Source organism: Pelobates fuscus, chromosome 4 (assembly GCF_036172605.1).
Source record: "Pelobates fuscus isolate aPelFus1 chromosome 4, aPelFus1.pri, whole genome shotgun sequence".
Lineage (NCBI taxonomy): Eukaryota > Metazoa > Chordata > Amphibia > Anura > Pelobatidae > Pelobates > Pelobates fuscus.
This window is the reverse complement of record NC_086320.1, coordinates 12,745,370-12,817,458: the sequence shown is the minus strand read 5'-3', so window position 1 is coordinate 12,817,458 and position 72,089 is coordinate 12,745,370.

Here is a 72,089-nt window from a genome sequence, read left to right as displayed (position 1 = left end):
ACAGTAAAGACTCTGAGGTCCCGTACAGACATTACACATCTGAGGCTGTGTCAGTGACTCTGTGGAGCAGGACTTATTAGGGCCCCAACTCTCCTATGTGCACCAACGGCCGCTAGGGCGAAGATAAGGGGGTGGGACGCAGGTGTGCTGGTGGGTGAGTGGGGAAAATCCACATTTGCATTGTTATCTGTTACACCATTGTATTTTCCTATGTGTGTCAGTTCAATTGCTATTTACCATATAAAGTTAGTTCCAGTTAGGCTGTGTCAGTCTTATTGCACCAAGTATGTTCCCAGTGGGACCCCACATCCCTACCCCGGATGTTCCACTGGGTGGAGGCGCTGCCGCAGACATGTACCCCAGCTCCCAGATAGCGGAGGCTCAGGATCCGCCTGTCAGGCATAGTGAATTAACTAGGTTTAAGGACCCCAAAGACACTAGGGGGCATCCCCAAAACCCCGTTACAGATACATAAAATATATTTATATATTTTCAAGTCTGTACATTTTCTGCACATTTACAGGCTGTGTAGCTTCTGCAGTGACCTCTCACTAAAGCAGGAAGTAACTTGCTCCCACTTAAAGGAGCCCTCCAAGCGTATTGTAATATATTGAGAAAAAGTCGACATTCACTACACACATCCCCATGGTGTTCAGAATTTCATGTAATCTCTTTCAAACCAGGAAGTCACTTACTATACTTTCTAATCTGTCATGGTGGAGCTTACCCCACACTAGACGTTTATAGACACAACAAGGGACTTAGTGAGTTGTAGTTCAGTTGCTGTTATGAAATCATGTAAGGTGGTATTTTTGGAGCAAAACGTGGAAAGAAGGCTAGTTAGTCTGGAGGAGGCAGAACATGTAAGAAATAAAAGGTTATAAGAGATATATATAGAAGCCCCGCATTAACCTGTATAAGTTCTGGTGACTAGTGTCCCTTTAAGAGCCAGCTTTAGACAGCCCTGCCTCAGAGTTAAATATAAACTTTCAGATGACAGACAAAGTTTTTGCATTAAGTGTTTGCACTAACCCTGAATTTCCCCTGAGCCCTGATACAGTAAACAACAACAAGCAGTTTAATTAGCCGAAAACAAAACCAAGGAAGTATGAGCCCCCTCCCTCTCCACCCTCGCCATTTCTATTCTCTCCCAAAAAAGACTCCTTGGTTAAGATTCAACCATTGTCAGCAAATCCGCCGAGGTCAAGTCAGTGGATTTTATTAATTCGATTAATAAAAATGTACGTCATTGAGGTAATTACCAGGTAATTGTATATGACAAGGTTGTGAGAGTTTGTCCCTCGGAGGAGACTGCCCGTGTCCCTCTACACCCAACGCATGATCTCCAGCTGCATTAATTAAAAGTCAGGAAGACCACATTCCACAGTTCTTCGTGCGTATTCACTCGTGTCACCTGTTCCCATGTTTATAGCAGAGTCCACGAGGGATACAAACCTCCAGCGACTCTTCTCTCCGGAGATACAATCTGTACTAATATATATATATATTTAATAAAAACGTAAAAACAAACAGACTTTTTAGTGTGACTGAAAATAGGTGAAGACGACAATGAAAGCGTTGTTGAAACCATGGGGAAAGTTAGAGAGTCGTTAAAACATTTATCACCTCTCATTTTAATGGAACTTATCATAGGAAGTTCATTCTCACTGCTATAACCCAGGTAGGAGATTTAGAAAACTTGCAACGTGTGCGGCCAATAAGGAGGCCAGGCGCGTGATGGAAAACTTTTCATTTTAAACACTGGACAAGACAAATGTAAATACAAATATTATAAAAGAAAATGCTGAGCAGTTTTCACGATTACATGCCACATTGAATTTACTTTACTGATTAATTAATGTGATTGATAATGATATTTTTTGCTAAATTGATTAATAGTATATTTTCAGATAGCAGGCAGGGCTCAGAAAGAAGAACCATGGCCCAATACCAAGATGGGCCTGTTGAGAAGTGTCATCCCACTGCGCATGCTCTCCTAAATAGCAGACAGTCCTGGAAAATGGCCAACCATTCACTCTGGGTGAAATGCCCTGTAATAGCCTCGCACCTAGGCTGAACCTCAATGGTCCAGGTTTTCATGAAATACCTGGTTATTACAGGGAAGCCTTCCTTCCTGTAACCACATTAATTTGGCCAATCAGAATGCTGGAAGATGATTTTAAAACCCATGATATTTACTAAACACTTCCTCCTGCATTTTTATATATTGCAGCCCCGGAACATGCATTTTTTCAGTAAGTATTCCTTGTTAAAACTTTACTATTGGCACATTAAAGGGACACTATAGTATTAGGAATTCAAACATGTATTTCTTACACTTTTTGTTTTCTCTAAAGGCACATTAACCCTGCAATGAAAATATTGTTGTTCCTGCAAAACACCAATGTTTTACAATGCAGGGTTAAAACTACAGGGACAGGGCACTCGGTGCAGTTGAGATAAAGTGGTCTTGGTACCTATAGTGTCCTTGTAAGTATATGGGGACATGTACCAGATCACATTAAAGGCGTTCAGTGGGCAGGATTCTTCTTTATATCATTTGGATTCAATCTTTTTAAAACTTAATTGCAAACAGGGAGACAAGAATGTTTTTAACCAAAGACCAGGTTTTTATCCATGTAAAATGTGCTTACCGTGCAAGAATACTACTTTTAAGAAAGATACACAGAGCACGTTTAAATCCAATGTTACAGGAACTAGTTTTAAAATACGCGATGTTGTCACATGCCACTCCACTAATGTGGTGTATCTCCTCTGGTGTCCCTGTGGGCTCCAGTATGTCGGCATGACCACTAGAAGCCTAAAAACTCGCATTATGGAGCACATGGGGAACATACGGAGGGGATACACTAAACATAGTGTGTCAGCACATTTTATTGAATTCCATAATGGTGACACTTCTCTCTTAAGTTTTATGGTTATTGGGAAGAAGCGGATGAATTGGAGAGGAGAGGATAATGTCCGAGAACTTAGTAAGTTAGAGGGTAAATGGATTTTCACTTTGGACACTATGTGCCCTAAAGGTCTCAACATAGATTTTGAGTTAGTCCATTTTTTATAATATAATATTTTATATATTTTTTAAATATTATATTTACGTTTTTATATTAATATATTTTCTTCTAGGACGTTTCCTCTCCCTTCCACATCCCCCTGAGTTACATTTCTTCTATTTTATATATGAAGTTTTATATGTACCTATATTAACAAATATTTTGTATTTTATATTTCTATTACGATTTATTTATTCACAGCTTACTCAATTTATTTATTTATTCTACTATATTATTGTATTATTTGTTTGGGCAAATGCCCTCTTTCAATATGAACACTTTCTGTAGTCAATTCCACCATGCCCGAGTGTGGAACGCATGGTGGAACACAAATACATCACATGACCGCATCCAACCGGAAGTAACATGTTTTTTTTTTTTTGTTTGTTTTTTTATTATTTTTTTTTTCCCAAAACCGTAAGTGATATGGCTGGCGGCATTTCTGAAGCACAGCTGGATGCAGTTGGACTTATCAAGGGGGCTACTTAAGCCCTGAAGGTTCTCCAGGAATTTAGCACTGAGGAAGGCCCGGCAGCGTTCCGGGCGGCAGCGTTCTAATGAGAGGCGGCGAGGGAGCTCTAACCTGTCTGCTCTGCTCCCTCGCGCGCCCTGTGCTGATTCTGCGGGAGCCGGAATATGACGTCATATTCCGGCTCCCGGCATCAGCAGACAGCCCGCGAGGGAGCAGAGCAGACAGGTTAGAGCTCCCTTTCCGCCTCTCATTAGAACGCTGCCGCCCGCCGCACTGAAGCCCCACTGGACCCCAGGGACACATCCACACCAGCTCTCTCCAGGTAGGGAGGCTGGGTGGATATTATTATTAATTTGTGTGTGTCTGAAAGTGTATGTGTGAGTGTGTGTGTCTGAAAGTGTATGTGTGAGTGTGTGTGTGTCTGTGTTTGTCTGTGAGTGTAAATATGTGTGTATGTGTCTGTGAGTGTGTGCCTGAAAGTGTATGTGTGAGTGTGTGTTTGTCTGTGAGTGTGTGTCTGAAAGTGTATGTGTGAGTGTGTGTTTGTCTGTGAGTGTGTGTGTCTGTGTATGTGTTTGTCTGTGAGTGTGTGTGTGTCTGTGAGTGTGTGTGTATGTGTCTGTGAGTGTGTGTCTGAAAGTGTATGTGTGAATGTGTGTTTGTCTGTGAGTGTGTGTCTGTATGTGTTTGTCTGTGAGTGTAAGTGTGTGTCTATGAGTGTGTGTGTGTGTCTGTGAGTGTGTGTGTCTGTGAGTGTGTGTCTGAAAGTGTATGTGTGAGTGTGGGTTTGTCTGTGAGTGTGTGTCTGTGTATGTGTTTGTCTGTGAGTGTAAGTGTGTGTGTATGTGTCTGTGAGTGTGTGTCTGAAAGTGTATGTGTGAGTGTGTGTTTGTCTGTGAGTGTGTGTGTCTGTGTATGTGTTTGTCTGTGAGTGTGTGTGTGTGTGTCTGTGAGTGTGTGTGTATGTGTCTGTCAGTGTGTGTGTGTATGTGTCTGTCAGTGTGTGTGTATGTGTTTGTCAGTGTGTGTGTGTGTGTTTGTCAGTGTGTGTGTATGTGTTTGTCTTTGTGTGTCTGTATGTGTTTGTCTGTGAGTGTGTGTCTATGTGTTTGTCTGTGTATGTGTTTGTCTGTGAGTGTGTCTGTGTATGTGTTTGTCTGTGAGTGTGTATGTGTGTGTCTGTGTGTATGTGTCTGTGTGTGTCTGTCAGTGTATGAGTGTGTGTTTGTGAGTGTCTGTCAAATCAGTGAGATTATGTTTGTGATTGAGTGTGTGTCTGTCAATGAATGAGTGTGTGTCAGATCAGTGAGTCTGTGTCTGTCAGTGACGTCTGTGTGTTTGTCATTGAGTGTGTGTGGCTGTTAGTGTGTATACACCACTGATTGTAGCGTGGCTTAGCGGAGCGCAGTACAGGAGCTTCTGTTTCCTGTACCTGGTCAGACTGAGAGGAGGTGCTCACTGAGAGAGCACTTCCTGTCAGTCCAGCCAGGTACAGAAAACTGAAGCTCCTGTAGAGGGTCTGCTCCGCAACGCTACAAGACAGGTAGGAGGCACACCAGGAAGGGGAGTGTGACCGCTAAGAGGGTGGGGGGTGCACCAAGGGACAGAGAGGGGAGGGGAGAGAAAAACCAAGGGACAGGGAAAGGAGGTGGGAGGGGAGAGGAACACTAAGGGACAGGGAAGAGGGAGGGGCTGGTTAGGAGGCACATAGGTGAAGATGTTAATTTTAGAGGTGGGGGGCGGAAAAATGCATCTTCGCCTATGTACCCAAAAATCCTTGCACCGGCCCTGTACACATGCGTTATTTTTGGGACTATAAGTTCCCTTTAAGAACTGTAGCAAACCTAATAATGTCACCACTTATCTGGCATTTAGAGTGTTCACTGTCTAAATATCAATAGAAATTATCACCTGGACTGTATTTTGATTATTATTTTCCGTACTGTGAGTGAGCCTTTTTGTATAATCATGCATGGTAACGCGCGCTATGTACTTGAGATCCCCAGCAGGGTTTTCTTAACGCATGGGCATGCTGTGCAGCTGCGCGGGGGCCCCACGAGTACACAGGCCCCATAGGCTTGTCAACTTTCCAGTATATTATTCCGGCCTTCCGGGAGATTTATTCAGAACCTTCAAAACCCCTCTATTAAAACGTCTAGGTGGACTAATCATCTCAGTATCCGCTGTTATCTGTACATGCGTGAATCTTACTGTTGTGAATACATATCTTGACCTTGACGAAAACTATATACCCATACTACTTGTAGTTAAGATAGTAGATTCTGGTGCTTGCGTTAATGTCCCTACATAATGCTTCTCCAACCTACCTATCCTCCCTTCAAGGTCCCTGCATTCTGCCAAAGACCTACGTCTATCCTCTGTCCGTACTTCCACCTCTAATGTTCCCCTCCAAGATTTCTCCAGGGCTGCACCTCTTCTGTGGAACTCCCTTCCCTTCTCCGTAAGACTTTCACCCAGTCTCCACTCATTGAAAAAATAATTGAAAACTCACTTCTCCAGGAAAGAATATCATTTAAACTGTTAGCAGGTTTTCATTCCCCCCCCCCCCACCCCATGACTCCTCTCCTGCAACTATCAAAAATAACCTACTAAGTTCTCAGTGATTACATTTCTAGTAACCTTTTTTATTACCCTTACTTATACCCTTTGTGTCACTATACCCCACTCCCTCTAGAATGTAAGCTCATTGAGCAGGGCCCTCAACCCCTCTGTTCCTGTGCGTAAATTTGTCTGGTTACAATTACATGTCTGTTAGTCCGCCCATTGTACAGCGCTACGGAATTTGTTGGCGCTATATAAATAATAAAATAATAATAATAAGCAAGACAAAATCTGCACACATTATTTTTTTGAAGTATAGTTCTTCTAATATTTTTCACAGTCCATGTCAGTTGGCTCCCCCCTGCTACCTACTAAACGTGTGTGTGGATTAATCTCTGCTATACACCATGTTTTTTAATGTTTAAATACTGATTTTGTTGGAGGTATCAATAAATATAAATAAGATAAGAAAAGTGTGTCAGACACCTCATACACGTATGAGAGTGAGTGACAAACAGAGGTCAGTTTGGTGGTTCCAGTTCCACCATATAGGGCTTGTACCCAGAATAGAGTATTAAACAAAAATAAATAAATAATTTAGAGACTCACCGAAGTGAAGCTCATAAGCTGGTTTTAATACAATAGATACTGAGTAACTTGATATATATATATATATCAAGTTACTCAGTATCTATTGTATTAAGATCAATAAATATAAGCTTTATTTTATCGATAATGTAAATAATTTTTCCTGTGAGTGGTTATGAAGGCAGGGCCCCGGACCCGGTGCACGGCTTTGCCCGGGAGCCTATAATGCCGTTAAGATGGCCCTGATCCCCACGCCTATTTATTCTGTTAAATGCTTGAACAATAATACACAACCGGTGTTATAAATACATCAAAACGGCTTTCATGAAAACTTGCTCATTTGTGGCTTATTCAAAGCGTGCAAAATTCCACCAGAGAATTAATAACTCTCCCGCTGTGGAGTTAAAATAGAGAAACTGAGACTGAAACACTGCCACGCGCATACACAAACGGGATCACAGCAATAGCAGTGACATGAAATTCTAGGCAAAAAGGGACGGTTTGCAAATATTCCCGAGCTCAGTCACAGCTTGACTATTTTAAACGAAATTTTACAATTTAGTTTTCAACTGACTTCAGATCGCTTTTCATTGAATAAGCCCCCCATATCTCCTTACTCAGAATCTGCGGAATTCAAACTCACGACTGCAAACGTGATCAGTTACGTGAAAATGTAGTAAACGATAGGGCACATAATGAATACGGATACTGTATTAACACTTTATACACGGCATTCCCTAAATGTAGAATTCAGGAGAATTAATGAGAAAATTCCACATCTTTACTTACCGCCCATTATTCCAAATACACAAATAGACGTGAGTGTGTGGCCAGGGGCGATACCTGCAGGGGCAGGGCTGATCTGTGTGCGAGTGGGTGTGCGGCCAGGGGAGGGGCAGTTTTAGATGTGTGGCCAGGGGCAGGGCTGAACTGTGTGGGAGTGGGTGTGCGGCCAGGGTAGGGGCAGTTTTAGGTGTGTGGCCAGGGGCAGGGCTTATCTGTGTGCGAGTGGGTGTGCGGCCAGGGTAGGGGCAGTTTTAGGTGTGTGGCCAGGGGCGGGGTTGTTCTGGGTGCGAGTGGGTGTGCGGCCAGGGTAGGGGCAGTTTTAGGTGTGTGGCCAGGGGCGGGGCTGATCTGTGTGCGAGTGGGTGTGCGGCCAGGGTAGGGGCAGTTTTAGGTGTGTGGCCAGGGGCGGGGCTGTTCTGGGTGTGAGTGGGGGTTTGTCCAGGGTTGGGGATGTTTGGAGTGTTAGTGGAGGTGCAGCCAGGATGGGGCTGTTCTGGGTCTGAGAGGCGTGTGTGGCCAGGGTGGGGCTGTTCTGGGTGTGAGAGGCGGTAGAGCCAGGGTGGGGTTGTTCTGGATGCAGGAGGCGGTGCGGTCAGGGGCGGGGCTGTTCTGGGTGTGAGTGGGGGTGTGGCCAGGATGGGGCTGTTCTGGGTGTGAGTGGGGGTGTGGCCAGGATGGGGCTGTTCTGGGTGTGAGTGGGTGTGTGGCCAGGCTGGGGCTGTTCTGGGTGTGAAATGCGGTGCGGCCAGGGTGGGGTTGTTCTGGGTTTGAGTGGGGTGTGGCCAGGGTGGGACTGTTCTTGGTGTGAGTGGGGGTGCGGCTAGGATGGGGCTGTTCTTGGTGTGAGTGGGGGTGCGGCCAGGATGGGACTGTTCTGGGTGTGAGTGGGGGTGCGGCCAGGATGGGGCTGTTCTTGGTGTGAGTGGGGGTGCAGCCACTGGCTGGGCTGTTCTGGGTGTGAGAGGCGGTGTTGCCAGGGTGGGGTTATTCTCGGTACGAGAGGAGGTGCGGCCAGGGGAGGAGCTGTTCTTGGTGTGAGTTGGGGTGCAGCCAGGGTCGGTCTGTTCTGAGAAATTTTTTACCGACTTACTAATACCAATTTATCAACCTAAAATGTCCTTTATAACAAGAACAATGTGTCTTATTTATACAGTCTGGAGTGTATAACAGAGCTGCACAGCAATAATACTCTGTGTATCTTTTAACTACAATAAATGTGTTTAGAAATCAGTCTGTGTAAATAAGATACATTGTTCTTGTTATAAATGACATTTTAGCTCTATAAATTGTTATTAGTAAGTCACCTAAAATTTCGTACAACAGCCCCACCTCTGACCACCCCCCCACTTACACCTAGAACAGGCCCGCCCCTGGCCACACCCAATCTCAAACCCCTAAAATGAAAGGGTCCCCCTTTTATCATGTGAAATGTTGGGCGGTCTGCGAATAGGATAGAAATTAATTACAGCGCAACAATGTGAAGAGATGTTTCCTTCTTTAAACAGATTCTGTGGCAGTATTTATAAATTAATTTTTTTTATGAGTTTTTCACTCCAAGCTGCTTTTTAACATCCTCCAGAATTCTAAGCTTTTTCTATAAAACAACAGCCAGTTAATGCTCTCATCTCGCGCGCTGATAACGTAGATACAGGATCCCAGCTGGGCAGGCTCTCCAGATAATACATGTACTGACAGGCAACGCTTCTCTTCTGGGTGGAATTTTAACATAATATCATTTCAGCAAATCACTTCACTTATAAGACACTGTGGGAGACGTACCACGGGGACGGTATATTTGAAATATTTTTTTCCCTCTGTTTTGAACTTTTGCGTGTGTTGTTATATATTACTTTCTACTGACGATTTGTTAACCTTCATATTCGTTGGAGAACCTTCTTTACAGAATAGAAATCGCGCACTTATCACGAGGAGATGCAACGTGCGCACAGGGAAAATGGTGTCCGGACAGCGCCGTAACTGGAGTTGCACATTCAGCGCCGGCGCTTTAGGAAAAGACGTTTTTCAGACCAAAAACAAAGGCTAAAATAGGTGGGCAGATTTTAGTGAGCAGAATTATGTGTGAAATACCAGCAAGCGTAAAAAAAGATACAATCTCAGGAAATAACAAAAAGATTAACAGTTAAACATAAAATAATGTTTCAAATAAAATGATCACCTGAATAGTACAGGGTCACGATGACATCTGATTGTTAGGATGTGTCCCTGGGACTCTAACACAATGCTATGATTACAATTATTATAGGAATACTATGAGCTGAATGAAAGAAAATGCAGTCCTTTTCACTTACGATATTTATATTTTTTTTATTAGTCTGAGTATAGTCTGCTATGATCGCTCACTGAATGAATGTGCGTTTTGCACAGACCCCGCAAAAGTGCAGTTATGACATAATTCTATAAAGTTTATAAAAGGACATAGGATTTAGAAAAAAATAAATGGTGAATTATATCACAGATACACAGGACTGTTTTCTTTTTATTATTTTAGAAAATAAATGTATGTATCGATATTCAAATAATGTTTTCTATTTAGAGTGTTTTAATTGTGGGAAGAGGCCGCCATTTCTGGCCTCACAGCAGAGATGCCGAGGGAGAACGAGAAGAGAAATCGGTTTCTCTGCGCTGTGTCAAAGGAGCAGGTAAGTTGGTCTTGGTTTGCAATATAAACCCAAAGTGAGGCACTCTGTGCACATTGTTGGGGGGGGAAGGGGTTAAATGAAATGTGTATTTAAAAGCACAGACTCCTGTTCTTACATTTAACCTCTGCAGCCCCCTCTAACGTGTGTTTTTCATAGGTGCCCCCTTAAAATGTGCTGAATTGGCTCTCCCCAACATGTGCACAATGTGTCACTGTCCTGGGTAGCTGCGAAAAGGTTAAAAAAAAGCAGCGCTCTCAGAGTAACTAACAAATAATGACTTGTGCAGCGAATGTGCTGATAGTCGAGAAATTCCAAGGGCGACTCTTCATGTGTACATCCACCAGGCTCCTCGATTCCATCTGTGCCCGTGCGCAGGGTGTCCGTACGAATAAAGCATATAACATATCAGCCAAGTGGATTTCCAGAGCTGAAAGGACAAGATTTTAACAGACATTGACAAGCAAACAGCAATGAACCCGTGTGAGAGCTCGAAAAGATTGCCGGGCCGCTGAAACGCTAACTCAGCAGGTGTCTCCCTGCATGGAGGCCAACGCACGCCTTGAATAAGCCACAAATAAAAAGACTAAATAACAATGGGAGGGGGAGCGGGGGGCAGCGATACTGAGGACTTGGCAATTAACCATTTAAGTACCAGATGGGGTAGGCAACACGTTGGATAAAAGTTCTAAAGAACTGACCAATAATCAAAATCACTGTATCACGGAGCTGTGAGCTTCGAGGGCATACGTACCCTACCCATCTTTGCCAGTGCCCTTGATATGACTAAATTATTAAAATGACAAACAGGTTAAATAGATAACGATGGGACATGTACGTGTCTCAGCCGGCCTGCACTTTCCCCATTTACAGAGCGCAGGATTCAATAGTGACATGGATTTCTGCCCAAGAGCAGTGTGCCTGTTCCAGGCTTTTCTGTAACTCTGTAAATCACTACCACCCCTGCTGGAAGACTATTCCATGTATCTACAACTGGGTCTGTAGAAAATAAAATCCTGACTTCCTCCCTAAATTTCTGTGTATGACCCGTTTCTACAGGAAAAGTTTAATTCTGCAAAGTTCTCTTATGTCTAACTTACCCCGTCTCTTCTCTCTTTACCAGTGATTCTTAAAGGGTTATTCCAAACACCATGACCACTTCAGCGAGTAACAAAGAATGCCAGCCATTGGCTGAGAGCAAGAACATTAATGATAGTCCATGCACTCACGTTCAATCCAGTGGTCAGATTCATTGGAGCAAAATCGAAACAACGTTTTGGCCCACACCAGGGCCTTCATCAAGCTTGCTCCAATAAATCTGCCCACTGGATTGAACTGGAGTGCCTGGACCAGAATTACTTTTTTGCAAATCACATTGTGAGGATTGCACCCTGGGATCCAGGAGAGTGCGGTATCCATATTGGTAATTATATCGGCTGAGAGAGGTCAGCTGATGTTCTGCAGACGCTGTCTGAAGCATGTCACTGGACCGCCAGGGTGCATTGGAGCCCAGTGGGGGCAAGGGTAAGGGGGGAACTGTTGCTGAAAGGGTTGTCCCATTACCAGGGAACCTAGCCACAATATGCAGTGGTTAAGATGCTTGGTTGGAGAAGCCTTTTAACATATATATATTAGGAGGACCCTCATTCAGTGCCCCCCACAATGGGGAAAAGGGGCACCTCATACCCATCAGGCCCAAGACAACTGCGCACAATGATTTGGTTTCCGCCTCCCCTCCCCACCTTCTGATTCTCCCACTGAAAGCTATGGTTGATTACCTGTGAAAATATGCATAAAAAAGAGAAAGCTGTTTTACTTAAATTATTATTATTATTATTTTATCATTTATATAGGGCCAGTAAATTCCATAGTGCTGTACAATGTAAATGCCTTATCAAGCTGTTAGATAATATATCACACTGGAGGATCTCTTTAATCTGAATTTAGTTTAAATAATGAGTTATCTATGTCCTTGCTGCCATTTCTATGTCTGTATTGTTTTCTATTACAATAGCGATATGCATCAATTCACGATATATCTCCTACTAACCCTTGAATGCTTAGTATGCAATAAGGAGCGCATGAGCTGACACTCTATTAGTTAGAATAAAGAACCTTTGCCGAGTTTTTCGATTATTTTAAAGGATCGTTTGGCCGGCGCTACCTGTGTGAGCACGGTTTGCATACAAGATTTTTTTATTAGTGTATTTATAGTGTGTAAAAGGCTTCGTCTGCCCAACCCGAATCCTCGGGGACAGCTTGAAGTTCTAGGACAATTTCAGAACTCTGCTGAATTAATGAAAAAGAAATCACAGTACCAACTGACTCTCCATATTGGAGCATCGTCTGTGCAACCAGCACACGTGTGCCGATACATCCTGTTTACCCACTTTAATGAAAGCAAGGGTCTAAACTTGTATTGATCTGAAATGCTCTCCGAGTTAAAAAGGAACAATGGGATATAGTATACAGATAAATTATTACATCATTAATAAATACATCAAACGACCCAAAAGCTGAACAGCTCAGATAAACTGATTGTAGCGTCAGGCAGACTCATCGCTAACCAGGAATAAATTCAACCAATCAGGAGCCTCTCATTCTGGTCTATGAGATCTGATATTATACCATCATGGGATATATAGTGTAACCCCTAGCACAGTTTCACTCATCAAGCAGGACTCGAGGAACTGCCAATAAACGTTACATCACCGTGCTAGATTTAGGACTTTTCCCTCCCAATGGCTGAGCGCGAAGTCAGCTATTCCTTTTATTCAGTGTTTTATACGAATTTGTCCAATTTGGAGCAGAGGACATCAGAGAAGTTCACATGTAATGAGTGCAGCAGCCTACACACAACCTTCTATGTTTATATATTAGCTGCATTTCATTTTTCAAGAACATACTGTGATTATTATTGCTATTAATTTTATATATATATAGCGCCAACATATTCCGCAGCGCATTACAATTACACAATGGGGATAATGACAACACTTGATTGACATGCAGAATATTAACAGAGACGAGAGATGAACAAGACTCTGCTTAACGAGCTTAGAATGTTAAAAGCTTGGCGGTGAAGAGGTTAATAGTTACACTATCAGGCAAGCCATCTGCAGGTGCAGTGTATAAAATGGTGATCTCATTAAATCTCTTAGTTAGACATTGTCCCTCATAAAGTGACAAGAAGTAGATCAGCACCGGTGACTGCTGGCCGACGGACCCAACGCAGGGGCTTCTCGTACGTTCTCTCGGCCCATTTCTTGCGCTGATATTGTTTGCCTTGTGTTTGGAGGTAAATAAAGCCTCTGGGTGCCAGAGCAGCCAGGCGGTAAGTAAGGAACCCAAAGCACATCTATCAAGAGACTGATATTGGTTAGAGTGGATGTAAAGTGACCAGGCGTTGTGCTGTAGGTGGGGAATGCAGCGGAGAGGCACCTAATGTATTCAGATCCCATTCACAGCTTCAATATATACAGTTCAGGAGACAGGCTGTGACAGGCCTGTGCATTATTTTAAAGGGAAGGAACACGCTCATTATTCACTTTAACGAGTACTGTGACATTCATATGGTTGGACTCCGACGCCTGCAGGATGGATGGACTGAATATAGACAGAAATTTCACGTTAAGGAGGGGTGAAGATTGGTGGCCGATTATACTTTTGGTCAGCTGCCTGACTGAGTAACATCATGCGCTGGGTGCAGAACACGGGAGCCATTACTGCGTAATGACAGGACGGCTCGCCATATGTAAATGTGGGCTAAGGAGTACAGGCTGGCCACTTTACCTGCCTTGACAGGGTTAGGGCTCTAAAGGAATAATGTTATCACAGGTTAGACGCTGGTATTCCAAATCCTGACATATCATCTGAGACGGGAGTCCAGGGCCACCAATAAAACACTGTGAGGTCTTAGTTTAGGGGCCGCCATTGACAGCCCTGCATTCACTACATTGACATCTTCAGTAATAAATATAGAGCTGGATCCTTGAGACCTTGAGAACACGTTGAGTCCCGTTGGCTGTTGGCGTCCTATGTCTCCCTCAGAGACCAGCGATAAGGCGATCCATTATAAACCATATAAAGCCTCTTATTCTATATCTGGTTCTAGCTTGTTCCATAGCTTCCTGACTTATTTACCTCAAAATGGAATAATAATGACGCCAGCATCGGAAGAACTTAACAATTAATTGTTAATCTCATATTAACCCCGCATATTATTTATATAAATGACAAAATGCATAAACTGAGACTAACAGTCCGTCCTGATTTCTACTCTCACAAACAAAACAATCACAAGAAATAAATATGGAAATGATAGATGTTATCTTTATACAAAAATGAGTGTATATGTACATGACTCACTATCAGTGTATATGTATGTGACTCACTATCAGTGTATATGTATCTGACACAATATCAGTGTATATGTACATGACTCACTATCAGTGTATATGTACATGACTCACTATCAGTGTATATGTACGTGACTCACTATCAGTGTATATGTATCTGACTCAATGTCAGTGTATATTTATCTGGTTCAATATCAGTGTATATGTATCTGACTCAATTTCAGTGTATATGCATCTGACACGATATAGGTGTATATGTATCTGACTCAATGTCAGTGTATATTTATCTGGTTCGATATCAGTGTATATGTATCTGACTCAATTTCAGTGTATATGCATCTGACACGATATAGGTGTATATGTATCTGACTCAATGTCAGTGTATATTTATCTGGTTCGATATTAGTGTATATGTATCTGACTCAATTTCAGTGTATATGCATCTGACACGATATAGGTGTATATGTATCTGACTCAATGTCAGTGTATATTTATCTGGTTCGATATCAGTGTATGTGTATCTGACTCAATGTCAGTGTATATTTATCTGGTTCGATATCAGTGTATATGTATCTGACAATATAGGTGTATATGTATCTGACTCAATGTCAGTGTATATGCATCTGACACGATATAGGTGTATATGTATCTGACTCAATGTCAGTGTATATTTATCTGGTTCGATATCAGTGTATATGTATCTGACACGATATCAGTGTATATGTATCTGACTCAATGTCAGTGTATATGTATCTGACACGATATAGGTGTATATGTATCTAACTCAATGTCAGTGTATATGTATCTGACACGATATAGGTGTATATGTATCTGACACGATATAGGTGTATATGTATCTGACACGATATCAGTGTATATGTATCTAACTCAATGTCAGTGTATATGTATCTGACACGATATAGGTGTATATGTATCTGACACGATATAGGTGTATATTTATCTGGTTCGATATCAGTGTATGTGTATCTGACACGATATCAGGGTTCACTTCTTTCGAATTGCCTTTTTGGTAATTGTTTACCGATATCTATGTACCAGCAGGGATAAAGTGGTGTCTGATGATTTTTTTCTTTATTTTTTTATAAAATAGCTTGAATTAAATTCTTTGTGTGAGTTAATATTTGTGGTGAGGCTTCACCAGGTAGCTGTTTAAGGAGTATGAGATTCCCGTCACCCAGGGACAATCTCCCCATCTTGGCTGCTGCCTACACTGAGGTTGTCCTGTGATGGATAACCGTTGATAGAGGGAGACAAGCGAAGGGTCGGCTTGCCTGGTAATAAATGAGGAGGAGCGTGCAGCAGTACCTTGGATAAAGAAGGGAGCCAGTGATGTATGGGACGACAAGCTGTTAGCAATTTGTTCTCACATGCAGTCGTTTGTCAAGGAGAAGGAGGAACGTGCAGTGGAACAGTAAGTTCAGAGATTAAAACATCTGCCAGAACCTCGTGGAAGGACCAAGTGGCATCAAATGTAACGAACGACCCATATGTATAAAACATGCCCTCTTCACTGTCATTTTAGGTTCGACAGAACAAGTGTGAGGCCTGTATTAAAGGGTGGACGTTACACCGCGTGGGGCATTATTCTCATCCATGGTCCATTCAACGAAAGCAAGTTAGAATAGATTTATTGTCTCTTAAACAAATGCTGTCTGTAAAGGCTGTTCGGTATTCTAAGGGATTATGACTGGTGCATAGTCGCCATATGGGCAGGCGGAATCTAACAAAACAAACCCCACATACCTAACCCAATAAAACACAGACACAGGGTATATGGTATAAAATCATCATGTTATGCAGAGAATGAAGGTGTCTGTACCACCAGCCCATCTGAAAGGTGGCCATTTTTATTTTGTTTGTGTCTAGTGAGAGCAATTAGTCAGGACCCTGGCATAGTACAGAACATGGCACAACCTGGTTATTGGACTTTCTCCAGTATTTACTCTGCCGGCTCCCCATTCCTTGAATTCAGCTATCTTCCAATTTCCCACCATCGTCCTGTGACACTTTCCAGTGCTTCTCCTGAGCTTATTTTACTTTTACCGTGCAGCGGACATCTAGTCCTGACAAGGGCTTTTTTCAGCTGGATCCGGGATAACTGGAACTCTGGAGCAAGGTCATGTAAAGTGAATAGCTCTATCCCTCCCCAGTAACTGGACGGCACACAGTTCTAGGAGTATAACTTTTGTTTTTTTGTGCCACTCGCAGCTTTTTATGCACAAACCCCCAGCATGTGGTCTCCATACAACATACCACAAACCCCTCCCAGGCTGTATCTGGGAAATAATTGCGTCCAAGACTGGTAACTCAATTATCTCTCAGTTACAGGGAAACATACACAAAATATACTAAACACCACAAAACACATCCAAACTACACAGGAACCCCACATCCACAGACAGCCTGTGTGACGAACTGAACCTCGTCATGGGTTCTTGGAGGGCCCTGCTATCCAGCCTCTTGCCCACCGACTATGGACCAGGTCAGCGACTGTAAAGACCCATATTTTATTCCCCCTGGTTCGGCACTTTCCATTCACGCGCATAGAACCAAACGCTAGCTCCCTGGCGGCCATTCGCATGGACCAAAACCACGAATAGACTTCAGGGGGACTTAGCCGCGAAAGCCCTGGAACTATTTTCGGCATTAAGACTTTGCGGTTCCCTGTCAGTCCCCAGCGGCACTTAGCTGCGATTCTATGGAACTATTTTCGACATAGGACCATGCGTGCGGTCGGTCAAATTATGACTTCCAGGAAAGTCCGGAAACCCTGAATCGATCTGGGTGATTTTTGAATACGTTGGACACCCAGATCGGGGCTATCAGGGGATGTAACAGGGGATGTAACAAAAGCACCTCAAGGTACTTTTGAGGTGTTTGGGAAATGTGTGTTTTTTGTGCCTGGAGATAATTGAGTTTAATACAGTGCTTGACTCAGTGCTTGACCCAGGCACAGAGGAGGGATTATCTTGTTTTATGTGGGAGTGTCCTGGACCTGAGAACCAATGTAATCGTGTCTATGTTTTTACTGTAGTCCACTCTCAGGTCCAGGGGGAAGTGCCCCTTGTATGGGGACCTGCATATAAGGCCAGCTGTGGCTGCCAATAAAGGAGTTCATGCCTACCCTTAACATAGAGTCTCATCTCATGTGTGGGGGGAACAGCTGTATCTGCTCTGGGGATTGCTATATCACTATACTCTATCTGGGTTATAATCACTTGCTCTTATAAGAGCAGCCTGCTACACTCTCTGGAGTAGGAGATGTCTGCCCACTTGAAACTGGATCCTGGTCTTGGGTCCAGGGTGGGTGGAGGACGGCGAGACCCCAGCCAAGCTGTAATGCTGTAAGTGGGGACTACGGTGCTGATGGTGTCTGGTGGACTGCTTGGAAGTACTCAGAGGTACTAGGAAGCAGTGATTGGCGGAGGCACCTAGTTGGAGTGCCAGGCAATCCGTCACAGCCTGTATCTGAGCTCCCAAGTTGTTCTGACCGGCCGACCATGAGGTGGTAACCCAAAACAGATCCAGGGAAAAAGAGGCAGCGACTGGTCAACTTTTGGGAGTTCCTGTGCAAACACATGAATGCTCCCCCTGACCTTTAGGGAGCGAATGCTCCCTCCAGTCGGTAACCTCTTTCTCCTGAACAGCGCTGACCTGACTCGTCTGTGAGTGGAGTAGGCAGGGGTATAGTTTTCACCGAGGTTCGCAGGACCGCGTATCCAAAAAGAGTTTCAGACGCTCGGCGACCATGTACCGCTGCTTGCATTTGGGAGACAAAATGGTCGTTATTCACTAGAGCACGTGTGTTCGGTTATACGAATGGCAGCCACCTGGGAAAATATTTGAGCTAATTAAGTCTTTTAAGTTAACAAGCCAGGGTGTGGGGTGGTCGGGTTTTGGGGGGAGGGTGAGTATAGAAGAGGAAACAAGTCTTCTTTCGCAAAACAAACAAGAGAGGTATGGACAACTGAACGGAGAGGGGAACAAGTCTGCTACATATTGGTCTCCTTTTGTTCTTCATCATTTTACGATTTGGACTTTTCATGAGTGGTGCATTAGGACTGGGGGTTCAGTGGCTGACGGGGGCATATAAAGGTGAGTTCTACTTACCTGTACCTTGTACGGCACCACCATCTTCTCCTGCAGGTCCATTTCTGAAGCACCAGGAGACAATGTCAATGCTGTACTCTGACGCATGGCACGGGACCGCGGGTTCCTCCATAGACAGATCCATATTCCTGCAATCGTCACTGATGATTTTGGGGGATTGATACTTCTAGCTCCACCCAGTGTAAAGAAGTGTCAAGTGGAGAAAATATACAGACACAAATTAGTCCCTACTTTGTCTCAGTGAAATTTCAACACAGTCAAAGTGAGTATTTCATAAAGATTCTTGCTTTATAAAATACAAATTTTCAGGGGGAGGGGGTTGACAGTGTCACTTTAACACTATCCATAGGAAAGCATGCTTGTTATTAGCACAGGACAGTCTAAATCTCTGCCATCATGGCTAGACATCCCTTGAGGACACAGATCAAAGACAATATTAAAGGGACAGTATCGGTACAGTAACAGTCCCCCGGTGCTGTCCTTCCGGTGTTAAAACTTCTTTAATGTTTTAATGCTAAATAAGATCCTCTCTGTGCTGCTTAAACTAATGAGGAAGTATTATCCTGAGCAGCAATGGGCGGCTGTAATTGGCTGAGAATGTCAGCTGACTGCTTACAGCCAATCACAGTGCCCATTGATGGTATGAATTGGTATGGTTACAAGGAAGTGTGTAATCTCTGCTATAGTCACACCTCCAGTGGGGGCTGGAATATGGGAAGCCAGGGACCCTCGTTCAGTGTTAAATGGTATAACCATGAATGGAGTAACAGTGCCAGGAGACTGCAGGTACTATAACCAATTCAATTAAATGAAATAGCGCACACCGTGTCCCTTTAAAGGCAACTTAACATTACATGTTAGTTAAAAACATTACAAATCATATACAGGTAGATTTTAGCAGAAAAGTGAAGAAAAAAAGGAATCGATGGTGAAAGGATATATAGACAGACAGGATGTTCCAGCGGTGGTACACAATTAGTTAATATTTGTTTATCTGTAACTGCTAATATCCCAGTTTATTCACAGTATTTCCACTGAGTACATGTAGCCATTCGAGACATTGGAGAAGATCTAGGTTAACCATTTTCTAGACATGATAAATATCCACCAAACAAAAGCTACCGCAGGAAATTGAGGTCAGAATTTATTTCATTCCGGCTTAGAAAGTCTCAGCAGAGGACATAAATTGGAATTAATTGGGGATATGTGATCACATAAATCAAGAGAGACATTTTAAACTGTACAAATGGTACAAATGGTGTAATAGAACTCTCGCTCAGGAAAAAAACGGTCTATGAAATCCATGTTCCTGTTTGCTTTATAGGATCTAAAGATAATACACTTTTCTAGGACAGAGAGGATGATTGTGGGCTGATATAGGATTGATTGTGGCTTTTACTGCTCAAAGTGCTGGGTTTTTGCTTTTTACAAACAGTCTCTTTTAGACCGAGAATATTTTCAGAACTGGAAATTGGGGGAATATGATTAATATTATTACTTTTATTTAGAAAGCTCCAACAATTTTACATTAACACAAGGGTGTGTGTGAAGGCAGTACAATATATAACTTGACAAGCCAAAAGGAAAGGAGATCTCAGCGTCTGACACTAAAATCTAGCACACAAAGTTCAAAGCGAGGTGGACTGTGAGCTTACAATCTAAAGGAGAGGACAAGGAATGGGACATGGGACATGACAGCCATTGAGTCCTCATGGTGGAAGTCTGCAGTAAACCTCGAAGTCTGAAATAAACCTCGTAAACTGCAAGTAGGTTCCAGATCTGCAGTCAGTAGACAGTCCTGCTAAACCATGTATATCTACGATCTTGAATAGCCTCTTCAAGCTAAATTCAGTAATAACTAACCAAGAGTGTCCATTTGTATACATCTCTACCTACTATATCTCCAGCTCTGATTAAACCATCCCTCTGTATAGCCATCCCTCTACCAATAAACCCATACCCAGAGTAAAATTATTTGGATTTCCAAAACCTTCCTGCACCCTCTACTCTTTCCTCTGGACAGTTTAGCCTTATTGTAGTTGGTGTTTTTGCTACAATAAGGCTAAACTGTTCGATGAGATTCCAGGACCTCTTGATGTTTGGATCACAGAATGTGGAATTTCAGGGAAATGTAGCATTCCAATGGAATTTTCATCCAATCCTGACATCTCTATTATCATTTGTAGGTATTTTATGGGCTGGAACAGTTTGCATATCTAGGAAAAACATTTCGGGGACCCAATTGGATGCAGCACAGTTGGTGGGCTAGTGGACTGCGGCAAGAGATCTCTCTGGTTTCTCCCTTTTGTAAGATGGACTAAATAATAAAGATTATTCGGGGAACAAACCTTCTGATCTCTAACTAGATCTCGATGAATTAACAGCAGACAGCATGAGTTAGTAAACGCCAGGCCTAGGCGAGGGATCTCAATGAACATGTCAATGGCGAATGCTTACTTTGTAAAAGTAAAAATCCAGATAAATTAATCTAGAAGGCCTGTCTTCACTTCACAGAATAGACGTTTTCCTCTCCCACACTCTCCCCAACCTTTCCCTCAACAAATATCAGTCCAAGAGCTTTGTTCTTAGACACATACCCGTATGATGTTACTGAATATTACAAGACATTAGCTGTTGAGCTCTTATCACTCTGTTAACTGTGTAATGAACCTGTTAAATATTTCAGAAAACATGAAGATAAGCCTTTGGGAGAGTTACTGTAAAAGGCCTGAAAGAGATCCTATCCCGTGTTACCATCCAGAGACAGAGAGAGTACTCCATTCCATCAGAACGTGGACCCCCAGCCCCCGGGACATGTCCTAATGGACAGCCTATCAGTGCTACTGGATAATCGGCCATATTGTACTTCTATGTAATCAGGGCTCTCGTGTTTGCTACTAACAGGTTCCTGTAACATCAGCCATAGTGCGGCTACAGACAGATTCTCAGCACATTAGTCCTCCTGCATTATTTAATCATGTTTTCTCTGCGCGGTAACTCAATGCATTCCTCCATCGCCTCCACGTTAATCCGGCCTCCAGTCAGACACAGATGACAGGTAAAATATCCAGCTGGTTGCCTCCATTTACTTAAATAACACATTTGGCATTCCTCGACTGATTAAAGCGAACAGGATACAATCAACAAAGTCCTGTTTAAATAACTCATAGCTATCATTGAGCACCTACTTAGAGATACATAATAGTATTTGGCACGGAGTCCGTGTGTCCATTTACGTAATGTATCTCCCATGCCAGAACCTCGGAGCGAGCAGAGACCAGCGTGAAGCCACAGGGAGGATATGGAACTTAACAGCGCGTTTTTACTCGGCCACGCATACAGTATTAACAGTAACAAGTCGAAGAGCAGTTATAATTTGTTGTATCTTCTCACTCGCCTCCGTTATTAGGATGAAATCCATTACACATTGAGTATCGGCTAAAATATAAATGATGGTGTGACTGCAAATTATTCATTCTCTCAAACTAAAACACTCGCTATTGTTTATTTATTTACTTTTTTAAGCCAATGGCAGACATAAATGGATTTTTATCTTGGCAGCTGTAAGAACGGTTTATACGGGGACATTACTGAGTGCAGAGCCTTTTACTATACGGCCTCCTGTTCTAAAAGCTTTTACTGGGTCCCTGGATCCTCGTCATGGGGTGAAGGATTAAAGGGTTACTCAAAGAATCATGATGTCATCAGTCATTTGGAATGGTCACGTGCCTCCCTTGTACTCTTGGACTGGTAGCCTGTGGACTCAGTAGTCCAGGAGTGACAGAATCTGGGGCAGATAGAGCTACACGGTCGCAGCGAAGTGTGAGTCACAGCCTGCAGACCGTGCTCCACCACCAAAACACCAGTGACTAAAACATGGTCCTATCAGACCACATCCAGTCTGTCATCGTTTGGACAGATAACGCAGGAATGATATTTCTCTAATATCTTGGGGGCAGCAAAAAAAAAAACAAAAAAAAAAAACAAGGTGCAAGAGAGTACTGAGAACAGACAACAGCTCAAGTAGCTTGCCCTTTGGTGGATCCCCGCTCAGATCTCAAGCTGGTATTAGCTCATCGTGTGGCGTTACAAAAACAAAAATAAATAGGCAATTTGCATATCAGACTATCCCCACCCAAAAAGGTGGTTCAAACCTGCAATGCAGTCCGGCTCTGTCTGCAAGATCTTGGGGGTCATGAGAGCTCAGTTTTATGCTGAATATCAAAAACAGCTCTACAAGAACTGGGGAAATGTATGAATGACCCCCTCTAGTTTCCATTGTTTGAATCTGATTGTTATTGTCCTTTCTTTAAAAAAAATTATGTTATGTGCAATAATGGTGCGTGTGAGGGTGTAGAACCATTGTGAATGTTTGTGACTGTCTCTCAGTGTGCCGTATTATTGTGTTTCTGTGTGCACTGTCAGTGTATCAGAGTTTACTCAGTCAGTGAATGCCAGTGTTTCTTTGTGTGTAAAATATCAGTATACGAGATTGTTTCTGTATGTGTATGTAATGTCAGTTTGTTGTATGCTTGTTGTGTGTTTGTGATTGTGTGTGTGTGTGTGCATACTGTCAATATGTCCAAATATTTCTGTTTGTAAGTGCAATGCCAGTACATGTATTTGTCAGTGTTTTGGTATTTTGTGTAAGTTGTTGCACTGTGTGTGCTTGTGATAGTTTCTGTGTGTTTGTGTACAACACTCACATCTTAAGCTCCCTACATGCACAACCCCCTCCATGTACAGCTCCTTTAGTATAGAGCTACCTCCATCTATAGCGCTCTCCATATACAACCCTCTCCATTTAAGGCTCCTTTCATATACAACCCCATGTGTGGTGAGGGACAACGAAGGAAACGCATTGACTGGTAATTTTGAAAATTTTTGAAATGGGATGTGAATTACAGGTACAATAGGATGGAGAGCTGTGGAGACCCCGCAGTAGTTTTTCACTACTGAAGTATACAGGGCGCTTTAAGCAGGAGATATATTTTAGCCAGTGAGACACAAAATGAAGTAGCAATCAGAGGAAACAAGGTCTGCTAACTATTTAAATATTTAAAGTTTGTGTCTGTCGCTAGAAAAAAATACTTAGTTGCATATTAAGAAGACAAACTTCAATCTATACATTGTTCTGAGTAAATTGCTTGCAAATGTCTACTGTAGGTGAAATAATCGAAGTTGAGCTTTGCAGATGGAATATGGAATACGGATATAAGATATCATTTATATACAAAATGTAGCAAAATAATAATCCCGTGTGTATGTCAGCGACCATGCCAAAGTACACATATACATAACATATAATATAAAATATTACCAGTGAAAGTATACGATTCTGATTATTACTATACATTATTTACTAAAAAAAACGGTTAACATTAAAATTGAGCATTTAGTTTCAAATTAATAAGTCTGAATTTAGGGCTATTGGTGGGTTGTCCAAGTTCCAGAACACTGAAGCACCATAAGGACCTATTACAAAGGAAATGACACGAACAATGGACGAACAGTTTCACCTGACTCGTGATTCAGAGCTCTAGGAGTGAACTGATGGCATTGATCAGTGATTGGTAGCAAAAAGGATGGTTGGTGGTTAGGGGACAGCTACTTTATGTCGATTTTATTCACTGATTATGTGAGAAGTGACCAGTAACGGGATAAAATAGGTTTTGCAGTGAACTGATTGGCCCATTTTCGCACTATTTTGGTTAGTCTGAATTGTTTTTCCCAAAACTAGTGCATAGATAAAATTCGCCTGAACTGAAACACTGAAATTCATCATTTAAACTGGAAACATTCGAACCATGTCTCTCCTCCAACATTCTAACGCAACCTTTGTAGGTTAAACTTTATGGCTGCATTATAACAGTCAGAATGATGGAAGGTCTAAACACACTGAATGACCTACAGGGATTATTGAAAGACTGGTGGCCCTAAAGCCCTGTATAGTGTTCCCACATTAGGCATTGTTTTTACATTGTAGAGGGCCTTTTTAGGATACTGCATTCCAAAACATGCTGTCAGGTTCCATATAGATCTCATAACCAGGATATGTGACCATTTTTATTTATCTGTTACAGTTATATTGTATGACAACATGGCACTCTTAGTCCGAAGCTGCTGTTTCATCCTTGTTGATGTGCTATTGATGAATCCCATATTTAGAAAAAGGTTCTGCTATTATTACTTAAACAAAAAGACTTCAGCAGTGCACAGATCAGACTGTACCCAGGAACAAAAACGGTCATCTTGAATACGCTATGAAGTAGATGTCAACCAGTAATTGCGCACTCACTAGGTCATCTGATGGTCATTTAATGTGTGATATCCTGGTCCTAGATCGCTCAATATTTTAGAAATAGAACTTAAAAACTTGCCCATCAGTTTCTGCAACCTGATATTCAAAACACAAAAGACTACTTTGGGAGTCTATCAAAAACCAAGTTGTTTGATTTCTCCCCAAAATGCTGGAATTTTACCCAACCCACCAGCCCTGAAGAGTTCCCGAGGAGGGAGCTATTTTTAATCTGAAATGCTTTAAAATGACATTTGTTTTAAATAATAGCCAAGCTTCCAGGAACCTGTAAAAGTAATTAACAATTTTATAAGGACATCTTTTAATTCATGTGGAAATCGAATTGGGCCTCTTTTTACTCTCACCCCTGCTTCTAAATTTATCTCCTGTGCTGTTGAAGTGGCCTAAAAAATATTATTGTGAGGACCGAATGTCTAGCGTGGAATAATGAGTTTAATGTATTAAACTCTCTGTAAGGTCGGACTGGAAAGGAAGCAAATGGTAGAAAAAAAGAGAAAAAATATCCTCTTTCTCTATCGATCTCGGAAGCTCAGCGAGGTCAAGAACATCTTGTCGGGACGTGTCTGCTATCATTGTGATAAGGTAGGCGAAAGATGGAGGAAAGGCTCAAACAAGGCATAAAACACATATTTATGGTCATGTAAGTGGCATTACTAATTCCTCACTGCCCAAGGGAAATGAATAGACTTCTGTTGTTTATGTTCCCCTTATTAGGTTTGTACGGTAAGGTGACCACAGGGATCCCATTGAGATAAGTCATTCTTAGGTATTTAAAGGCGAAATGCTGTGTGAAGGACAAAACCTCTTTTTCTTCCAGGATTAAATAACTGTGTTTATCAATAGGCACTTACCTAATGTTCCCCAGTGTAAGAGGGTGTCCACCATAACTGATGTTACAATTTAAATTGGCTTTAAGGCTTCATAACGTAATCTTCAAAACTCCCTCAGATTAAAGGGGCAACTCCAAAATCCATGACATGTCCCTCCATGTCCAAGTCTCAATGCACAAAGTGTATTATAGCTGCAGCAATAAGGTTATAGTGTAAGGAGGTCCCCTGTCCCCCTGCACACAGTGTATTATAACTGCAGCCAGTGGCGTACGTACCGCGGTCGCAGGGGTCGCAGCTATAAGGTTATGGTGTAAGTAGGTCCCCTGTCTCCCTACACACAGCGTATTATAACTGCAGCTATAAGGTTATGGTGTAAGGAGGTCCCCTGTCCCCCTGCACACAGTGTATTATAACTGCAGCTATAAGGTTATGGTGTAAGGAGGTCCCCTGTGTCACTGCACACAGTGTATTATAACTGCAGCTATAAGGTTATGGTGTAAGGAGGTCCCCTGTGTCCCTGCACACAGTGTATTATAACTGCAGCTATAAGGTTATGGTGTAAGGAGGTCCCCTGTCTCCCCCACACACAGTGTATTATAACTGCAGCTATAAGGTTATGGTGTAAGGAAATTCCCTGTCTCCCAGCACACAGTGTATTATAACTGCAGATACCAGGTTATGTTGTAAGGAGGTCCCCTATCTCCCCGCACAAAGTGTATTATAACTGCAGCCAGGGCCGGTGCAAAGAATTTTGGGTACATAGGCGAAGATGCATTTTTCCGCCCCCCCAAAAACATCTGCACCTGTGTGCCTCTTAACCTCCCTTTTGTGGTTCTTATCCCGTCTTTAAATCTCTGACTCCCTTTATGTATTTTATGTATTTTATCTCATATTTTTGCCTTTGTGTGTCTCCTATGTCTCCTCTTTGTATGACTCTTACATCCTCCAACATTTTGTGTGTCTTACTCCTCCCAGACCCTTTGTGTGACTCCTTTTCTCCCAGCCCTTTTGTGTCTTTTGCTCTTCCCCGCTCCTTTGTGTGTGTCTCTTTCCTTCTCAAGCCCCGCTGTGCAGAGGCGTAGCGTGGGGGGTGCAGGGGGGGCCAGCCGCACCGGGCGCAACACCTGGGGGCGTGCCAGGGGCGTATTAGCCACGAGGCAAACAAGGCATTTGCCTTGGGCGGCATTTTCCAGGGGTCAATAAAAAAAGCCACCCCAAATGCCCAAGGCAAATGTCTTGTTAGCCTTGCGGCTAACAGACATGCCGGTGGGCTGCTAGGCTGGGCGGCATTGGTGGGCAGCTGGCGAGGGAGCACTTACCCTGAGCTGTCTGCTCAGCTCCCTCGCGCGCCGCAGAGTGAGGCTGGGAGCCGGAATATGAATGTATGTATGTTAGTGTGTGTGTCTGTTAGTGTGCGTGTCTGTTAGTGTGTGTATGTATGTCTGTTAGTGTGTGTGTGTCTGTTAGTGTGTGTATGTGTCTGTTAGTGTGTGTGTGTGTGTCTGTTAGTGTGTGTGTGTGTCTGTTAGTGTGTGTGTGTGTCTGTTAGTGTGTGTGTGTGTGTCTGTTAGTGTGTGTATGTGTGTGTCTGTTAGTGTGTGTATGTGTCTGTTAGTGTGTGTGTGTGTCTGTTAGTGTGTGTGTGTCTGTTAGTGTGTGTGTGTGTGTGTGTTAGTGTGTGTGTGTCTGTTAGTGTGTGTGTGTGTCTGTTAGTGTGTGTGTGTGTCTCTTAGTGTGTGTGTGTCTGTTAGTGTGTGTGTGTGTCTAAAAATCCACAGGTTAGGGGGCGCAAATTACTTGCCTTGCCCCGGGTGCTGACAACCCACGCTACGCCACTGCCGCTGTGTGTTTCTTTCACATCCAGCCCCTCTCCCCGTCCCTTAATGGTCCCCTCCCTTCTCTGACCCTTACTGTTCCTCTCCCCTCTCTCGTCCTTTCCCTGTCCCTTAGTGTTCCTCTCCCCTCCCCCCTCTGTTCCCTGTCGCTTAGTGTACCTTTCCCCCCTCCCTCCTTTTCCTGTACCTCAGGGTATTTCTCCCCTCCTCTCCCTGTCCCTTGGTGCGCCACCCACCACCATAGTGGTCCCCTCCCCTCCACAGACACACATACTCACATGCACACACACACACTCACATGCACACACACACACACAAACTCACAGACACACATACTCGAACACACACTGACAGACACACATACTCACATGCGCACACACACACTGACATACACACTTACACACACTGACAGACACACTCACTCACACACAAACTCATAGACACACTTACACACACACTGACAGACACACATACTCACATGCACACACACACACACACACTGACACACACACACACACACTGACAGACACACTCACTCACACACAAACTCACAGACACACACACTGACAGACACACATACTCACATGTACACACACACACACTGACACACACACACACACTGACACACACACACACACACTGACAGACACACACACACACAAACTCACAGACACACATACACAATGACATACACACTCACATGCACACACACATACACACAGTAATTAATAATCTAAATTAAATTTAAATTTCCCACCCAGCCTCCCTACCTGGAGAGCTGGCGTGGGTCTCTCATTGGTGGTCCAGTGAGGCTGCTGGGAGGCGTGCGGCTGAACTGGATTAGGAGGCGGCGAAGGAAGTTGTGTGCTCTCTGACCGACTCCCTCGCAGGCTGTTTTCTGATGCCGCGAGAGCCGGAATATGATGTCATATTCCGGCTCCCACGGCATCAGCAAAAGGCGCGCGAGGGAGCCGGTCAGAGAGATCAGAGCTCCCTCGCCGCCTCCTAATCCAGTTCAGCCGCATGCCGCGCCACTCCGGGGATCCAGGAGGTGACCAGGCAGGAGGGAGCACTTCCCTCCTGCCGGTCACTGTAATTTTGCGCCCCCAGAGCCGGTGCGCCCTAAGGCGCCCGCCTGTGCCGCCTTATGGACACGCCAGCCCTGACTGCAGCAATAAGGTTATAGTGTAAGGAGGTCCCCTGTCTCCGCGCACACAGTGTATTATAACTGCAGCTATAAGGTTATGGTGTAAGGAGGTCCCCTGTCTCCCCGCACACAGTGTATTATAACTGCAGCTATAAGGTTATGGTGTAAGGAGGTCCCCTGTCTCCCTGCACACAGTGTATTATAACTGCAGCTATAAGGTTATGGTGTAAGGAGGTCCCCTGTCTCCCCGCACACAGTGTATTATAACAGCAGCTATAAGGTTATGGTGTAAGGAGGTCCCCTGTCTCCCTGCACACAGTGTATTATAACTGCAGCTATAAGGTTATGGTGTAAGGAGGTCCTCTGTCTCCCCACACACAGTGTGTTATAACTGCAGCTATAAGGTTATGGTATAAGGAGATCCCCTGTCTCCCCACACACAGTGTGTTATAACTGCAGCTATAAGGTTATGGTGTAAGGAGATCCCCTGTCTCCTCGCACACAGTGTATTATAACAGCAGCTATAAGGTTATGGTGTAAGGAGGTCCCCTGTCTCCCTGCACACAGTGTATTATAACTGCAGCTATAAGGTTATGGTGTAAGGAGGTCCCCTGTCTCCCTGCACACAGTGTGTTATAACTGCAGCTATAAGGTTATGGTATAAGGAGATCCCCTGTCTCCCCACACACAGTGTGTTATAACTGCAGCTATAAGGTTATGGTATAAGGAGATCCCCTGTCTCCTCGCACACAGTGTATTATAACTGCAGCAGGTTGTCCGTAGGCTGAAGATATACTGTGTAACGTTAAATGTATATATATTGTCCTATGGCCGTTCGCATGCTGGCAGCCGTATGCTGCCAGCATACAAAACATTCATACGACGAAACACGGCTATCCTGGCCGTTCGCCGTACGAATGTGGACTCCCCAGGTAGACCACACATTCACAGGTCGTGTGGCACCAATTAACCGGTTGCAACATTGTTGCAATCGGTAATTAAGGGCTCTCCTAGGTGGCCGTCGTTCGACTACCGACCATGCGGCGGTCGGCCATCTTGGATCCTTTGTCTCTGCAGCGGTGTTCGGTCGTCGAGAGCCTGGAACTGGAAACGGCTACTCAATGATCCGAACACCGCTGGACTTCTAGAGCGTTCGGGAGTTCCGCGTTCGGTACATTATGTGTCCCGTACTTATTCGGTACTTTTAAACCCACTTTAATGTTTAACTGTATTATGTGCGGCGTTCGGTCAATTCAGCTGGGATCAGAGCGGTATTCTCACAAAGTGTGCGCTCCGACCCCAGCTATCTACCGAACGTTCAGTTATTCCGAAGTACCGAATATTGTGTGAATTATAGATTTTAATGTCAATTGTCGGTTTTGCTGCACGAGGGGATAATCCACTTAATCGTCCATTTTAGTGGGAGTATCCTTCTCGTGCAGCAATGCCTGTTGGGAAAGTCACAGTGCATGTTGGGAGAAATCCCCTGGAATTACTGTATGGAAACCCCTTGCATGGGGAACTGTATAAATATGCTGCCTGTGAATAAACCGAGTTAGTTGACTCCCAAACTGTGTTTCGTCCGGTTATTGGGAGGATTGGGAATATTGCCGTGCTTTCTATTCTGACTGTGGATTTCCTGGATATACCAACGGATATCGTATGCTATTACACTGCATTCCGTTACAATTGGTGGCAAGCGACGGGATCCGAACCTTACAGCCGAAAAAGCAGCGTTTGTGTAAACTGGAACTACCGAACAAGGAAAGCAAGGGCAATTCGTATGGAGATTGATTATACCATACTAAAACGACAGACTTTAAAAGAGCTACTGGAAGCCAGGGGTAAGATAGCCAGCAACAAATCTAAGGCTGTGCTGATCGCCGAACTGATGGAGGGAGACAGAGCCCGCAGCGCTACACCCCCACCAGCCATGGAAGAGACCCCATTCCAAAAAGAGCTACGAACCAGGTTGGCGTTCCTACCGCAACCAGTACCGCTGGAAATATTGACCGTGATGGTATCAGATGTACAGGATTATCTGATGGCGACCAGCACACCAGCGACACCGCCTAGGGCAGAGTCTGTTACTGCCTCCACCTACGGACAGGTAAAGCCCAAAGTCCCACATCACGCATTTAAAGCGTTTTGTGAAGAAAAGGACGAAATTGATGGGTATTTGCAGGACTTTGAGCGGCTGTGCGATTTGCACGATTTGGAACCCGCAACATGGGTGCCGCTGCTGGCAGGCAAATTATCGGGTAGGGCGGCTGAAGCCTACCGTGCTGTACCCCGAGAGGACAGCAAGGATTACCCTAAAGTAAAGAGGGCGATCTTGGAGAGGTATGCTATTACCCCAGAGGCATACCGGCGGAAATTCCGGGGCTTGCGCAAGCCTGAGAAAGATTCTCATGCAGAATGGGCGCACAAGCTGGACCAAGCATCACTAGGCTGGATACAGGCCAGCAACGCTACTAACATGGAGGAGTTGAGGCAGTTAATGCTGCTGGAACAGTTTTTTAGTGGTGTGTCCCCAGAAGCACAAGAATGGGTGAGAGACCGTAAACCACTCACCCTACCCGAAGCCGCTAAATTGGCGGATCAGCATTTTGATGCCAGGAGGCATCACGGTGCCCAAAATAAGACTCTCCCTCGGATTACGGGGCCCCCCAGTAATTTTATCCCTACCGGCCCCACCGCACCCCTGCACAGGCCGGCACTGAATACTCCACCACCCCCCTCCCGGTACCAGGCGCAACCCACACTGGCGGCTCCGTGGCAGTACGGGTGGCCGGGGGAGCAGTATACCGGCTACCTACTGCCAATGTTCATTTGGATTGGGGTGTGGGAGAGGGGACCGTAGAAGTGGGGCTGATGCAGAATTTACCTGCCGATGTTGTACTGGGGAATGACTTGGGCCAAATGACTTCCGCTTTTATCCCCCAGGCTCCGTACCAGGAGGCCCTCCCCGTAACCACCCGGCAACAGGCTCGCACCACGGCTACACCGATACACTCTGAGGCTCAGGTAAGAGACCATGTTCCCCAACTGACCACCATGTCCTGGGATACCCCGACTACCTTCGCGACCGAAGTCCAGACCGATCCCACTCTCCAAGTATATAGGGACCGGGCACAAACAGACCAAGCAGGGTTAGAGGGGGAGCGGTTCATCTGGGAGAAAGAGTTGCTATACCGTGTCACGGCAAAAGATGTGGGGGGGTCTGTCACCTTAACTAATAAACAGCTAGTGGTACCCCAGAAGTATAGACAGGAGCTGCTGAGAATTGCTCATGACATCCCCTTGTCAGGACACCTAGGGATGACCCGTACCCGATACCGTTTGACACATGCCTTCTTCTGGCCCGGGATCTCTCAGGATGTGCGCCAGTATTGCACCTCCTGCGACGTCTGCCAGCGTGTAGGTAAACGAGGGGATCGCCACAAGGCCAGGCTATGTCCCCTACCCATCATAGCAGAACCCTTCAGCCGAGTAGCGGTGGATATCGTAGGGCCCCTGCCAAAACCCAGTCCATCTGGCAAAAGATATATCTTAACTATAGTGGACTACGCCACCAGGTACCCCGAAGCTGTGGCCCTCTCTAATATCCACGCTGAGACCGTAGCGGAAGCATTAATGAAGGTATTTTCCCGAGTAGGATTTCCCCAAGAGATAATCTCAGACCGAGGGACCCAATTTACGGCCGAAGTTACCCAACATATGTGGAAAGTGTGTGGCATTAAGCCCATAGTTAATTCCGCCTACCACCCCCAGTCCAATGGGCTATGTGAGAGGTTCAACGGGATGCTGAAGCAGATGCTTCGGACGTTCGGGGAAACCCACAAAGACTGGGAGAGGTTTCTGCCTCACCTACTCTTTGCCTATAGAGAGGTTCCCCAGGAGTCGACAGGATTCTCCCCGTTTGAACTACTATTTGGGAGGAGGGTGCGGGGACCCTTGAACTTGATTAGGGAACACTGGGAGGGGGAGAGTACCACTAACGAAACCCCTATCATATCATACGTCCTGGAGTTCAGGGACCGTCTGGAGGCGCTAACTCAGGCCGTACACACCAACCTCCAGGCGGCCCAGCAACGCCAGCGACGCTGGTACGATAGAGGAGCCAGGGACCGCAGCTTTCAGGTGGGACAGAAGGTTTTGATCGTAAAGCCCGTCCGCACAGATAAGCTGCAGGCCATCTGGCAAGGCCCATATCAGGTAGTGGAGCAGCGATGCGACACTACCTATGTGATCGGCCCCTGCTCAGGGGTAGGGAAGAGGCGCATGCTCCACGTGAACATGCTCAAGCCCTACCATGAGAGGATTGAGGATGTGACGGCAATCTGTGCCTCCTCCTTAGAGGATCAGGAAAACTTACCCTTACCCGACCTACTAGAACCCGAGGAACAGATAGAGCCCTCCCGGGGAGTTCAGCTGGGGGAGCGGCTAAGCCCCCAGGAGCGTGCCCAGGTACAGGAGCTGATTGTGGCCAAGGGGACTACCTTCTCCAATTTACCTGGATACACTCCGCTAGCCACCCACCGAGTGGAGACCCCGGGACAGCTACCTATGCGCCAGGCTCCATATAGGGTTCCGGAATCCGTCCGTACCCATATGAAAGCCGAACTAGACGAAATGTTGCAGCTAGGGGTTATCGAACCCTCCGATAGCCCCTGGGCATCGCCGGTAGTCCTGGTACCTAAAAAGGATGGCACCACCCGATTCTGTGTTGACTACCGGAGGCTAAATGACAGAACGGTGTCTGATGCCTACCCGATGCCCCGAATAGACGAGCTGTTAGATAAGATGGCACAGGGCCAGTATCTCACTACCATTGATTTGTGTAAGGGGTACTGGCAGATCCCACTAGCCGATGATGCCATTCCCAAGTCGGCGTTTGTCACTCCGTTTGGCCTGTACCAGTTCAAGGTCATGCCTTTCGGGATGAAAAACGCTCCGGCTACCTTTCAGCGGATGGTAGATCGGCTACTGGACGGTTTTCAAGAGTATGCCTGTGCCTATCTGGATGATATAGCCATCTTTAGCCAGACCTGGGAAGACCACCTACACCACATAGGGGCGATCCTAGATCGCATTGGGGAAGCTGGGTTAACGCTAAAACCTAGCAAGTGCCACATAGGTATGGCCGAGGTGCAGTATCTGGGCCACCGTGTAGGGTGTGGGCAGCAGAGGCCCGAGCCAGCCAAGATTGAGGCCGTAGCCAAGTGGCCTACCCCCAGGACTAAGACCCAGGTGCTGGCGTTCCTAGGGACGGCCGGCTATTACAGAAAGTTTGTTCCCGACTATAGCACCCTGGCCAAACCCCTAACCGACCTGACGAAAAAGAACCTTCCCCGACTGGTTGTCTGGGCCCCAGAGTGTGAGCAGGCATTCCAACGACTCAAGACAGCTCTCACTAATGCTCCTGTGTTAACTGCTCCTGATCCAACTAAAAGATTTCTTGTTCACACAGACGCTTCAATGTTTGGATTGGGGGCAGTACTGAGCCAAGTGGGAGCCGATGCGGAGAACACCCCGTAGCCTATTTAAGCCGCAAGTTGCTGCCTCGTGAAGTGAGCTACGCCGCCATCGAGAAAGAATGCCTGGCCGTGGTGTGGGCCCTTAAAAAGTTACAGCCATATTTGTACGGACAACCTTTTTCCTTACTCACAGATCACAACCCGTTAGTGTGGCTAAACCGTGTGTCTGGAGACAATGCCAGGCTGCTGCGCTGGAGCTTGGCGCTGCAGCCCTTTGACTTTACTATCCATTACCGGCCAGGAAAACAAAACGGTAACGCTGACCGGTTATCCAGACAGACTGAACTCGAGAAGTGATCTGTGAGTACTCTCCCGGACATCCCCAAGCCGATCCGTTGGGATCAGACTGTGTATGCCGGCTTGGTTCTGGGGGAGCATTGTGGCAAACCTAGCCACTTCTGAACTACATTCAGTACAGGTTGTCCGTAGGCTGAAGATATACTGTGTAACGTTAAATGTATATATATTGTCCTATGGCTGTTCGCATGCTGGCAGCCGTATGCTGCCAGCATACAAAACATTCATACGACGAAACACGGCTATCCTGGCCGTTCGCCGTACGAATGTGGACTCCCCAGGTAGACCACACATTCACAGGTCGTGTGGCACCAATTAACCGGTTGCAACATTGTTGCAATCGGTAATTAAGGGCTCTCCTAGGTGGCCGTCGTTCGACTACCGACCATGCGGCGGTCGGCCATCTTGGATCCTTTGTCTCTGCAGCGGTGTTCGGTCGTCGAGAGCCTGGAACTGGAAACGGCTACTCAATGATCCGAACACCGCTGGACTTCTAGAGCGTTCGGGAGTTCCGCGTCCGGTACATTATGTGTCCCGTACTTATTCGGTACTTTTAAACCCACTTTAATGTTTAACTGTATTATGTGCGGCGTTCGGTCAATTCAGCTGGGATCAGAGCGGTATTCTCACAAAGTGTGCGCTCCGACCCCAGCTATCTACCGAACGTTCAGTTATTCCGAAGTACCGAATATTGTGTGAATTATAGATTTTAATGTCAATTGTCGGTTTTGCTGCACGAGGGGATAATCCACTTAATCGTCCATTTTAGTGGGAGTATCCTTCTCGTGCAGCAATGCCTGTTGGGAAAGTCACAGTGCATGTTGGGAGAAATCCCCTGGAATTACTGTATGGAAACCCCTTGCATGGGGAACTGTATAAATATGCTGCCTGTGAATAAACCGAGTTAGTTGACTCCCAAACTGTGTTTCGTCCGGTTATTGGGAGGATTGGGAATATTGCCGTGCTTTCTATTCTGACTGTGGATTTCCTGGATATACCAACGGATATCGTATGCTATTACACTGCATTCCGTTACATACCCGTTTGCAACATTGTTGCAAACTGTAATTGGAGGCACACTTATTCCTGGGTGGTCTGGTTGTTCGGTAGTTTCACTCAATATAATGAATGGAGTGATTCTACCGAACAATCAGATGAATGCTGCATACATATCACCCAGGTTAAACTTAACACATGAATACATATACAATATTACAGGCAGCACACTAGAACATGCTTCACAGTCTTAAAGGGACAGTAGTCCCAAAAGTCCCAATGTGTCCATAGATGCTGTTAAAAGGGCCAGTAGCAGCAATATACAGTACAATATGCCCAAATATAAATCTTTAACTGTACCAATTTTCCAGGGGCCATAGTCAGCAGGTAAGAGGCAGGCAGCCAGGCCCCTCCAATGTCCAGTGGCGAGGTAGGTTCCTCCACATTTCTCCCCTTTCCCATTTAGACTATCCAGACTCCAGACCTCTAGTCGGTCTGGGGCTCTGATAGTCGGCTGGCCTTTCTCACAGGGGGTAGTTGTCCAGATGGCCCCCTGCCACTTGTGTCCAGTTGTAGGTCCAAGGCTTGGGGAAAAAGTACCCAGAGTGTCCTCTCCTCTGGTTGAACAAAGCTGTGGTTGGGGAAAAACGACTGTCTCCCCTTCCGATATTTTGTCTGGCTGTTGTGGACTAGGACCGACTGTCCCTATCCCCAGTGGTGTAGGTGCAGAGACTACGGTCCCATCTGCACGGTTGTGGGGTTTACTGTCTCCCCTTGGTGTGCTAAGCTGCCGCTGGGGAGAGGGGATGACAAACTCCTCTCCCTGAACCGTAGACTGCCGCTGGGGAGCAAGGAAGGCTCCTTCAGCTCCCTGTAACTTGGGCACAGAGACCACGGTCCCATCTGTGCTGTTGTGGGGCTTACTGTCTCCCCTTGGTGAGCTGTGCTGCCGCTGGGGAGAGGGAATAACAACCTCCTCTCCCTGAACCGTAGACTGCCGCTGGGGAGCACGGACGTCTCCTTCAGCTCCCTGTAACTTGGGCACAGAGCCCACGGTCCCATCTATACTGGTGAGGGGCTTACGGTCTCCCCTTGGTGAGCTGTGCTGCCGCTGGGGAGAGGGAATAACAACCTCCTCTCCCTGAACCGTAGACTGCCGCTGGGGAGCAAGGACATCTCCTTCAGCTCCCTGTAGCTTGGGCACAGAGACCACGGTCCCATCTGTGCTGGTGTGGGGCTTACTGTCTCCCCTTGGTGTGTTAGGCTGCCGCTGGGGAGCAAGGATGGCACCTTCAGCCCCCTGTACTACACACTGCCGCTGGGGATCTGGGCCAACTGCCCAGCCTCCCTGTAGGGCCGGCAGAGAGACCACGGTCCCATCTCCACCTGCCATCTGTGGGTCTTCCCAGGACCAGTCGATAAGGTCCCCCATTTCTGGGGCTGGTTGGGCAGTAGGGGGTACTAAATGCAGGTCTCCTACTGGCGGGCTTAGTTGTTGGGGAGGGGGAACAAAACTCACCGCTCCCAATGGTGTACAGTCCAGAAGCCCCATCAGGTTAGAGACAGGCGGTGTCACTGGATCATATAAGTCCGCATAATTCTGTTTGATCTCCCACTGCTCTGGTGGTACTTGTGGGGTATATGGTAACTGACTGGCGCTGAACAGGTGTTGGTAATCCTGCTCCAGCTCCCATTCCTGGACAGCCAGTTCAGTCAAGTCTGGCCTTAGGTCCTCGGCCATAGGGAGATCCAGCACGGCTTCTCTGTAGTCAAATATGTCCCAAAGCCGTGACTCTGCCGCACTCCCAAAGTCTGGTTCTGCAAATGTCCCCCATAATAAGCCAGGGCCATTATAATCCTCGCCCTCGGGTTTGCCAAATTTGGCCATTCCAGGCACCCGCTGAACCGCGTACCAACGTAGCGCTTGGTATGCGTCCTCGAGACCCAGTTCTCTCCATGCCAGTGAATCAAGTTGCATCACCCATTCTTCCTGAGCCTGTTCTCCCAGCATAGGTATCCGTAGGGCCACTCTGGCTTGTAATCGCTGCTCCTTGCTGGAGAGACGCTCACCTCGCCAACCCTGGACACCCTCTAGGGTTTCTTCCCACATCCCCTGTCGGGCATCCTCTCTGCATGCCAACCTGGATGCCTCTGCTATCGGCTTATCCAGTGTGACCAAGATGCTCTGTAATCTCCAGTTAAACTCCTCTTCCACTTGGAGCACTGTCCAGGGACTCGCTGGTTCTATGCCGCTCCATAATAATTCCTGTGTCTCCAGGGTGTTGTTCCTCTCACACCAGGACGCCATCCCACCGCTGCCACCAATGTAACGGATCGCCTGGCACCCCGACTTGGTACCTCCGTTAATGGATGCTCCTAGTGCTTCCTGAGGACTCCAAGCACTCTGGCAGACACCACAATCACCGAATCCGAGAAACCTTTAAATTCTCCCAAGCGTATGAATGCCGTAGACCATTGAATAGGAACCATACGAATAGGCTTGTACTCCTAGCAGTCAACTGGAACAGCATACAATAAATCCTTCCCCCAATAATGAGACGACACATCACTTTGAGGGTAAAACAGGAACTCTGGACTGGCTCATCCAGCCTGGCTTTTATTCACTAACAGGTACATACAGGACACTCCCAGGGGGAGGATGATATTGACCAATCACATGGATGTACCTCCCACACATTTCCTCCCCTTAGATTACCACTTAACCCAATTATACAGTACACACTTTTCCCCAATTCCTGGATGTACCCCAAAAACAGGGGGTACACCTTTAAATCGCTGGATAGCCCTCATTCAGGGGGGAAACATATCCAAAATTCAAGTCATTCGGATGAACAGTTCGGCAGATATGGGTTTCCAAAGATTTGACCGACCGCATGGGTAAAGTATCCGAAAACAGTTCCATGCATTTTGGCCCTGCGGTCGGTCACAAACAAGGGAATGAAAACAGACGAATTGCCTGTGTTATAGAGCCTGGAGAGGGTTTGAATGAATTCCCTTGTTTGTGGGGTTCTTTCTACCGAACGGCGGGTCATTCGGTAGTTTCCATACGAATTTCTGGAAGTATGGAGGTCTCAGCGGTGTTTGCCTAGTCAAGTGTCCGATTTTAGTTCCAGACACTCGACGGCAAAACACCGCTGTTCGGTAGTTTAAGATGGCCGCCGCCACGTGTTTGTTTCCCGAATGGCGGCCACCCAGAGGACAAAGAATACATTACACTGATTGCCAATTACCCGTTTGCAACATTGTTGCAAACTGTAATTGGAGGCACACTTATTCCTGGGTGGTCTGGTTGTTCGGTAGTTTCACTCAATATAATGAATGGAGTGATTCTACCGAACAATTAGATGAATGCTGCATACATATCACCCAGGTTAAACTTAACACATGAATACATATACAATATTACAGGCAGCACACTAGAACATGCTTCACAGTCTTAAAGGGACAGTAGTCCCAAAAGTCCCAATGTGTCCATAGATGCTGTTAAAAGGGCCAGTAGCAGCAATATACAGTACAATATGCCCAAATATAAATCTTTAACTGTACCAATTTTCCAGGGGCCATAGTCAGCAGGTAAGAGGCAGGCAGCCAGGCCCCTCCAATGTCCAGTGGCGAGGTAGGTTCCGCCACACTGCAGCTATAAGGTTATGGTGTAAGGAGGTCCCCTGTCTCCCTGCACACAGTATATTATAACTGCAGCTATAAGGTTATGGTGTAAGTAGGTCCCCTGTCTCCTCGCACACAGTGTATTATAACTGCAGCTATAAGGTTATGGTATAAGGAGGTCCCCTGTCTCCCCGCACACAGTGTATTATAACTGCAGCTATAAGGTTATGGTGTAAGGAGGTCCCCTGTCTCCCCGCACACAGTGTATTATAACTGAAGCTATAAGGTTATGGTGTAAGGAGGTCCCCTGTCTCCCCGCACACAGTGTATTATAACTGCAGCTATAAGGTTATGGTATAAGGAGGTCCCCTGTCTCCCCGCACACACTGTATTATAACTGCAGCTATAAGGTTATGGTATAAGGAGGTCCCCTGTCTCCCCGCACACAGTGTATTATAAGTGCAGCTATAAGGTTATGGTGTAAGGAGGTCCCCTGTCACCCCGTACACAGTGTATTATAACTGAAGCTATAAGGTTATGGTGTAAGGAGGTCCCCTGTCTCCCCGCACACAGTGTATTATAACTGCAGCTATAAGGTTATAGTATAAGGAGGTCCCCTGTCTCCCCGCACACAGTGTATTATAACTGCAGCTATAAGGTTATAGTATAAGGAGGTCCCCTGTCTCCCCGCACACAGTGTATTATAACTGCAGCTATCAGGTTATGGTGTAAGGAGGTCCCCTGTCTCCCCGCACACAGTGTATTATAACTGCAGCTATAAGGTTATGGTGTAAGGAGGTCCCCTGTCTCCCCGCACACAGTGTATTATAACTGCAGCTATAAGGTTATAGTATAAGGAGGTCCCCTGTCCCCCTGCACACAGTGTATTATAACTGCAGCTATAAGGTTATGGTGAAAAGAGATCCCCTGTCTCCCCGCACACAGTGTATTATAACTGCAGCTATAAGGTTATGGTGTAAGGAGATCCCCTGTCTCCCCGCACACAGTGTATTATAACTGCAGCAATAAGGTTATGGTGTAAGGAGGTCCCCTGTCTCCCCGCACACAGTGTATTATAACTGCAGCTATAAGGTTATAGTATAAGGAGGTCCCCTGTCCCCCTGCACACAGTGTATTATAACTGCAGCTATAAGGTTATGGTGTAAGGAAATCCCCTGTCTCCCTGCACACAGTGTATTATAACTGCAGCTATAAGGTTATGGTGTAAGGAGGTCCCCTGTCTCCCTGCACACAGTGTATTATAACTGCAGCTATAAGGTTATGGTGTAAGGAGATCCCCTGTCTCCCCGCACACAGTGTATTATAACTGCAGCTATAAGGTTACGGTGTAAGGAGATCCCCTGTCTCCCTGCACACAGTGTATTATAACTGCAGCTATAAGGTTATGGAGTAAGGAGGTCCCCTGTCTCCCTGCACACAGTGTATTATAACTGCAGCTATAAGGTTATGGTGTAAGGAGGCCCCCTGTCTCCCCGCACACAGTGTATTATAACTGCAGCTATAAGGTTATGGTGTAAGGAGATCCCCTGTCTCCCCGCACACAGTGTATTATAACTGCAGCTATAAGGTTATGGTGTAAGGAGGTCCCCTGTTTCCCTGCACACAGTGTATTATAACTGAAGCTATAAGGTTATGGTGTAAGGAGGTCCCCTGTCTCCCTGCACACAGTGTATTATAACTGCAGCTATAAGGTTATGGTGTAAGGAGATCCCCTGTCTCCCTGCACACAGTGTATTATAACTGCAGCTATAAGGTTATGGTGTAAGGAGATCCCCTGTCTCCCCGCACACAGTGTATTATAACTGCAGCTCTAAGGTTATGGTGTAAGAAGATCCCCTGTCTCCCTGCACACAGTGTATTATAACTGCAGCTATAAGGTTATGGTGTAAGGAGGTCCCCTGTCTCCCCGCACACAGTGTATTATAACTGCAGCTATAAGGTTATGGTGTAAGGAGGTCCCCTGTCTCCCCGCACACAGTGTATTATAACTGCAGCTCTAAGGTTATGGTGTAAGGAGATCCCCTGTCTCCCTGCACACAGTGTATTATAACTGCAGCTATAAGGTTATGGTGTAAGGAGGTCCCCTGTCTCCCCGCACACAGTGTATTATAACTGCAGCTATAAGGTTATGGTGTAAGGAGGTCCCCTGTCTCCCCGCACACAGTGTATTATAACTGCAGCTCTAAGGTTATGGTGTAAGGAGATCCCCTGTCTCCCTGCACACAGTGTATTATAACTGCAGCTATAAGGTTATGGTGTAAGGAGGTCCTCTGTCTCCCCGCAAACAGTGTATTATAACTGCAGCTATAAGGTTATGGTGTAAGGAGGTCCCCTGTCTCCCCGCACACAGTGTATTATAACTGCAGCTCTAAGGTTATGGTGTAAGGAGATCCCCTGTCTCCCTGCACACAGTGTATTATAACTGCAGCTCTAAGGTTATGGTGTAAGGAGATCCCCTGTCTCCCTGCACACAGTGTATTATAACTGCAGCTATAAGGTTATGGTGTAAGGAGGTCCCCTGTCTCCCCGCAAACAGTGTATTATAACTGCAGCTATAAGGTTATGGTGTAAGGAGGTCCCCTGTCTCCCCGCACACAGTGTATTATATCTGCAGCTATAAGGTTAAGGAGGTCCCCTGTCTCCTCGCACACAGTGTATTATATCTGCAGCTATAAGGTTATGGTGTAAGGAGGTCCCCTGTCTCCCCGCACACAGTGTATTATAACTGCATCTCTAAGGTTATGGTGTAAGGAGATCCCCTGTCTCCCTGCACACAGTGTATTATAACTGCAGCTATAAGGTTATGGTGTAAGGAGGTCCCCTGTCTCCTCGCACACAGTGTATTATATCTGCAGCTATAAGGTTATGGTGTAAGGAGGTCCCCTGTCTCCCCGCACACAGTGTATTATAACTGCAGCTATAAGGTTATGGTGTAAGGAGGTCCCCTGTCTCCCCGCAAACAGTGTATTATAACTGCAGCTATAAGGTTATGGTGTAAGGAGGTCCCCTGTCTCCCTGCACACAGTGTATTATATCTGCAGCTATAAGGTTATGGTGTAAGGAGGTTCCCTGTCTCCTCGCACACAGTGTATTATAACTGCAGCTATAAGGTTATGGTATAAGGAGGTCCCCTGTCTCCCTGCACACAGTGTATTATAACTGCAGCTTTAAGGTTATGGTGTAAGGAGGTCCCCTGTCTCCCCGCTCACAGTGTATTATAACTGCAGCTGTAAGGTTATGGTGTAAGGAGATCCCCTGTCTCCCCGCACACAGTGTATTATAACTGCAGCTATAAGGTTATGGTGTAAGGAGGTCCCCTGTCTCCCCGCACACAGTGTATTATAACTGCAGCTGTAAGGTTATGGTGTAAGGAGATCCCCTGTCTCCCTGCACACAGTGTATTATAACTGCAGCTATAAGGTTATGGTGTAAGGAGGTCCCCTGTCTCCCCGCACACAGTGTATTATAACTGCAGCTATAAGGTTATGGTGTAAGGAGGTCCCCTGTCTCCCCGCACACAGTGTATTATAACTGCAGCTATAAGGTTATGGTGTAAGGAGGTCCCCTGTCTCCCCGCACACAGTGTATTATAACTGCAGCTATAAGGTTATGGTGTAAGGAGGTTCCCTGTCTCCCCGCACACAGTGTATTATAACTGCAGCTATAAGGTTATGGTGTAAGGAGGTCCCCTGTCTCCCCGCACACAGTGTATTATAACTGCAGCTATAAGGTTATGGTGTAAGGAGGTCCCCTGTCTCCCCGCACACAGTGTATTATAACTGCAGCTATAAGGTTATGGTGTAAGGAGGTCCCCTGTCTCCCCGCACACAGTGTATTATAACTGCAGCTATAAGGTTATGGTGTAAGGAGGTCCCCTGTCTCCCCGCACACAGTGTATTATAACTGCAGCTATAAGGTTATGGTGTAAGGAGGTTCCCTGTCTCCCCGCACACAGTGTATTATAACTGCAGCTATAAGGTTATGGTGTAAGGAGGTTCCCTGTCTCCCCGCACACAGTGTATTATAACTGTAGCTATAAGGTTATGGTGTAAGGAGGTCCCCTGATTCCCTGCACACAGTGTATTATAACTGCAGCTATAAGGTTATGGTGTAAGGAGATCCCCTGTCTCCCTGCACACATTGTATTAACTGCGGGTATAAGGTCAGAGAGTACTGGAAGTGGCAATCTGTTTCAGGTGGTAAGCCTGAGGGGTTGTTTGTACCTGAAGTGATCATGCCTTGAAAACACAGAAAATCTCATTTCATCCTGTTTAGTTCTGCTGGGTTTCTGTATGGCTGGGGATGATTGGAGTTGTTTTTCTGCACTAACTGGTGAGCTATACTCTTGTTAGAACTTTCTCTGGCACAGTGGGTCACTCCATATGCTGCCTATCGAGTGCCCTTGAGAGGCCCTTGGTATCTGCTGAATAGTTAGTTCCATATGTGGAGCTGACTTCAGCTTGTCCACGTGGACTTTTTGTGCTCACTGAAATGATAACAGACTGCCCACCTGACCAGCACCTCCGCACACTGCTCACGGAACAGATTGATATCATCGTTAGCGTTATCATCACTGTCATTATATTACCTTAATACGTAGAAATAAAGACGCTGAGTGCCAAAAATACCGTGTGTGCCTCTTTTTATAATCATACACACAGCTAGAGTTTCACTTCCCACAATTTATAATATTTGGTTTATCTCCCAAATTTAACAAATATGTATTTGTGAGATCTGAAAAATATAACTAAATGTAGAAGTCTACCTCTCTATCCTGTAACTGGGCGCCTCCATCTTAGCTCTCTGTCAATCATCGCGATACGTTGTGTCCTGTACAGCTGCCAGTCAGCATAGAGAGAGCAGACAGAGACGAGGAGAAATGAAAATTAAAGTATCAGGTTCACTTTATGTTTCTTTCGGGTGTTTTACCCATTTGCGCCTATTCGTTTGTCTATATGCACCAACATTTGTCTCATGTTTTCCAATATTTTTTAAGGTTATTTTTTGTTCTCTTGTTTTGGTTCTCATTGTATAAAGACCCCTTTTCTTTCTGAATCACTGATCAGATTGGCCGCCCCCACTGTATAATTGTAACGCGCTGTGGAGTATGTTAGAGCTATGTGAATGAGGATAATAATATTTGCTCGGGCTGGATAGAGCAGTGGAATCCCAGGTCCAAACCCCAGTCAGACCACCCCACCAGTAAGTGTCCTTGGTAGAGATACTTACCTTAAATTCTCATAGATTGTTGGAGCCGGGCCTTGACCTCTGACTATCCTATTTCTGTATTTGTAAAACTCTGCAGAACATGCATGCTGGTTCTAAATGTAATAAAAGCTCAGAAAATCTCAGTAGCTTGCCCTTCGGTTAGTCCCCAATCAAATCTCAAACATGTGTTTTCTTCCCTGCGCCATTACAGAGAGAACAACATATTGCATTTACATATCAGACTGATCCCATCCATGAAGACCATAACATTCGTCCCGGGTTGCTGTATCTCTCGTGCAGATAGAGAACTTGCCGGCGTTTTGGTCCTGGGCTGCTCTTACAGATGGGTTCAGTCTGATAAGCTACTTAGTTTTTCTAAGCTTTTGCCTGTTCCCAGAGTTCCAATATCCTCTGTTTTTTTGTTTCAATGCATTAACGTGGCTCTCCACTAGTTTAAAGGGAAATCCAGATGTGGACCTCGTGCTCACTGTGCTTAGAGGGGTATCACCTACATCTCGCTGACGAGGCTCAAAGAATGCCAAAACGGTGTTCTGGGGTTTGCTGTATCTCTATATACCAAAATTGCTTAATTAATTAAGTAAAAGTTGTTTTGGTGCCTATAGTGTCCCTTCAATGTGTTTTTACAAGGCAGGTGGCTCTGGGCAATTACTGTCTCGTGATTTTAGCTCCACTGAGCTAAACAAACCAGGATGAAACAGGACTGGTTGTCTGATTGACAGCAAGGAGGTGTAACTGGTTCATTTATAAAAATGGCAAATTCTGTTGAAATCTTAACTTTTTTGGAAAATTATAGAAGAGGACAAACGTAATGTAATTCAGTAAACTAAAGTGATTTAGAAATCTGGAGTGTCCATTTAATATATCCATTACAGTATGTGTATTTACTTATTACTGGCATTTATACCGGCTATATATGAGCTTACAATCTAAAGGATATATTGGGGATTTGAGACAAGGTAGCAGGGGGAATTTGGAAGTTACTGAAGAGATACAGCTACTGGTAAAATGTAAAGGGGATCGAGGAGGTAATTGAGTAAGATCTCAAACAACCAGAGGAACATGGGATAAATTTAGTAGAAACTGGGTGTGCTTAGAATAAAATAGAGAGAGTCAGTATTGCTTGTATCTGGGTGTCTGGATTGAGGCCTAATGAACAGGCATGGAGATAATACACAGTTATATGAAGGTATTTACAGCCAGGAGGGGTAAAGGATGGGGGGAGGGGAAGAAAACATTTGTTGTAAATAATTGTAGAGTTTACCAACCAAATTCCATCACCGCAAATGAAATGAGAAGAAGACGGGAGTCTAACTTCCACTTCGATTTTAATATCTTTTATGTGGTTCAATATTGAATTACCTATTCTAGATCATTCGGGAAAGTGCTTGAAAATATCAACATTAGATGCAGGCACGACCCCTGATTGCAATGGTGGCTAAACAAAGCACCCTCATATCCCTTTGGGAGTGCAGGAGTTAAGATGGTTCGGATCCGGTGGGAACTTCATCGTAAATTGCATAAATTCCTCAAAATAAAATGTAAAAAAAGCCCAGATCAGAACTGCTCACATGCAGAAATGTATTGATCCTGACCTTGGCGCTATATATGTAATTCCCGGGGGATTCCTTTCACATTTTGAAATTAATTAGATAATTGATTTTGATTACACATGAAGCTAGTGAAGCTGGAATGTTGTGCAGGGTCACAGCCAAAAGCTCATATCCCTGAAGTGGACGGGAGTCACTGTGGGCCAAATGTACGAGAGCAACGCACCTTGAGGTCCTGCTGGAACGGGAGATCTGTAGGAAAATAAAAATGAAGAGCACTCATTAATATTGGCAACAGAAAGCAAATATTTCTTTAATATAGTGGTGGCCAACTGGCCAGTTATATTTACAGGAATACAAACTGGCCACCAGTGGAAGAGAGAAATATTTATAGTTTTTTTTGTGTGCCAATATTAAAGGGAAAACAAACCGTCCCAATAAAAAAAAAAATACATCTTCATTTGGTAGATATTCTGGAATGAAAGAATACATGAATTTAATGATGATTGTTTTTAAATTGGAGGTATATCTAAAACAAGCTTGCAAAAGCTGCAGATCTATTGTCTGCAGTCTTTCCAAGCCCTCCCCTTCTAACCCCACCCATAATTCCTGTGGCTGTCCAATCGCAGGCTTCCCAATGAGAAGTCTTTACAAGGCAGGTGTTCTGGGCAATTGCTGCCTCTTGAGTTTATCTAAACTGAGCTAAACAAACCAGGAAATAACCAGACCTATGTGTGATTGACAGCCAGAGAGGTGTAACAAGGTTAACTTATAAAAGTGTCAATTTCTATTGAAATCTTATCGTATATCAATTTATATGATTTATATGATTTTATAAATTCCTGTTGAAATCCTTACATATAAATCAGTTCAGCAAGCTACGTTACTCTAGGGGTCTGGAGTGCCCCTTTAATGAAAAATACATGGAAAACGTTGAAATAAATAATAATAATGGAAAAACAAAATAAAAACATGACCTAACCAAAAGCCAGACTAGCTTACCCTCAGGTAGAAGCCATCTGGGTTGTGTCCTTATCCATGTCCCATTAGAAGCCGCTATTTTAACCCCTTAAGGACCAAACTTCTAGAATAAAAGGGAATCATTACATGTCACACATGTCGTGTGTCCTTAAGGGGTTAAGAGTAATTGTTCATGCCTTCGGTGGGGCAGATAAAGTTCTCATTTTAAAACCCTGGGAATTAATATGTAGCTGACTCCCATGATCCCTTCTAGTTCATCCCTAAGGTGTTTGATGAGGTTGAGGAATTCAGATGTTACTCCACTGAAACTAAGTGCCCTAGACTGATCGAATAGATCAGAATTGAAAATTCAGGAAAAGCTCATCTATATTTACCTCCACTAAACCCTTTCAGTTGGCATCATGCATTCAGGCAGGTTGTGTTATCCGGGAATCTACTAAACACAGAGTTATCCATTCAACTACCAAATTCATCTCAGCAGAGATTGTGTTTCCTCTGCTCCAGTGTTCGATTGTCCGAAGGAAGGGGTGCCCACATTATTTTGGTTATGTAGTGTATATTCATTAATTAGTGTCAGGAAAGGTGGTGTTGGTCTGTTTTGGCTGTGGATTGTCTAGAATAACTCTGGACTTTTAAATTGTGCTCTTTTAGAGTTTGAAGGGACACTATAGTCACCAGAACCACTACAGCTTAATCTAGTGATTCTGGTGTCTATAGTCTTTTCCTGCAGGATTTTCAGAGAAAAAGCAGTGTTTACATTACTCCCTAGGAACACCTCTAGTGACAGTCACTCAAAGGGCCACTAGAGGTACTTCCCGTGTCAGTGGTGTACAGTGTGCAACACCTACATTCAGTGTTTCCATTATCTGCATTGAGACCCTGAATGTTTCCCATAGATAAACATTGATTCTCTGTGAGGAAATGCTGATTGGTGCAGTGTGGTGTTTTGCCACGCATGCGCGATGACCACAGAGGTGGGTACATAAAATCACTTAATGCTGCATTCTATAGCGTTCCTGTAAGACTAAACATGTCTGTTAGTTCCAAACCTCTTAATTACAAAGTAATCATTTAATTACAAAATATTATCTCAAAAAAGAGACAAGTCCATCAAGTTCATCTCTGTTACTGCGGTTGATATAAAAATTACAAAACCCAATTTGAAACAATTACCAGTTTTGTCACAAAATGGGAACAAGTCTTTCTTGATTCCAAAATGGCATTTCAATAACTGCTCTGTTTAACATGTTTTTACCCTATATATTAATAATTATTATCATCGAATATTTTGGATTTACAAAAAAAGACATAATCTGATTAAACAACTTGTTTGTGAATAAAATCCTTTATTGTTTTGTACTTATATGTGAAATCTACTCTCTACAAGTTTAAATGGATGACCTTGTGTCCTTTGTACAGTCCTATTAACGAACAGGTTACCAGAGAGATGTTGTACTACCGCTGCATTTATTTTTTTATATTATCATATGCCCGCTGGGATACCTTTTTTATAACGCAAGAAAAAAAACTGATTCTGTGCTATAAAACCATGTGTGTACACTATCATGGGTTAATAAGTGCGTAGGGTTTATAAAAATGCACCTCTCTGCCTCATTAGGGATTTTGGATTTTAGCTGAGAGCAGCAAGGTGATTTGTATGTTGGATTCATCGCCTTTGGTGGAGCATGTGAGATAACACTCTAGTGGCCATTGGAGTGATACGAAAAAAATCCAGTAATTTAAGTATGCATAGGAATTTGGGATAGTGCAGAAGAAGATTTAAAAAAACAATGTTATTATTACTTTTGTTTCATGTATTTGGGCTGATGTATACTGTAGATGTCTACATTGCTGCCACCCAAAAGTAGTGTGAGTTTGAGTGCAGCGGTTAATTTTGCATGTAGCATATGAGTTTACCACAATTGTCCTTGGGTGACCCTCACATTGGTATCGGTAGAGGGGAAGTCAGTTAGGAAAAAAACATAAAACATCGGATCAGCTGGTCATGTATTAATTATTCGTATGGTGAGAGTAGAGGACAACCACCATCGGACCATTGGCCATCATGGATCCATACTTACTCTACGGGCTCCCCACTGATCTTACAAAGGGTGGGAAGATCTGGGAGTTCATGGAAGACACAATCGTAAGTTATCAGTCTAATTCAAATTGAATTCATTATAAATATATAATATCATTTCTTTTTATGTTCTCTTACTTAAACAGGGCATCAAGACAGGACAAAGAAAATTATACAAAATGGATAATTATTTTAACACAGGTCACTTTGTATCGGGTCTCCATTCACATGTGTTTCTGAGGACCGGACCTGTTGGGACAGTCATGTCAATCCACCAAGTCCATCTATCGGTGGACCTGATTATTATTATTATTATTTTATTATTTATATAGCGCCAGCAACTTCCATAGCGCTGTACAATGGATAAAGCCAATTGGGGAATCTGAGCATTTTCACCGATGTCCCCAGTTTTTTTTTTCTAAATAAACACTTGCAGATTGTGCCTCATGTTTAAAAGTCTCAAATGATTTAGTATCTCGTTACTTTTTACCTACAGTCTTAACAATATTGTTCTAACTAATCTCCGTGCAGATTAATTGGGATTTTTCTTCTATGCGACACACAAAACAAAAGGCTATAATTTTGAGGGCATTCCTCATAAAATGCGTATTGTGTTCCGTTTCATCCTTTTCACCCTTTCTTTTTTACTCCTGTTTCGTTTAAGACATTTTCTGACCTTGGAGTCAAGAGGAGAGTTTCATTTCCACTTTTTCTCTTTTTTTGTGGCTCTCAAGGCTGACACCGAACATAGGGACAAATGGTTGTTTCCACCTCGTACCGTTGAAATTAATCATTCTGCTTTTAAAACACAGATGGGAAACGTCAGAGTCAGCAGGAATAAAGCAGCCGACCCACACAAAATGATCCTTAAAAAAACGCTCCATCTGAACAAGAGAAGGCTCAGAACAAATGTCCCTTAGGAAGGTGAAATTAAGTCTCTTTCAAAGGCCATAATGGGTTTGTGTAACAACAGTCACCATGTAGCAGTCGCTGTGTCTGTGCTCTGGGTCGTTATATGTGTTTTACTGAAACAGGAGGGTTAGGGGAATGGGGAATATCGATTTGTACCTTTTCATTTTACCCTTTTCGTGCCAGAGGGAACGAGAACATAATCAGTTGTTTCTGTAGAGCACGCCGTTGCTCTCTCTCTTGTCACATAATCTAGAGTTTTAATAAAAAGAAGCTTAAAGTGGATGTACGGCCCTTAAGTACTTAACATTAATCAGCAGACTGGAACAGGACAACTGTCTGTATCACTGTCTTATTGTTTTCCCCCCAGAATTTACTATGGCTGTAGGTAAATAGAACAGTGAGATTTTAATAACACGCGTTCCATGGATTTAGTTAATTGCAGGTGCGTTTATTTGCCAGCATTATGTGTAGACGGTCGAAGAGGTACAAATGCACAATTCTTCGATATGTGTTTATGGTACCAATGACAATCTTGCTCTTTTGAACTTTTCAATAGGATTTATTGAATAGGCTTCATGTTGCATTTCTGTTGAATAATTGGACACATCCACGTCAGTTACTGGAGGCCAAGGAGCAGGGCCCATTAACACCTGGGGCTGGGGGTAAGGACATAGAGCATTGACTATTAAATGTAAAATTCAGCATTCTGTAACTTGACAGAACCTGCGTCGTAACGATAACCCAGCATTTATCCTTTATTACAGTGACATCCAGGAAGCCATTTACTAGCAGTACCATTAGAGCTAGCAGTGGGGGTGGGAACTTACTAATTTACTATTAACTGGGCACTGCTGAATTGAAAGTCCTACTCATTTACCGGTGAATGGAATGTCCTACTCATTTACTGGTGAATGGAATGTCCTACTCATTTAACATTATATAGAATGGAATGTCCTACTCATTTACCGGTATATAGAATAGAATGTCCTACTCATTTACCAGTATATAGAATGGAAAGTCCTACTCATTTAACATTACATAGAATGGAATGTCCTTCTCATTTACTGGTATATAGAATGGAACGTCCTACTCATTTAACATTATATAGAATGGAATGTCCTACTCATTTAACGTTGTATAGAATGGAATGTCCTACTCATTTAACGTTATATAGAATGGAATGTCCTACTCAATTACCGGTTGTGATGAGACCAATCTCGCCACTGTGCATTGGAGGAGCCTGGTTGCCTGCCTGCTGCCTTTTGACTATGGACCGGCATTTAAATACTTTATTTTCCTATGCAGAAAGGTCTATTCATGTATTTCTGCCCTGGCGTTCGGTAGATGCTCGGATTTACTGAATGAACTCATTTAACCCAGATAGCTATGCCATGGAACCTATCCGTGTAATAAAAGACTTTGGCTCCATGGCAATTGAACTGTATGTGTGTGGTCTGAGCGCCATTCAGTAATAATGTGCGCTCAGTCCTAAGCTATCTGGGGATATGTTGCATGTCTGTATTTTATGTAATAAATGTAACCATGTGTATTTTATTGTATTTTACTGTATTTTGCTACCATGTGGCTAATGGAGTTTTGCCTCTGTCCTTGGAGAAAATTGGATTACTTCTCAATTATCTCCAGTATAGAAGACTCTGTGGAACTGGTTTTGGGCATGCTTCATTTGGTCACAAAGGACTTTGATCTATCTTTTGAACCAATGGACCAATTTGGATGATTTTGACATATGTTTGTATTTGGAGTATGCTGATTCTGAAAATGTAAGTGAATGTGATGCATACATTACCCATTGTATAAGGTAATTGTATCACAGGCAGAGGGGAGGATTTTGTGTGGGAGTGTCTGAGTGTATTGTACGTGTTTATTGGTTGTTTTCCAAAACCCTGTGGGTGGTACTAATGTGTAAGAATGTGTATATAAGAACAATAAACCCACAGCTCTGTCTGTTCTGCTTGACCCTCAAACGAAGTGTCGTCTCGTTCTTGGGGGGAATTGGATTGTATGCTGTTACAGTGCGAATGCCAGGAGTGTAAACTGTTCGTATGTTTTTTTCCAGTTCGGCTGTTTACAGCATTCGTGTGTTTCCTGTTCGTGAGTTGGAGGATTCCCCTGGTTCCAGTTGGGGAGATTGGTGAATTCATGTGCTTGCAGTTCGGGAGATTGGCGAATTCATTAGCACGAACACTGCTAAAACTTCACCTTCCATGAATGTTCGGCTATTAGAACGGGAGTCGAACAGCGTTCGGTAAGAAGATGCCCCAGAACAAGAGACATACACTAACTATATCCACGAACGGCTTCGTTCGGTAATTCGAACGTTATTTTGAATCCCCAAAGTAGACCGGCCGCACAGCCTGATTCTCTGGAACATTTTTGGGCATGTGTGCGGTCGGTCAAAACGGGACTTCCATAAAATGTCTATCGAAAATGTCTGAAGCCCTGAACTGATCTGGGTGATCTTTGGATATGTTGGTCACCCATATCAGGGCTATCAGGGGATACTGTGTGTTTTGGGGTACTTTTGGGGTAAATGGTGTGTTTTTTCCTGCCTGGAGATAATTGAGTTAATACAGTATCTGACTCAATTATCTCCCAGGGGAGGGATTGTATGCTGTGTGTGGGAGTGTCATTCATTGGAATACTGTCTGATTGATCTATGAATATTGTCACTCATTCCCCTAGAAGGTCCATGTGGGCATACCCCTTGCATGGGGATTCTCATAAAAGGCCAGCTGTGGCTCCATTAAAATCAGTTATACCCCCAGAGCTTAGTGTCGTCCAGTTGCTGGGGAGGTGTTGGGAGATTCTTGGATTACTTTGCTGTATTTGGCTATTACCTTGGATTATTTTACGTATTCCTGCGCACATATTGGAGTAACCAGCGGAGGAGAGTCCCTGCTAGGACTAGGGCTCTGCTACAACCACAAAGTGACATGGTAGACAAATAGGTGCACAGAGGACTGAGTGGGGTAAAGAGATACAGAGAGTGCTGGGGGGGGACAAAAAAGACAAAAAAGACACACCGTAGGGCTAGGGCCACAAAGAGACACACAGTGGTGCTGGGGTCACACAAAGAAACACACAGTGGGGCTGGGGGACAAAGAGACACACAGAGGGGCTGGGGGACAAAGAGACACACAAATGGGCTGGAGGGCAGAGAGATAGATATAGTGGCGCTAAGGGGGAACAAAGAGACACAGAGGGGCTGGTGGACAAAGAGACACACAGAGGCACTGGAGGGAAAATGCAACACACAAAGGAGCTGGGGGACAAAGAGACACACGGGGCTGCAGGGAGGGGGGCAAAGGAAAACACAGTGAGGTTGGGGGGGCAAAGAGACCCACAAAGGTGCCGGGGGGGGGGAGAGTGGGGGAGACACACAGAGGGGTTGGGGAAGGGAAAAAAGAGACACACAAAGTTGGGGTAGAAAGAATTGACAATTTCCGTTAGGGTGTGGAGGGAGTGGGGGCTCCAAGATCTTGCCTACGGTGCAAAATAGTCTTGCGCTAACCTTAAATATAAGTTGGAACTTCAAGAGTTGATATACTTTTTATTTTTTTGTATTTCTATTTTTTTCTTTTATATATAGTAAATTATTTATAAAATGTTCTAAAAGGTATGTGTATGTTGGGGGAGGGGAGGCAAGTGGCTAATCAGCTCACAATGTCTCTTTAAGTGGTAACTTTTTTCATATTTCAATACATTGTTCACATTCTCTGATAAACTTAAGAAGTTAAAGAAAAAGAGAAAAAGTCAGTGGGATGAGATATATGTGGACCTGACACCACCAGCATTTAGAGAATTGTTATTATTTTTTTAATATTTCAGCCACTCATAAACAAAACAAAAAAATACAAAAAATAATAAAATCTCATAAAATAAAAAATATCCCCAGTAAATCCACTCTTTGGGCTGCAGACCAAGAAAGAGAGCAACGAAATAAAACCATTTAACGCCACAGATAAAATTATCCCCAGTGCTTTGCATTTTTAGCATCCATTTCTTAATAATAATACTCTGGGTGTGCGGGACGGCAGGCTGGGGGCTGGGGTTCTTATAAAAAAACATCTCTGCGCATCAAAAAGAAAATCACTCTGATGAAATAAAATGCGATCAAAACGTTGCATATGATCACTAGATGCCATTGCTAATCACAGGTCCAATTTACACTCGCTGTCTGGGAGCATCTCAGCAGCAGCCATTGCTGCCAGTTGCTCGAGGAGTCTTGCTAGGTCAGCTAATCGTAAGGCATGTGTCTTTATAAGTGTCCAAATTAATATGGCTGACTGCACGCCAACAGATCTGCGGTGTCTTGTTACTTCATCCCGCCCCCCTCCTTCCTTTGCTTTTTCTTGTATTTTTTTTTCTCACCTAAGGGTTTAATAATTGGTCTCAGAGTTGCCAAAAACAGGCAGTGAATGAAAGATTAGGAGGACTATTAAGAAGAATAACCTTGTCTCAGCTAAAGTCCAAAGTCCTGCGTAAAACAGAGGAAAACACAAGAGTGACGAATTGTACTCTGTGTGCATTGTGGCAGCGAGGGGATTTATTTCAGGAGAGAAGTTGTTTTGATACAAGTTCAATATTTTAGGGTCTGCGTACTGTTAATCCATAATGTATGAATTTGGCTGACGCGTTTCGATTCCACAGTAAGAATTTTACAGCTAGGCAAACTTCTTGAAGTTCATTATAGAAAACACTATTTCGTGACTTTAACCTCAACATCGCTTGCATACGGACCTTGTGCTGTAATTTCATATTTCCTCATAAAGGACGTCATTTATAACGGGCGCTGTCTTGGAGGGCCATTACGGAATTATTTTAATGACACTGCATTGATATAATTTCATTTTAAATTCCGCTGTTTGCTTTGGAAGATGGAACACATTTTGTGTACGAATTTTAGATTTGCACAAAAAAGATTTGCTAATCGTTTGTAATGAAATACTGTCTTTATTTCACATTTTTAAATAAGGGGTTAAAACAATTCAAATTATTATAATAAAGAGAAATTTTGGTCATTTTGATTGACTCAAGAGACTAAACCAGTCTATGATACTGAGCGTTCATTGCTAATCTCCTCGGCCTTCTTTCAGACGCTTCTATTCAAAAATAGTCAATGAGTGTTAAACGAATGGCATTAATAACAGAAACAAAAAGTGTATAGTGAATGCAGATAACATCACAGCAACGTGCCTCCTATTATATCCGTCTTCTACCACCTCTGCTGGAAACCCATTCAATGCACCAACAACTCTTTTTTGTAAAATGTATTTCCTAATGTTGTGTGGTGGAATCTCTGTAAAAATAAATTTAGTAGGCCGAGATTACCACGTGGCATGTGTACGTGCATATGCTGACGTATCGATCAGTTGGTTGCATGAGGCAAGATACGATCAGTAGTGTACGGAGCATGTGCAAGAATACAGGATGTAGTATTCCCCTCCTCCATTGTGCTGGACAGGCCATGCGGTCAAGCAGGAAGTTAATTCTTATTTGTATTGATTGGTCAAGAGAATGTGCGGGTGGAGCTTAATATGGGAGGAGTTATGTGCCTATATAAGGAGCCTGCACTATTGTCCGGGGCTCAGAACTTGCTGTATTTTGGTGACATTAGTCCCTCTGAGTCCCGATCGGTGATCCAATAAAGAATCTCTTCCTTCCTGAAGAAACCTGTGTCCATCTCTCTGTGCTTGGCTTCCGTCAGTTTCTCCGGTATCATTTGGTGCATTGGCCGGGAAGCTCATCGTTCAACGGTAGCTGAGAGGCAGAGGCGTGAGACGGTCTATCTTTGCCCACGTTCTCTACGGCTGCACCCCTGAACTTCTGCGTGGACCTCCCTTCGACTCGGCGCCACTGGTCTGTTGTCCAGGAGATCATCGGCCTCTACGTAAGAAGTGCTGGGGTGTCCCCGTCGATGAGTGTGAACTCAGGTTCAGGAACGAGGAGGTAAGACGGCCGCTGTTTTAGACGGCGGACCCACTAGGGGTATACCGATTGTGCGGTAGGCCCAAAAGGGGTTTAAATCTGTGTATGGAATCTGCCCCCTCTGTCGGAGGGAAGGAGCGAAGGCGCACCGCTCAATCGAACGCTCTTTAGTAAGACCGTTTGATTTGGTTTGGAGTCAGGCGGGGTTTTGTGTAAATAGCCCTAGCCGGACACCAGTGTCTTGTCTAGACTAGCGTTCTAGGGTGTATATTTTGTTCGCTAGGTCGGAGGGACGGGGAGACTAAGCGGCGTCTGTGTAAATTCGGTTCGCTAGATCTCAACCTATCTTGGCTAAGTGGGAAGGCGTGTAAATTTGGAACCCACTAGATTTTTGATAGAGTAAATAGACTAAGAGGGTTCTGTTGTAAATTCCGCCCTCTAGTTCGCTATATGTGGTGCTTGGGCAGTGTGGCTAACCAAAATGGATGTAGATAGTTTTAGGTAGTCCAATCAAGGTACTGGCCAATAGTTTAGTTGGGATTGTATATGTGTTAAAGATTGTTAGTAAAGTGTATATCTTGTTAGATAGCGCGAGCTCAGCCGTCTAGCGAGAGTGTTAATAGTGTGTTGCTGTATCATAGTACACGGTACCATAACCCTGTATATTTACTGACACTGTATATAAGTACTAATCATTGTCGTCCATTGCATGTTTAACACCATAACCACTAATAATTGTATTGTGACTTTAAATTGTGCTTTGACCTATGCTAACCGTACTGTAACCGCTATTTGTAAAAGACGATGTTACTGGGGTGTGTTATAGATGGGTAATTCATATATAGAGAATTATAGCGTGGGTGACTGTATAGTTTCGCCAAAGGGCATAATATTGATTATTTAGTGACTGGTGTAACAGCTGTGTGTGTACGGGAATTCCCTGAGTGTTTATTGTGTTATTGTGTACGTTTCACTTGGTAACCGTACCACGTGGTGCTGTTGCCGAAGGAAACGGGTGTGACTGTTGAATAGAACGCGTGCATAGTATTCGTTGTCAACGGCGTTCCATTGATAAGTATGGGCGCGTCGGAGTCAACGATTTTGGATCCCTTAGGTTGTATGGTAAAGAATTTTAAAAAGGTATTTAAAACATGTGATTTCGGGGTTAAAATGTCTCCTGTACGTTTGGTCACTTTGTGCACTAGGGAGTGGCCTACTTTGGTTGCGGCATGGCCGCCACGTGGTAGTTTGGATCCAACTCTGGTACAGCGTGTACACGTGGCTGTAGCAGGTAGGCCTGAACTTTACGGACAGTTTCCATATATTGATTGTTGGAGACAGGCCGTAAACGACTCGCCAAGATGGATTCAGATATGCCACGAGGAGCAATGTCGCCTCATGGTGGCCAGGACTTGTTTGTCCACTAGGACTATGGTTAGGCCCATTTTGGACACGCCCCCTGAGTCCGAGATCCCTTTGCCGCCCCCTTACTTCCCTATAGGAAGAGGTGACGCGAGTGCAGGAAGTTCTATACCCCTTCCCTCATTGCCCTCATCCACTTCCGCTTCCTCCTCCAGTGCAGAATCCACCCCCCCTCGTATTAAACCTTCCCTTCCGGAACCAACCCCCGTTAAATCTGAATATCCTGATTTGGCGCCACTTCAAACTTCCGGTCAAGCTTCTTCTAGCTCGGCTGGGAGTGTTCTATTTACCAACTTTTCCCAAAATCAAGCTCCCACATCCTCATGCCTTACCACCCCCCGACTGGAACCTCTAACCGACGCCCCTCCACGTAGCCCTATACTAACCCGACAACTGACCGGTACCCAACAACTCAAACATTACCAGGTGCCTCTTCGTCTGAATCCTGGGTCAGCCTATCTCGATGCCGCAGGTCAAATGGCATATGCTGACCCAGTCTTCGTATATGTCCCGTTCACGACTACCGATCTCTTGAATTGGAAGACCCACAACTCCTCGTACACTGAGAAACCACAAGCTATGACCGATCTGTTCACCTCGATAGTTCAGACACATAATCCGACATGGGCTGATTGCCAGCAGTTATTAATGACATTGTTCAATAATGAGGAAAGGACTAGCGCTTTAATGGCCGCTTGGATTAACCAAGCGGCCATTAAAGCGCTAGAGGATGAAGCCCGTGCTTTAAACCAAGCCAATCCAGCAGCATGGGCCGCAACACATTACCCTAATACCGATCCCGATTGGAATGTTAATGGCGCAGATATGGTTCAACTAAAAGCCTATAGAGACGCTATAATTGCTGGCATGAAAGCCGGAGGGAAGAAAGCTATTAATATGTCGAAGACAGTTGAGGTGATTCAGAAAAGTGATGAAGCGCCCAGTGTCTTTTATGACCGATTATTGGAGGCATACCGCTTGTATACCCCCTTTAATCCGGAAGACGCTTGTAACGGACCGTTTCACTTACAAGAGGATAAAACCCAGTTTAGGCGATAATCCCCTTTCCAGATGCACAGGCAGCTACTGCAAACACCATTCTCCCGACTGGAGACACACGAACACTGAATCCGAGAAACCTTTTAAATTCTCCCAAGCATATGAATGCTGTAGACCATTGAATAGGAACCATACGAATAGGCTTGTACTCCTAGCAGTCAACTGGAACAGCATGCAATAAATCCTTCCCCCCAATAATGAGACGACACATCACTTTGAGGGTAAAACAGGAACTCTGGACTGGCTCATCCAGCCTGGCTTTTATTTCCAACTCACACATACAGGCCACACCCAGGGGGAGGCATAAAAGAACCAATGACATAGATGTTACCTCCCACACATCCCCTCCCCTTAGTGTGACACATAATTCCATTATGCATACAGTGTAAAATATACTTTTACACAACTTTCATAACTTTAAAACCATACATCACATTCACATAAAAATACATATCCACAATCAATCCATTCAGGGGAACACCATATTAAAAAATGGCATGAATCCGACCAGGGGTTCAAAAGTTACTAAAAGTATCTTTTGTCCCTCGTGTCTGGCAGAAAAACATCCCCACAATGCACCCTGGTTTCCTCCCTTCTGCCCTGGAGTTAATTGGAGAAGTAATCCAATTATCCAGGACTAGAGGCAGACTCCATTAACCACATGGTTGCAAAACGACATAAAACACTTTAAAATACATAAAGTCACATTTATACATAACACACAGACATTTCACCTATCCCCAGATAGCTGGGATCTGCGCGCACAAAACTACCGAATAGCGCGCAGATCCTACTCACACAGTACAATTGCCATGGAGCTAAAGTCTTTCCCATAGTCTTTCATTATATGAATAGGCTCCATGGTATGGCTATCTGGGGTATCACATTCCCATAAAGTCTGGTCCATAGTCTAAAGGCAAGAGGCGGGCAATCAGCCCCCTCCAAGGACACGTGGCGAGGTCGGTTTCGCCACAACGCTGATAATTCCCGAATGGTAATCTCCGCCTTTGTCAGCCAAGCTTACGGAGATATTAAGCGCAAGCTACAGAAGTTAGAAGGGTTTGCAGGAATGTCTATCACTCAACTAATGGAGGTAGCAAATAAGGTGTACATGAACAGGGAAACAGAGACAAAGAAAGAGGAAGAGCGCAAGATGCGTAGAAAGGCAGATATGCTAGCGGTAGCAATCGCAGGCGTAGATAGACGGGGCCCAGATAGAGGCGATAGTAGATGGAATGAGGAACCCCTGAGTAGAAATCAGTGCGCATACTGTAGGGAAGAAGGGCATTGGAGAAGTGAGTGTCCACGAAGGGAACAGTATGAGAGAGACAGACCCAGGGCAGGTTATGGAAACTTTAGAGGCAGAGCGAGAGGTAGAGGAGGCCCCGGAGGGAGCAATGGTAATAGAGGAAGTAATGGGAACAGAGGAAGTGTAAGGGAAGATAGGTACTATCCAGCAGCGCAAAGGTCCCGCGATAGAGAAGGTAGGGACTTCGTAGGATTGGCTGACACGGTCATGGAGGACTATTGATACCGACCGGGCTCCATCCCCCTTGGTCGAGCGGAGCCTATGGTCGATGTATCAATAGGGGAAAAAGGAGTGCGTTCATGATCGACACTGGTGCTGAACATTCGGTGGTGACTAATCTAGTTGCTCCTCCATCTGGAAGAACTATTACTGTAATAGGAGCAACTGGAAGAAGTGCTGCAAAACCGGTTCTTAAAAGTCGACTCTGTACATTGGGAGGCCACGTAGTAAAACATCAATTCCTTTATATGCCTGAATGTCCAGTCCAATTGCTGGGACGTGATATGCTATCCAAATTACAAGCGCAGATTACGTTCCTACCAAATGGAACAACATCCTTAAAGTTTAATGGACCTTCAGGTATTATGACATTATCCGTACCAAAGGAAGAAGAGTGGCGACTTTATACAGCGTTGACTAGCCAAAACCCTAGGAGTGATGAATCCTTATTCAACATACCAGGAGTTTGGGCAGAGAACAACCCACCAGGACTGGCCCGCAATATTCCACCTATTAAAATCGAACTAAAACTTGGGGTTTATCCAGTGAGCCTTAGAAGGCTAAGAAGAACATCCAATCTTATCTGGATAAGTTCATACGGTATGGTATCCTAAAATTCTGTACTTCCCCCTGGAACACCCCATTGCTGCCTGTTCAAAAACCCGGTACAGATGAGTATCGACCTGTGCAGGACTTGAGAGCAGTCAATGATGCGGTTGTTAGTATACATCCAGTTGTGCCCAATCCATATAACCTGTTTGCTTTAATTCCGGGTGGGGCTACTTATTTTACAGTCTTAGACCTCAAAGATGCCTTCTTTTGCCTCCGAATTGCCGCAGAAAGTCAATGTATCTTCGCTTTCCAATGGGAAAACGCTGTGACGGGCTCAAAACGCCAAATGACCTGGACAAGACTGCCCCAAGGGTTTAAAAATTCACCTACCCTATTTGGGTCAGCTCTAAGTCAAGATCTACTGGATTTCGAGTCCATCCCAGGAGAGTGTGTATTGTTACAATATGTAGATGACTTGTTGATAGCAGCAGTTACAAAGGAAATATGTCAGCAAGCAACGCACGATCTACTACACATTCTCTGGAAGGCAGGATACAAGGTGTCTAGAAAGAAGGCTCAGTTGTGTTTGCCAACTGTCAAATATCTGGGATTCCATATCTCTGAAGGTCAAAGAATTATGGGGCCAGAGAGAAAAGAAGCTGTATGTCAAATACCGATACCCAAGAATAGAAGACAAGTGCGAGAATTCTTGGGGGCAGCAGGCTTCTGTAGGATATGGATTCCCAGCTACGCGATACTGGCAAAACCTCTGTATGCAGCTATCAAGGGTACAGAGCACGACCCCTTCTTATGGACTCAAGAACAGCAAACGGCATTTGAAGATGTGAAGAAGGCTTTGATGAGTGCCCCAGCATTAGGTCTACCTGATCACACACGACCATTCTACCTGTATGTACATGAGCAAAGAAGAATGGCTGTGGGAGTATTGACACAGTACTTGGGATCATGGCAAAGACCTGTTGCCTACATGTCTAAGCAACTGGATGCAGTGGCCAGCGGACTTCCACCTTGTCTAAGAGCCGTAGCTGCAGCCGCCCTGCTAGTAGCTGAAGCCGATAAACTCACTCTGGGTCAAGAACTTTATGTACGAGTTCCACATGCAGTACAGACGTTGTTGGATTACAAAGGAAATCATTGGTTTAGTAACAGCCGTATGACCAAGTATCAAGCAATGTTGTGTGAAAACCCAAGAGTGCATTTAGAGACTGTAAATACCTTAAATCCAGCTACCCTTTTGCCACAACCTACTGAAAGTCAACATGATTGTTTGGAAGTGATGGATGAAGTATTTTCAAGTAGACCAGATCTTCGTGATTTTCCCATCCAGAACCCCGATGTTCAATATTACACCGACGGCAGTAGCTATGTAAAAGAAGGGATCCGCTATGCAGGATATGCAGTAACAACGATAGACAAGGTGATAGAAGCTCGGCCACTGGCAAAAGGAACATCAGCACAAAAGGCAGAATTGATAGCACTGACACGAGCGTTACAATTGGCTGAAGGTTTAAGAGTGAACATCTACACGGACTCCAAGTATGCGTTTTTAACCACTCATGCCCACGGAGCTTTGTATAAAGAAAGAGGACTATTGAATTCATAAGGCAAAGAAATCAAGTACGCAGCTGAAATCCTACAACTATTGGAAGCAGTGTGGGAGCCGAAAGAAGTCGGTATTATACATTGTCGAGCGCATCTGAGAGGAGATGGTGATGTAACCAAAGGAAATCGGATGGCAGATAGTGCAGCTAAGCGTGCTGCTGAATCAGGAAGACAGGAATATGTGGAGCATATAGCTGCTCTTATACCAACTCCACTGTCTCAATGGACTCCAGTTTATACAGCTCAAGAAGAGGAGTGGTTAAAGACTGAACCTGGAAAATATTTGGAGAACAGATGGTATCAGTTAGAAGATGGAAGAATAGTCATTCCAGCATCACTAGCGGTAGAAATTGTCCAAAACTATCACAACGGGACACATTCTGGGAGAGATAGTACAGAAGAATCTCTCAGAAAACATTTCTACATACCAAGATTGTCCAACTTGACTCAGGCCATTGTACAAAGATGTGTAACGTGTGCTAAAAATAATGCAAGGCAAGGACCAGTAAAGCCACCAGGAGTCCAGTTTATGGGGGGACTCCCCATGTCCGATTTACAAATTGACTATACGGTAATGCCTAAATCTGGTGGACATCACTACCTACTGGTAGTTGTGTGTACCTATTCAGGCTGGGTAGAAGCATGTCCTACTCGTACGGAGAAAGCAGGAGAAGTTGTGAGATTCCTGCTACGAGAAATAATACCCTGATATGGACTACCCTGCTCTATAGGATCGGACAATGGTCCAGCTTTTGTTCATCAGTGCCTACAACAACTGACTCATATGCTTGGTATAAAGTGGAGGCTTCATACGGCATATAGACCCCAGAGTTCTGGTAAGGTAGAGAGAATGAATAGAACTATTAAGAATCAGTTGGCTAAAATGTGTCAGGAAACCCAACTTAAGTGGAACGTTCTCTTGCCCATAGCTCTATTGCGAATCCGCAGTACACCTACCAGAAGGATGGGCCTCTCTCCTTTTGAAATCATGTATGGGCGACCACCTCCCGTACTTGGTAACTTAAGGGGGGATTTGAGTCAGTTGGGAGAAGGAATTACCCGGCAGCAGGTTGTAGAGTTGGGTAAGACTATGGAGGAGGTACAGAAATGGGTACAAGATAGATTACCTGTGAATATTTATCCCCCAGTTCATAGTTACCACCCAGGAGACCAAGTGTGGATTAAAGAGTGGAATAATGTACCGTTAGGGCCCAAGTGGAGAGGTCCTTATGTTGTTCTTTTGTCTACCCCTACAGCGATAAAAGTAGCCGAAGTGACTCCGTGGATACATCACTCCAGGGTTAAACCAGCAGCAGTCGATTCTTGGCAAGCTACAGCAGATCCAGAGAATCCCTGCAAGATCCGGTTGAAGCGCACGACTCAGTCGGAGTGACGAGGAACCTTGTGGATTACAAATTTTATTGTTTCAGAGATTTGGTAAGTGAGTGAGAAGGCCATAATAAAGCCTGTCCGCTCACCAACGAGTGTATAAGTCAGGAAAAGTCTTGAAGGGACCCCTGTGAAGACGAGCAGAACTCCATTCCCTGCAGCCCTTACATCCTGGAAGCTGAGGTGCCTTCGCACGGACGAAGACTGAGGATGACGACGAAAGATGTATTCTTAATAATGTTTTTCTATGTGTATTTTTATATTCAGGAAGGTAGAGGTACCGACACTCCTAGCTGTGAGGTATGCATTAAGACTACAAGAACAGGTAACCATATTTCCCAGACCCTAATTTGGCATTCGCAATACGAGTGTAAAGGAGATGTATCAAGATGTAGATACTTAAATATAGAATATAGTGTGTGCCATTTAGGAGTAGGAGAACCTAAGTGCTTCAGTCCAGAGTATCAACCCCGTACGATTTGGTTGACTCTCAGGAATGGAGATCCTCAGGGGACCCTAATTAACAAAACGGTATTAGAATCCGTATATTCTTCAGGTGTTCTGCTATTTGATGCGTGTAAAGCGATATCAAGTGGTAGAAAGCCGTGGAATGTATGTGGCGATAAATATATTTGTCCCAGTAGTAAAAATAAGTATGTGAGCCCTAGATGCCCAAATAGAGATTATAACTTTTGCCCATATTGGTCTTGTGTGGGGTGGGCAACTTGGGGACAGACAGTAGACAAGGACATGATTGTGACTAAGTTGCCTACCAGTCCATATTGTAAGTCTATGGAATGCAATCCAGTCCATATACTTATAAATAACCCTGACAAGTTCTTAGATAAATATGGTAATTTATTTGGGTTTCAAATATATGGGACGGGTTTAGATCCTGGGACAGTATTGTTTATAGGGATAGAGACTGATACGGTAACCTCCCAAACTCATCAAGTATACCATTCCTTTTATGAAGAGATGAGCATAGATAATAAGATCCCCCATAATGCTAAAAACCTGTTCATTGATTTAGCTGAAAGTATTGCCGGTAGTCTTAATGTTACCAACTGCTATGTGTGTGGAGGTACTAACATGGGAGACCAATGGCCTTGGGAAGCAAAGGAGGTAATGTCCGGTTCTGAGGCAGTTGACCAATTAATATCTACACAAGCCGATTATCATATGAGTGTTAGAGGTAAATCTGAGTGGAGATTAAAGACCTCCATCATAGGTTATGTTTGCATAGCGAGGAAAGGAATGATGTATAATACTTCTGTAGGAGAATTAACTTGTCTAGGGCAAAAAGCTTATGATGATGATACAAAGAATACAACTTGGTGGTCGGCTTCAAATGTCTCAGAACCATCTAACCCGTTTGCAAGATACGCCAATTTAAAGGATGTGTGGTTTGATTTATCCATCACATCTAACTGGAGAGCTCCAGCAAATTTGTACTGGATCTGTGGTAAGAAAGCCTATTCGGAGTTGCCACAGGACTGGGAAGGGGCATGTGTGTTGGGTATGCTCAAACCATCCTTCTTCTTGTTACCTATTGAAACAGGTGATACTTTAGGTGTTAAAGTGTATGATGTGAATCATAGGAAGAAAAGGGGACCCATAGAGATAGGCGCCTGGGAAGATGATGAATGGCCTCCCCAGCGTATTATAGATTACTATGGGCCAGCCACGTGGGCAGAGGATGGTACCTTTGGTTATAGAACCCCAATTTATATGCTCAACCGTATTATAAGATTACAGGCAGTGGTTGAGATCATTACTAATGAGACATCACAAGCGCTCAATCTTCTAGCGAAGCACAATACCAGGATGAGGACAGCAGTATACCAAAATAGATTAGCCTTGGATTACCTTTTGGCAGTAGAAGGAGGTGTATGTGGGAAGTTTAACCTGAGCAATTGCTGTCTTCAAATAGATGACGAAGGGCAAGCAATAGCTGAGCTTACTAGCCATATGGTTAAACTAGCGCATGTGCCTACTCAGGTATGGAAAGGGTACAATCCAAGTAGTTGGTTTGGTAGCTGGTATGAGTGGTTTGGAGGGCTTAAGGCAGTGGTAGGTGGAGTCCTACTGATTTTAATGTTGTGTCTACTCCTGCCATGTCTTATACCCTTAGTAGTTAGGTCTGTGCAAAGCCTGATAGAAAATATAGCAGAGAGGAAGGCTGCTGCACAGATAATGGCAATTTATAAATATAAGGCTCTAGATCAGGGAGAACCAATGCAAGAAGATGAGTGTTGAAGATTCACATCATAGATAAGTCTGATCTGGTTCATGGTAACTTGCGGTGTATGCAAACCAAGGTTAAGTGATGCCTCAAGTAATTGTGAAATATCAAGAGGCATCAAAGGGGGGAATGTGGTGGAATCTCGGTAAAAATAAATTTAGTAGGCCGAGATTACCACGTGGCATGTGTACGTGCATATGCTGACGTATCGATCAGTTGGTTGCACGAGGCAAGATACGATCAGTAGTGTACGGAGCATGTGCAAGAATACAGGATGTAGTATTCCCCTCCTCCATCGTGCTGGACAGGCCATGCGGTCAAGCAGGAAGTTAATTTGTATTGATTGGTCAAGAGAATGTGCGGGTGGAGCTTAATATGGGAGGAGTTATGTGCCTATATAAGGAGCCTGCACTATTGTCCGGGGCTCAGAACTTGCTGTATTTTGGTGACGCTAGTCCCTCTGAGTCCCGATCGGTGATCCAATAAAGAATCTCTTCCTTCCTGAAGAAACCTGTGTCCATCTCTCTGTGCTTGGCTTCCGTCAGTTTCTCCGGTATCAGTTGCTCTTAAATTTTCTTCCCGCTAGGTTATATCTTTATTATATTTATTAATTTAAAATCTTTTCACCTGATTATAAAGAAATAAAACCTCAGTCGTGAAATTCCTAGTGCAATTAGAATACATTTAGGTTTTAAACAGAATAATTGATTTTTAATTACACAACAGATTTGGACAAATAAGAAATGAATAACATTAGTTTATCGGGATTCCCTGTGTGTTTGTCAGTGTAATCCCGTATATTAATAATGGCACGTATTTATGTAATTTCGCGTGTTTTTGAACCTTTCCTTTGTCACACAGACAATTGAAGTTCTTTTTTTTTTTTTATTCTTTATTTTCATAGATTGCATAGATTGACATGCAAGCTTGTCATGCTACAACAGCATTAACAAGCACTTGTGAACATACATCTCGATGCAGTTTCATAGCGTGTGAGAAATGTGCACGTTTTTTTTATGGTTTTAGTACACAGGCTAAACTAGAGGTCTAAACAGAAGACCTGAGGGAGCACACAGTTAAAGAAAAATAAAACTAGCAATCACAAGTGTCTACTATATGGTAGCTGGTCAACATCATTAAACAAAGGGATGAACAGACTAGACAGCTGACAACAGGACTGGTTATGATGCTGTGAGTAATCTTGAGTTGGTGTGTGGTCTATTAGTGAGGAGTGTTACCTCCCCTCTCCCCCCCCTCCCCCCACCGAGGATCCCCATTCCCCATAGGTCATTAGACTTGCTTCTGAGGCCTCATGGGCAGTGGTGCGTATGGTAAGCCTGTTTGCATCAGTACATCTGGAAGGGTGCATAACGAGCCTTAGGGAGTGTGTGTTGTGGGTGTTTGTGTAGGGAGTAGCTGGCCCAGTGACTATGTGGTGACAATAGAAGTTTAACATTAAGACATTAAGAGCACCAACACCACTTCATCTCATTGAAGTAGTCTGGATGCAGTGTCCCTGTCCCCTTAACAATGCAATGGTCTTTCATGGAGTCTAACTTACTGCACATGTACCTTAGTACCCCATTGGCTGGCATTGGAGGAAGAACCTGGCCCAGCGTCAATGGACTTCGGCATTGGGATCAGGTAAGTGTTTAAAGGGACATTTAACCTTTTTTGCAGGGGACAGTGGTCTAACACTAAAGTGCTCCTTTCAATTAATCATCATGCGCGATATAGGACCATGTCACATGCAGTCTAACAGGGCTGGTCTACCACACATCACCTTGCACTAGTGAAATGAAATGAAATACATGTAGATTGATCTGGTACATTTGATTGTTGGATCGCCAGATAACCATATTTTTGCTTTCTGTCAGGCAAGACATGTAAAAACCGGCAGTATGCAGGCCTGGCAGTAGGAAGGATTCACGTGCTCGAAGAAACCACAATTATTGATAGTTTATATAACAAATTCCAAAAACTGCCGGGCAGCACTTACAAGCCCTGCCTGACAGAATAAACAAATGTGTGTCGATCTGACAGCGCTGCCTGGTTGGTTAGTGTCAGGGAAGGAACAAAGGATTTGCTCCCTAATTGTTCATGAATTTCTGTTTGATAATACTATGAATGTATCCCACGATATGTGTTATAAATTCTTACTGCCACCCCCACCAGGATTTAATAAGCTGGAGGGGCTGTTGAATTGCCACCAAGGGGAGAAGCTGGGTCATAGTATTCACCATTTCCAACGTTGCCTAAAATCGGCTCTGGGAGATTGTAACTGAAAAATGTCCCAGAATCCCTCCAGGGCCTTAAAGTGGCCCCAGCATTAATGGATGGTCCGTCTGTCAGAATCCCAGACACTAGTGTCTGCCTATAAGGAACAGAGAGGAAAGTGATCCACTACGACCCAAGAGTGTGTTATAGCTAACCGGGGTTAATACAAGGATTGGGGGGTACTGCTAAATATATACCTTCACTCTCGGATAACATAAAGGGGTTCTGGGGGTTAATGCAAGGATTGGGGGTACTGCTAAATATATACCTTCACTCTCTGATAACATAAAGGGGTTCTGGGGGTTAATGCAAGCATTGGGGGGTTCTACTAAATATATACCTTCACCCTCTGATAACATAAAGGGGTTCTGGGGGTTAATGCAAGGATTGGGGGGTACTGCTAAATATATACCTTCACTCTCTGATAACATAAAGGGGTTCTGGGGGTTAATGCAAGGATTGGGGGGGTAATGCTAAATATATACCGTCACCCTCCGATAACATAAAGGGGTTCTGGGGGTTAATGCCAGGATTGGGGGTACTGCTAAATATATACCGTCACCCTCTGATAACATAAAGGGATTCTGGGGGTTAATGCAAGGATTGGGGGGTACTTCTAAATATATACCGTCACCCTCCGATAACATAAAGGGGTTCTGGGGGTTAATGCAAGGATTGGGGGGTACTGCTAAATATTTACCTTCACTCTCTGATAACATAAAGGGGTTCTGGGGGTTAATGCAAGGATTGGGGGGTACTGCTAAATATATACCGTCACCCTCTGATAACATAAAGGGGTTCTGGGGGTTAATGCAAGGACTGGGGGGTACTGCTAAATATATACCGTCACCCTCTGATAACATAAATGGGTTCTGGGGGTTAATGCAAGGATTGGGGGTACTGCTAAATATATACCTTCACCCTCCGATAACATAAATGGGTTCTGGGGGTTAATGCAAGGATTGGGGGTACTGCTAAATATATACCGTCACCCTCTGATAACATAAAGGGGTTCTGGGGGTTAATGCAAGGATTGGTGGGTACTACTAAATATATACCTTCACCCTCTGATAACATAAAGGGGTGCTGGGGGTTAATGCAAGGATTGGGGGGTACTGCTAAATATATGCCGTCACCATCTGATAACATAAAGGGGTTCTGGGGGTTAATGCAAGGATTGGGGGGTACTACTAAATATATACCTTCACCCTCTGATAACATAAAGGGGTTCTGGGGGTTAATGCAGGGATTAGGGGGTACGGCTAAATATATACCTTCACCCTCCGATAACATAAATGGGTTCTGGGGGTTAATGCAAGGATTGGGGGTACTGCTAAATATATACCGTCACCCTCTGATAACATAAAGGGGTTCTGGGGGTTAATGCAAGGATTGGGGGGGGTACTGCTAAATATATACCGTCACCATCTGATAACATAAAGGGGTTCTGGGGGTTAATGCAAGGATTGGGGGGTTCTACTAAATATATACCTTCACCCTCTGATAACATAAAGGGGTTCTGGGGGTTAATGCAAGGATTGGGGGGTACTACTAAATATATACCTTCACCATCTGATAACATAAAGGGGTTCTGGGGGTTAATGCAAGGATTGGGGGGTACTGCTAAATATATACCGTCACCCTCTGATAACATAAAGGGGTTCTGGGGGATAATGCAAGGATTGGGGGGTACTGCTAAATATATACCGTCACCCTCCGATAACATACAGGGGTTCTGGGGGTTAATGCAAGGATTGGGGGGTACTGCTACATATATACCTTCACCTTCTGATAACATAAAGGGGTTCTGGGGGTTAATGCAAGGATTGGGGGGTTACTGCTAAATATATACCGTCACCCTCTGAAAACATAAAGGGGTTCTGGGGGTTAATGCAAGGATTGGGGGGTACTGCCAAATATATACCTTCACCCTCTGAAAACATAAAGGGGTTCTGGGGGTTAATGCAAGGATTGGGGGGTACTGCTAAATATATACCTTCACTCTCTGATAACATAAAGGGGTTCTGGGGGTTAATGCAAGGATTGGGGGGTACTGCTAAATATATACCTTCACTCTCTGATAACATAAAGGGGTTCTGGGGGTTAATGCAAGGATTGGGGGGTACTGCTAAATATATACCTTCACTCTCTGATAACATAAAGGGGTTCTGGGGGTTAATGTAAGGATTGGGGGTACTGCTAAATATATACCTTCACCCTCTGATAACATAAAGGGGTTCTGGGGGTTAATGCAAGGATTGGGGGGTACTGCTAAATATATACCTTCACCCTCTGAAAACATAAAGGGGTTCTGGGGGTTAATGCAAGGATTGGGGGGTACTGCTAAATATATACCTTCACCCTCTGAAAACATAAAGGGGTTCTGGGGGTTAATGCAAGGATTGGGGGGTACTGCTAAATATATACCTTCACTCTCTGATAACATAAAGGGGTTCTGGGGGTTAATGCAAGGATTGGGGGGTACTGCTAAATATATACCTTCACTCTCTGATAACATAAAGGGGTTCTGGGGGTTAATGTAAGGATTGGGGGTTACTGCTAAATATATACCTTCACCCTCTGATAACATAAAGGGGTTCTGGGGGTTAATGCAAGGATTGGGGGTACTGCTAAATATATACCGTCACCCTCTGATAACATAAAGGGGTTCTGGGGGTTAATGCAAGGATTGGTGGGTACTACTAAATATATACCTTCACCCTCTGATAACATAAAGGGGTGCTGGGGGTTAATGCAAGGATTGGGGGGTACTGCTAAATATATACCGTCACCATCTGATAACATAAAGGGGTTCTGGGGGTTAATGCAAGGATTGGGGGGTACTACTAAATATATACCTTCACCCTCTGATAACATAAAGGGGTTCTGGGGGTTAATGCAGGGATTAGGGGGTACGGCTAAATATATACCTTCACCCTCCGATAACATAAATGGGTTCTGGGGGTTAATGCAAGGATTGGGGGTACTGCTAAATATATACCGTCACCCTCTGATAACATAAAGGGGTTCTGGGGGTTAATGCAAGGATTGGGGGGGGGTACTGCTAAATATATACCGTCACCATCTGATAACATAAAGGGGTTCTGGGGGTTAATGCAAGGATTGGGGGGTTCTACTAAATATATACCTTCACCCTCTGATAACATAAAGGGGTTCTGGGGGTTAATGCAAGGATTGGGGGGTACTACTAAATATATACCTTCACCCTCTGATAACATAAAGGGGTTCTGGGGGTTAATGCAAGGATTGGGGGGTACTGCTAAATATATACCGTCACCCTCTGATAACATAAAGGGGTTCTGGGGGATAATGCAAGGATTGGGGGGTACTGCTAAATATATACCGTCACCCTCCGATAACATACAGGGGTTCTGGGGGTTAATGCAAGGATTGGGGGGTACTGCTACATATATACCTTCACCTTCTGATAACATAAAGGGGTTCTGGGGGTTAATGCAAGGATTGGGGGGTTACTGCTAAATATATACCGTCACCCTCTGAAAAAATAAAGGGGTTCTGGGGGTTAATGCAAGGATTGGGGGGTACTGCTAAATATATACCTTCACCCTCTGAAAACATAAAGGGGTTCTGGGGGTTAATGCAAGGATTGGGGGGTACTGCTAAATATATACCTTCACTCTCTGATAACATAAAGGGGTTCTGGGGGTTAATGCAAGGATTGGGGGGTACTGCTAAAAATATACCTTCACTCTCTGATAACATAAAGGGGTTCTGGGGGTTAATGCAAGGATTGGGGGGTACTGCTAAATATATACCTTCACTCTCTGATAACATAAAGGGGTTCTGGGGGTTAATGTAAGGATTGGGGGTACTGCTAAATATATACCTTCACCCTCTGATAACATAAAGGGGTTCTGGGGGTTAATGCAAGGATTGGGGGGTACTGCTAAATATATACCTTCACCCTCTGAAAACATAAAGGGGTTCTGGGGGTTAATGTAAGGATTGGGGGTTACTGCTAAATATATACCTTCACCCTCTGATAACATAAAGGGGTTCTGGGGGTTAATAGAG